The sequence below is a fragment of the Lolium rigidum genome, chromosome 1 (genome assembly GCF_022539505.1).
Source record: "Lolium rigidum isolate FL_2022 chromosome 1, APGP_CSIRO_Lrig_0.1, whole genome shotgun sequence".
NCBI classification, from domain to species: domain Eukaryota; kingdom Viridiplantae; phylum Streptophyta; class Magnoliopsida; order Poales; family Poaceae; genus Lolium; species Lolium rigidum.
In genome coordinates, this window is record NC_061508.1 from 55,644,945 (window position 1) to 55,717,033 (window position 72,089).

A 72,089-nucleotide genomic window follows, 5' to 3' on the forward strand; every position below is an offset into this window, starting at 1 on the left:
TTAGGCAGAAGATCTGTTCTGTCATCGATTATGTGTCTACTCTGATGCCTACATGTCTGATGATGTGGTCAAAACATCAGAATTTTCTCTTCGATCGCCTGCTTCACATGGAATTCAAGCAAGCACGCATGCTAGCACGGTCCTCGATTTGGCCTGAAATTTCAAGACCCCGCGCGCGGCGTGCTCATCCGAAGTCAGAACCCTAGCTAATTTCCAAGAAAGTACTCAAAACTTAGCCAAAAGTTTGTTACAGGGATCACATTTTCGCTGCGTCTTACGTGCACCAAGCTGCTCGATCACTCCATCCTAGCTTGCAGGAACAAAACTCCGGCTATTTTTTATTTGAAATGATCAGAGTTCAAGAGAGACACGATATGGGGATCAGTTAATATACTTCTACCTGGAAAATCATTAACAATGCTATTTCCTAACTGCATTTCCAAAAACCAATTGAATCATATCTAAACTCTTTTCTTTGTCTCATTTCGGGCAAATTGACTTTCATCTCTTATTCTGATCCAATTATGTTGTTGAGACAATTGAAATTTGTGTTTACTTGTTCTAGAATCCTTTATTTTTTATTTTTGAAATCTTTAGGTTTAGAATTTGGACGTTACTTCGGGAATTTCTATAGTGAGTCTTGCTCGAGTACAACCCCTCCCCCAAACTCAGTTTGGGCTTTTGGGTAATTAGTAAAATTAATTAATTCATTAACCGTGAGCCCTTCAAAGCCCAAATCCAAAGCCGATATACCCATACGTGGATATACCGTATACAGAGAGATAAGACACAATCTCCATCAAAGGCTCCATGATATGAACGATCTCATCAAAGGCTCCATGATATGAACGTTCTCAACTAGCCGAGTTGTCGTTGCCAATCATGTCCACCGCCGCCGCTGGCGATCACGTCCGCCGCCGAACAATGCGCTCCTTCTTCCCTAACGCGCCCTACTGGCCGGCTGGAACGTGGCCGGACTGTCCGTCCAAACGCCGCGTCGCGGACCTGGGTTCACGTCACCGCCACCAGAGAATCCTTGTCCGGGCTCGTGCTGGTTAGTGCCGCTCACCATCCTGGCATTAATAATGAAGGGGTATCGAGCCATCATTAATAATGAAGGGGTATTGCCGCTGAGCAGGACGCAGTCGCGAAGATCCGATCTGAGACGCTGGAACTTCCTAGCGAAGATTCCGCCTTAGATCTGGAAAAATCAAAACCCACCCAATCCGCCCCTGAGCAGGAAACAACGGTGGAAGACCAATGCAGATCCGCCTGGGTCTCCCAGGTGTTAGAGAAGCAAAGGTTTCACTTCGTACACTTCTTGGCCCATACCGCCGGAACCGCCCCTCATGCAGCCGGAGCTGGTCCCGAGCAGGTCGAGGTCCCGGAAAACAACGCTGCTCCGGATCAGCAGGAGGCTGTCGGAGAAAGCGAAACTCCGGTTGAAGAGTCAATCTTGGGAAATCTAAGCCCAATCTCCGGAGACACCCAGTCCATGGACACTGCAGAGTTTGATCGCAAGGTGACGGAACTCGGATATGGTGAACAGCCCGAAGTCGACTCCGTCCAGCCAAAGCAGGTACTTGCAACTGTAGCAGCGCTCGGAGAAGACGGATCAGAAGCGGCAGACACTCAATCCGACCCCCAGCCATCTCACCATGGATCTCCGATGTCGCGGGAACGGCCCCGTAGGGATCCTTCTTCGGAGGGCCTCCTGTCGCCTGAAGAGATAGTTGCACAAGCACGCATGGATTTGGTCGCAAAGTCGGACGTCCTCAACAAACCAATAACTCCTGGCGATGCCGCAGATCCGGAGGCTTTAGAGGCCACCAGAAAGGAGATGCTGGCCACAGCCAAAAGTTTGCCAATACCGCAGCTGCTATATTGGATGAGAGGGAAGAAGCTGCACTGATCATGGATCGCTTTGAAAGACAGGATCGCGAAGTCACCGCAACGCTCGAGCAAGTCAAGAGTATGAGAGCAGAGTGGGAGGTGAAAATGACCTACGCACAGGCGGAGGCCGATAGAATCGTCAGAGAAGCAATCCCTCCCCGCAGGATCAACTTCGCAACCCCTGCCGAACAGCAGCCGCTCGCTACCCCAAAGGACAATTTGGCAAAAGCTGCAGAAATTCTGAAGAAAAGTGACGAGGAGGTTGACATCAACTACTTGCGCACGCTCGTCGCTTCAGCCGGTTAAACAGCAGAGCAAGGCAGATACTTCGCGCAAGTTGGAATCTAATCCGGAGCATTGCGTCTCCACTGCGCAGAAGGACGCCCGCAACAATCGCCAGCGAGATGACGAGTCGCGAACCGGATCCTCGGAACGCAGAAGGAAAGCCAGGGAACACCCAAATCCGATCCCCGTATCATCAAAGACGCCTCCGTCAGATCCGAGAAAGGGAAAGGATGCAATGTACTCCGGACGAGACAAGTACCGCAACGCCTCTCCTCCGCCTAATGGTTACCCGCGTCCCCCTCGTCGTCGTAGTCCAGCCGGAAACACCAGGCCTCAAGGGCATGGTGGAATTATTATCCGCGACATCGTGATGCCTTCCGGAAACCGGAACAGGGAGCGCACGCCGGAGCCTCGCCGGAATCAGAACAATGATCGTGAGCCCGAGCCGAGGAGGAGCCGGAATGAGGAGCGCGACCCGGAACCCCGCCGGAGCCGGAACGACCAGGGCAGCCAGCGTCATGGCGAAGGCAGCCACAGGAGCCGGAGCCAGCATCGGGAGGGCCGGGGAGAATCTGCAGGCGGAAGCGTAAGGTCGGATCGGCCCCCTCGCAGGTCTCCTCACCACCACCTAGCGGTGGCGGCGGAGGTGGAGGCGGAGGCGGTGGCCGGAGATCTCGCTCTCGCTCACAGTCCCCCAACACGGCTCGCGCGACGCGCGGGAACGCCTCAACGAATACGTGAACCGACTACATCGGACCGAAGTGCTTTGGCAGGATGATTCGAGAGGAACCAAAGCCAAGGAGCTCCCTCAAGCTACCCGGAAACCTGAAGCATTATGATGGCACCGAAAGGCCGGATACCTGGATTGAGGATTACTATAATGCAGTAACCTTCGCCGGAGGAACCCCTAATATCGCCTGCCGCATGCTCCAGTTGTACCTTGTAGGACCAGCCCGGATTTGGCTCAGTGACCTCGAGAAAAACTCCATCTTTTGCTGGTTTGACCTGAAGACCGCTTTTGAGAAACACTTCAGAGGCACCTACAAAAGACCTGCCACAGCAAGCGACCTACAAGCTTGTATCCAGAAGAAGGGAGAAACCTCAAGAAACTTCCTCACAAGATGGTTGGCATGCAGGAACGAGTGCGAAAACGTCGACCACACCACCGCCATGTACGCCTTCATTGGTGGACTGCAGAGAGGAGGACTGCTGAGGCATAAGCTTACATGTTTGGCTAACGCCAACAAACTGACTTTGGATGAGATGATCTCCATTGCCAGTGATCACACTGCCGCCGATGACGACGCAGGCGGTGACATCGCAGCTACAGCAATCCCCCTGCACCAACAAAAGAAGAACCGTGATAACGGTAACAACAGCAGCCACAAACGCAAAAACCCTGATGACCAGAAGAGTGGCGGATCCGACATGGTCGCCATGGCGTTCCAACGCGGAGGCTCAGGAGGCGGAAGAGGACGCGGCCGTGGAGGCGGAGCCGGCAGGGGCCGTAGCATGGCACCGAAGTCACGGCCGGCGGATCCCGCGCCCCGCAAACCTACGAGGAGGACAGAGACATGCCCTGCCGGGCCCACTTGGATCCGGCTACGGGGAAGTCCACTCACACCAACCGCAACTGCAAGTGGGTCAACGACCTAAAGAACGACCCGGAGGCAGGATACAAGCGAGCCCGGAAACACCGCCCACGCGGCAAAGGAGGAAAGGGCAAGAACAAGGACAAGGAGGAGGACAGTTCCGAGGCGATGGACGAGGATGATAACTCGCCGGATCCCAAAGCCGGATCCGCAGGTAAATCCAACCCCTTCGAGAAAAAGAGCGTGGGGGCTTACCACACCTTCCTCGGAACCCCCACAGCTCCGTGCTACAAAATCAGCTACCCGGATCCCGAACGCCACGGCTTCCGGCCGTGCCGCAGATGTCAGGTGGTCGGAAGTTCCGTGCACATTTGACAGGGAAGATCATCCCGCCATTGTGCCAAAAGAATACTACGCCTTGGTTGTGAGTCCCCGCATAGACGGGTATGACTTCTCCAAGTGCCTCATGGATGGCGGAGCCAGCTTGAACATCATGTACCTGGAGACTCGGAGCGGATGAACCTCACCAAGGAACAGCTCAAACACAGCGACCACTGAGTTTCACGGCGTGGTTCCGGGTAAGAAGGCGAACTCCCTCGGCAGCATCACACTTCCCGTGGCCTTCGGCGATGTTCATAATTTCCGCGAAGAAAAGATCACGTTTGAAGTTGTGCCCTTCAAGAGCTCCTACCACGTCATCTTCGGCAGGCCCACCTACCACAAGTTCCACGCAAGAGCGTGCTATATCTACAACAAGCTCAAGATGCCGGGTCCTAATGGTATGATCACCATAACCGGAGACTACAAGAAGGCTCATGAGTGCGAGTTAGGCGAAGCCGCCTTCGCAGAGTCTGTCATATCCGGAGAAGAGCTGAAAGGCTACAGGGCCGCGGTGGATCCGACTGAGATGCAGACCACCAAGAAGCAGATCTCCGAACACAAAAACTCCTTCAGGGCCGCGATAGAGACCAAGAAAGTCAACTTCAAGGAAGGCGACGATTCCAAGCAGGTCTCGGCCGGAGCCAACATGGACCCCAAATAGGAAAGCGCGCTCGTCGAGTTCCTCCGCGCTAACATGGATATCTTCGCATGGCAACCTTCTGACATGTCCGGAGTACCTAGGGAACTCGCCGAGCACTACCTCAACATAAATCCGGGGGCAAGCTATGCGACGCTTTGGAGATAAGAAGCGCCGCGCCATAGGAATGGAACTAGCAAAGTTACTAGAAGCAGGTTTTGTAATAGAAGTTATCCACACCGATTGGGTCGCGAATCCCGTCCTTGTCCCCAAAAAGAACACTAAAATACTAAGAATGTGCATCGATAACTCTGGCTTGAACAAACATTGCCCGAAGGATCCGTTCCCCCTGCCGCGCATTGACCAAGTCATTGATTCGACGGCGGGGGCGGAACTTCTGTGTTTTCTTGATGCGTATTCCGGTACCATCGGATCCGGATGAAGGAATCCGACCAAAAGGCGACTTCATTCATAACCCCGTTTGGCACTTACTGCTATGTCACTATGCCTTTTGGTTTGAAAAACGCAGGTGCCACCTATCAACGTACGATGCAGCGATGCCTGAAGGACCAAATTGGCCGGAACGTGCACGCCTACGTCGACGACATCGCGGTCATGACCCGGAAAGGATCCGACTTGATCAGCGACCTCACAGAAACCTTCGAGAATCTCCGACGGTACAAGATGATGTTGAATCCGCTGAAGTGCGTCTTTGGCGTGCCAGCCGGAAAACTCCTTGGCTTCATAGTCTCTCACAGAGGCATTGAGGTTAACCCGGAAAAGATCAAGGCAATCCTGTGCATCAAAAGGCCAACTTGTCTCTAAGATGTGCAACGACTAACTGGTTGTGTCGCAGCAATCGGTAGGTTCGTTAGCCGTCTTGGCGAGAAGGCGCTACCTCTGTACAAGTTGCTGAAGAAAACAGACAAATTTGTCTGGGACGACGCAGCTGACGCAGCTCTTCGAGGGTTGAAGGAAATACTTACCTCCCCACCCATCCTGGCAGCCCCAGCAGAGTCAGAGCCAATGCTCCTTTATCTGGCAGCTACCAACAAAGTCATCAGCCTCGTCATCGTGGTGGAGCGAAAGGAAGAAGGTCATGAATATGACGTCAAAAGACCTGTCTACTACATAAGCGAGGTGCTGACGGAATCAAAGCAAAGATACCCTCACTTTCGTAAGCTAGCTTATGGAGTTTTCCTAGGCAGCCGGAAGCCGAGACACTACTTCCAAGAGCACCCAAGAATGAGCTAGGAGCAAAGCTCCGCTGTCAACAATTCTCAACAACGCTGACGCGACAGGACGAACAGCTAAATGGGGCATCGAATTATCCGCCTTCGACATCGCCTACAAGCCAAGGACTGCGGTAAAATCCCAAGTCCTGGCAGATTTCGTTGCAGATTGGACAGAAGCTCCGGATGCAAGTCTGGAGCCGGAACCAGAAACATGGGTCATGCACTTCGACGGATCCAAGCAGCATCAAGGCTCAGGAGCCGGAGTCACCCTGAAGTCCCCTACCGGAGAAGAACTGCAGCACGTTCTGCAGATCCACTTCGAAGCTACAAATAACATGGCGGAATACGAGGCTCTACTACACGGACTGCGCATCGCTAAGGAAATAGGGATCAAGCACATCATTTGTTGCGGAGATTCCGACCTGGTGGCACAGCAAGTAGCCGAAACCTGGAACGCCAGAAATTCCGTCATGGCGGCCTACAGAGACGAAGTTGACGAGATCGCCAAGAGCTTCCTCGGATACGAAGTCAAGTACGTCAGGAGAGATGATAACACAGCGGCAGATATGCTATCCAAGCTCGGATCCGGCAGAAAGCCAATTCCGCCTGGAATTTTCCTAGAGCATCTCCGGATACCCTCGGTGAAGGGCGCTAACCCGGAAAACCCAGAAGTGGCAAGTAGTCTCCGGCTAAAGAGGTATTGGCTACCATTCCGGCCTGGACACAGCCTTTCCTGGACTACCTCATCGATCAGAAGTTGCCGGAGGACGAGGTCCTCGCGCGCCAGATCATCAGACGAGCACGATCCTACACAATTGTTAATGGACAGCTCTACAAACGAAGCGCAACAGGGGTGTTTCTCAAATGCGTCTCCAATCAAGATGGCATTGAAATCCTCAGAGAGATCCACGCAGGGGACTGCGGGCATCATGCCGCTCCCAGGTCACTCGTTGCAAAAGCTTTTCGGCTAGGTTTTTATTGGCTCACAGCTAAAGAAGATGCTGACAAAATAGTCAAGACCTGCCGAGGTTGTCAGTACTACGCTACTCAACCAAACGCTCCAGCCCAAGAGCTGAAGACCATACCTATCACCTGGCCATTTGCGGTCCGGGGGCTCGATATGGTTGGTAAGTTAAAACGATCATCTCCCGGTGGTTGTGAATACCTCCGGTCGCCGTTGACAAGTTCAGCAAGTGGATCGAGGCCAAGCCGGTGAGAAAAGCCGACGGTGCTACGGCACTAAAATTTGTCATCAGCCTCGTTATGAGATTCGGCATCCCACACGACGATAATCACGTATAATGGCACAAACTTCGCTCGGGGAGAATTGAAGGATTATCGTGAGACAATGGGGATTCGATTGGACCTTGCATCTGTGGCTCACCCACAATCCAATGGTCAAGTCGAAAGAGCTAACGGTCTAATATTATCAGGAATTAAGCCACGCCTCGAAGAACCGCTGCGACGAGCAGCTGGAGCTTGGGCCGACGAACTAGACGCTGTCTTGTGGAGTTTGCGAACTACCCCTAACAGGTCAACAGGGTTTACCCCTTTCTTCCTGATATACGGATCCGAAGCCGTAATTCCCTCCGACATCATCCATGATTCACCGCGAGTTTCCGCCTATAACGAAGAAACAGCTGACGAGGCCAGACAGCTATCTGTGGACCTGATCGAGGAAGCTCGGAATCTAGCTGATCAGCGCTCCGCCATCTACCAGCAGAAGCTCCGACGTTATTACAGTCGTCGAGTTCGGAAACGCTCCTTCATGGCCGGAGACCCGGTCCTCCGCCTTCGACAGTGAAAGACAATAAGCTGCAATCTCCATGGGAAGGACCCTTTGTCGTTAGCAAAGTGCTTCATAACGGATCGTACTACCTTGTCGATTTCCGCGAGCCGAGGGATAGACCCGCTAACTGGCGCCGGAAACGCAAGCGTGAGGATCCGGATGACATCTACGATGAAACAGATCGCCCTTGGAATATAGCACAGCTACGTCCTTTCTACACTTAGCATATTTTTCCGAGTTACAAACTCTGTAATAGTTATACATGATCAATGAAATAAAGCTTATGGTTCACTCTTTGAGTCTTTTACCTCCTTTACTTGTTCATTTTAGATCGTGTATGTTTTTTCCGACTAAAACCGCAGAGCTGGATGTTTTCCGCCTAGGCGTGTATAAAAGTTGTGATTTCTAAAATCGTCCTTTAGGACGTAAGCTTAAGTTTTCTGATTAAGTTGTTATCTGCTGCGAACTCGTGGATTCCTAGTAGCGATTTCCGGCACCTATGCCTGGGGGCTTGTTTCCGCGGTTATGGACGGATTGCCATTGGGCTTCGCTGCGCTGGCGAGCATTTCCGGCTAAGGTTTTCCGGCTCGTGGAAGGTCAAGCGGGCAAGCCGGAAAATAACAGAGTCAGCACTTGCTTTCCGACATAAAACGAAACATGCACATAATATTAAACGGATAGCAGGATAAGTGTTTCCGCCCCATGCATAATCGTTTCGTTCCTAGCTACTTAAGAATTTAAAGTCTTATTACAAACCCTCGCCGGGGCCAAAATGATGCATTGTTTTTCCCGCAGGAATAAAAGTTCTCACTCCCCCTTAGCCGGAGAAGTCTTGCCCTCTCGGATCTTGTTCCTTGGCGCCTTCGGCCGGAGAAGACACATCTTCTTCACTTTCTTTTTCGAAGCAGCAGCCGCTGGTCTTGGGTTCCTCTTGGGGAGCCTCCTTGGAGCTGGTCCAGGTAAATTGGGTTCCGGATTCCGCAGGTCGCGCCTTGGCAGCAAGCTCCTTCTGAAGCTCCGCTTCTAAGGGCTCGTCCGCAGGAAGGACGACCTTGTCGTAGAATTCCTCGTGCCGGATCCTGCGCGCGATACGGGTGTCGTAGCCGCTCACTGCATCCAGCAGCGCGTTGACATCCGCATCCGGAGGAACGCCCGTGGTCACTTCATCAAGATCAAGATCCGGAGTATGTGCCAGGCACATGGTCAAGGCCATTGCAGCTGCGCCTCGGGCTGAGGATGCTTGCAGATCTGTCACCAGTTCCGGTAGGACATCCATCTTCCTGATAAGTTTCCGGACGTCGCAAGTACGGCTCCTCTTGATGGATAAGTTGTAACATATCTTGCGGGAGGCGGAGATGAGATCTTTGCAGTCATCGCCCGCAAGTTGAAGGAGGTCGTCACGTGGGTACAAATTCCGGCGCTCTTCCGAGTACCCAAGCGGCTCTGCACAAAACAGTCAGGGTATAAGCATACAGTATTGAGCATAAAGTAAAACATCGGAACAAATATCTGGGCAGGGTTCCAGCATTGGTACCCAAGATGTTCTCATTGAGCAAGTCCCAGTGCTGCTCCGCCGTCCTCATAAATTTCCGGAGTCCGTCGAGCTCTTTTTGCTGCCTCCTGATGGTCTCGCCGTCGGCATTCTTTTTAGTACCAGCTCGCCCTTTTCCCCGATATGCTCGGAGTTTTTCTCTGCCAGCTGCTTTCGGCTTGCTCCTCTTAAGTTCCGCCTCCTTTAGCTTCGTCTCCAATTCTTGGTACGAGGAGCGCAGGTTCTCAAGTTCGGTTGAGGCTGTAGCAAGGGAAGAGGATGCGCCTATAATAATATAAGTTAACAGTAAGTTCAAAGTCGGAAATTGGTTAATGACGAAGAAGGCGGAAACCAACCTTGGGCGTCCGCCAGTTGTTTAGCCAAATCTGCATTCTCATCCTTCAGGGTCCGGATATTTTCCGCCTGACTCAGAGTAACGCGGCGCTGCAAGGCAATGTTCTTGTGCAGCTCGTAGTGCAGCGCCTGCTGTTCCTGTAAAATTTGAACAGTGCAGGAGTAAAAATTCCGCCTGTAACAGTGGTTTCTTTTAAAGCATCATTGCCGGAACCTTTCCGCCATAATGCTTGGGGGCTACTGGTTCATTCTAAAAAACTTTCCCGGAAGTAATCTTTCTCTAAGCATCTAAGCGCTAACTATTTTTTCAGTTTCCGCTTACATGCTTGGGGGCTACTGGGGAGTACCTTTTGCTTGCGAGATGAGCTGGTCGCGAACCGGCCAACATTCTTCTTGAAGTCTTGGATTTCCGACGTCCTGGAATCAGGTTTCCCCCGGGCGTTGTTCAGCATGGCATTAAGCAGGTCTTGTTCAAGCTCCCACTTCTCCGCCTCAGTCAGCTTGTTGAAAAACTTAGTGGCATAAGCCTTTGGGGTGGAAGTGGTGTCAGCCGGATCTCCAAAGTTCTTCGGAAAAACGACCATGTCGCCAGCACCTTCTCCAGCTTTTTCGGAAGAAGTTACTTCAACCTCTCCTTGGACTTGTTTTTCCGCCTCTTCTTGGGAAGGGCCTTTGGCCTTAGGGTCATCTTCGGCCGCATGCCCGCTGCTAACCGGAATTATTTCCGGTGGAGTGTTTGCGGCAGGTGGGGGAGAAGGATCCGCCTGAGGGGGCGACGGCTGGGGACTTGGGTGGGAGACACTTGGTGGAACTGGAGTAGAGGGACCAACAGCCGGAGATTTCTTCATGTATTTTGTGATGGGCTCTTGGCTGGTGGTCCGCGTGGCAGCGGTTTTCGGATTCCTGCAAACAAGTGAAAGGGTTTAGACAAGAGATAATTTCGCTAAGTTAAAAATCGCATCATGCTCGGAAACTTACGGGGCACCGGGGATGATGGGGCGTGTGCCTTGGCCGGCCGTCGAGAGCATCCTTATACGTGCACGCTCCGCTTTCCTTGAGTCTAGCGGAGGTGGTTTTACCGTCTTCGGTTTCTTGGCGGAGGCCTCGCCGCTAGCTCCGGCCTCAGAGCCGGAAGCCTTGGCGCGGGGACGCTTTGTAGGTCGAGGGGCTGCCTTGCGAGGTGCCTGTTCCTCTTCCTCCTCATCGTCATCCGGAACCTCCTCCGCCGTGTCTTCGGTGACGGGGACGCGGAGAATGGTGCGAAAGTCCTCCTCCGCCAAAGTATTGAGCTGGAAGGAAGATGAATAAAAGTTAAGTTAAAACATCCAAAAGCTTGTGAAGTTTGAAGCAGCGAAAAGGACGAAGCTTACCGGAGGACATTGGTCGTTTGTGTAAATGTCTTTGGTCAGTTCCGGGACCTGTTGGCCCCTCGGAATCTTCACCAACGTCTTGATCCTTCTCTTCAGAGAGTCGGCCGGAAGATCGTGGCGTGTAACCCGGAGAGGATCATCCGCCCCGGTATAGGCGCACATCAGGCGCGCGTTGTAGCGCAGAGGCTGGATTCTCCGGGAAAACCAGCTAAGTGTGAGCTGGGTTCCGGTTAGTCCGTCGTGGACTAGCCAGGAGATTCTCCGCGCAGCCTTCTCCAGAATTGGGGTCTGGGCGAGCGAAGGGACGAAGCTCCAGCTTGCGAGTTCTTCCGGGGGTTCGTTGACGAACTGAGGCAGACCCTCATGGATTTTCGGAACTGAGGCATTCTTCTCATAGAACCATCCGGCGTTCCAGTACCGGACGGATTCGTGCGAGTCATGGGGAGGGTACATGCGACTAGGGCGGAGCATAAATGTCATGCTTCCGCAGTTCACCATTGCTTTCTCCTTGGTTTCTTTCTTCACCCGAAAAGAACCGCCACAACTTGACGTCCGGCCGGATCCCAAGATGTCCTTCGCGAGAGTCACGAAGTTGGACAAGAGAAGGTATGAATTCGGGCAAATGTTGTGGGGCTGGAGCCCGTAGGTGCTGAGGATGGAGAGAAAAATTCCGAACAAGGGAGTGAAAGTCCGCGTTCCACCCAAGCCTTAGTCATAACAACTTCTCCGGCTTCGGCTTGGGGACGACGGAATCACGTGTGAAACTCCAATGTGAGGAGATCATTCCTTCGTTCTGGAGCTCTCTAAGCTCCACGTCGGTGGTTTCGCAAGGCCACCATTGACCCCGTTCTCCTTCGCGGATCCGGGCCTTGGACGCCTTCTTGTTTTCCGCCTCCTGCACTTTTGCTGCCATCCGAGCTTGCCCTTCGAGTTCTTCTTGGAGCTCTTGGAGGGTAGGAATCCGGCTTGGAGCGGTCGCTGGAAGATGCGGAAAAAGGTTGAGCTAGTCTGATGTCGGAAATATATGGTGGCAGGAATGATATGGGATCCGGGCATATGGGTTCTATCTGATTGGGATCCGGGCTACTCGAAGAGCTACCAGTGCAAAGTGACGATTCGAGTGGCATGCTTCCGGCTGCACCCATATAAAGTGTTTGAGTACCCGGATCACTAAGCCTATCTTCTACACTAGGTTGTCTTCTACAAGGACGGCGTACTTACCGCTAATGGCGCGGTGGTTCGTCGGAGCTCCGGCGGAGATGAGGTCGCCGAACTTGAAGGAAATCGGCCCGCGTGACCACGAATCGGCGGCGGAGCGAGTTTCTCGTTCAAACGTGAGAATCTTGGTGCGAGGGGAGCCTTGGTTCGGCGGCGCACGAAGTTCACCGTGGCGAAGATCGCCGGAGTCGAGATCTGGCGGGCGGCGCAAGCGCGAGGAGGAAGACGATGTGGTGAGAGGGGGTGAAAGAATGAATTTTTACCGGGCCGCGGGGTATTTATAGGCCGCGCTCGGAGATTCGGGATCCGGATCCAACGGTGGAAACTGAACGGTCGCGCCGTTGGATGGATGACACGTGTTTAGGTCAAGTGCGGTAAAACGACGTGGAGGTAATTTAACCATGCGCTCCCGAAAATTCCGGCAGAAGATTTGCATCTGCGAAAATTTAGCGCGGGAAGTAAGGAAGTCGTGCGCGGGAAATACGGAACTTCCGTTGTTGAGTATGATCTGAAGATGTAGGATTTCCGACGCCGTTTGAGTCTTTTAAGATTCCGGGTAATTTCGTAAAGATAAGTTGTCTCTCGTTCGAGCGGGAAGTAACCCGGAAATGTTCTTTGGAACGTCGATGGATGAAGTCCCGCGGGATGGGAGCATTTTCCGGCTGTAAGTTGGAAAAAGAAGAAAATGCAAAGTTGGAGCTCTTCAAGTTTCTCCGCGTTACCAACGTTTGCCGGAGATTATAATGAACCAGCAAGGCGGAATCTGCAGGTGAAACTCGGAGAACTCTGGGGGCTACTGTTGTGGGTATACTTCATAGGTGTACCATCGACGATTGCCTAGATCCGGCAAGCCCGGGTGGCCCACGGACGGTGATGAGGCATGTGGCCCATCGGGCGGCCCGGCTTGCCGTTGATCATGAAGGAAGAAGTCCAGCCCAGGATCAGTAGGCCGGATCCGTACCGACATAGGAGTAACCCGGATCCATGGAGGCCCATGAGGAACCCGGATCCAGGACGACGTGTATGGAAGGCGGATCCGTGACGTGCACGGCAAGATATTGTACCGTAGTTAGGCTATCTGTAATCCGGCTAGGACTCTCCATGTAAACCCTAGATCCGTGCGCCTTTATAAGCCGGATCCCGGGAGCCCTAGAGGCACAACCACAACTCATTGTAACAACGCGAAAGCGCCCGGATAATTCCGGACAAGCAGCAGTAGGCCCCTGTCATCGTGCGGGTGTTCCGAAGCTGGGTAACTCGCGTACCACCGTCCCGTGTGCACTCCGCCCTATGGCCCCTACTTCTTCTCCCCCTCGTGAGGATCCCTCCTCCGAGGTACCGTCGATTAGGCAACGACAGGTATCGAGCCATCTTAATTTTTTTTTTTGAAACGGAGGCAAAAGCTTTGCCCCAATCTATTAATTAAGGAGAGTTTTACAAAAGTAACCAAAGTAACCAAGGTTATTACAAGGGATCACTCTCCCGGCATGATGTTGCCCAAATGCTTGGCACCCGCTCTAACCCACAAACGGGCCTCGGCTTTAATTTTCTCGATGGAAACATGAGAGGGTGTATGCTTGTTGCAGAAGACCCTTGCGTTGCGTTCATTCCAAACTTCCCAAGTAACAAGGAGCGCGAGCGAGGATATAGCCTTCCTACTAGGAGCGGTGCCCCCCGCCATCATGTTCCACCAATGGCTTATGGAGAGGTCGGCCCATTGCGTTGGATGGATGGATGGGATGCCAATCCACTCCTTGATGGCACCCCAAATCCTAATGGTAAAACGGCACTTAATGAAGAGGTGGTCAACGGTCTCGAGGGTTTGGTTGCAAAGGGGGCAACGGTCGCAATTTGGACAACCTCTAGCTTGTAAACGGTCCGCCGTCCACACCCTATTTTGCATGAGGAGCCAAGCAAAGAACTTGACCTTCGGGGGCGCCCAAGCCTTCCACACGATCTTGTTCATGTTGGAGGCAATGGAGCCAATGAATTGGATCTCATACGCGGACTTGGAGGAGTAAACGCCATTCGCCGTGAGGTTCCAAGTTATGTCGTCTTCCACCTCCTCCCTAAGTTGAAAGTTGTCAAGAAGGACCCAAAGCTCCACGAATTGCTTGAGTTGCTCGAGCCATCTTAGTCGTCTTAGTGTTTGAGCCCAAACTTAGTTTGGGGAAGGGTGTTGTACTCGAGCAAATGCCTTCTATAGTATACACACTTTTTTCTATACACTGTTGCAGCACCTAACGACCAAAGTGCCACCGACTTATGTCCTCATACCAAAAGCGCCACCACCATTCCTATTGCCCAACTGCTTGAAATTTTCAGAAGTCGACTGAAACTGAAAGTCACTACACCAAATTTGCAAAACCGAGAAATGGAATGAAATGTACAGGTTTACAAGCCATTATCGTAGCATGGCCGGCGCTAATTCCGAATCGCGGTGCCCATATTCCTCACTATTTTTCGAAAAATAGTGAGGAATATGGGCACCGCGATTCAGAATTAGGGCCGGCCATATTGTTGTTATACTATCTCGGCATGGTGCTGATGTACATTTCGTATTAAGAATTGCCATGCCGGGCATGTTGGCAACACGAGAGAAACAAACCTACGAGTCTACGACCACTTCATAGGAGGAGATCATGACTTGTAAAACTCTCAGACCGAAGCGCGTGATGCACCATGGATTTCAACATTCTGAGTGCTGCTCGGCTGATCATGTTGACTTGCAGACGAAGTAGGTCGATCGCATGGACAGCTGGTGTCAACCTGACTTGGGGGATCAGAATTCTACCCCAACGACCTGAAGTATTTTCTTCAGAGAAAAACACTAAACTGTAGCAATCAATCAAAGCAGAAACTTGGAATTAGTTGTCCTGGATGAGATGACACTGTGTCGCTGTTACAGATGACCAGACCGAATGCCAGATTCATGGAAAGGCCACCTCGGGCTGTCAATTCTTTGTCACCTCCATGCACGACAAGTAAGAAGTAACAGGGAAATGTTCAGTAGCAGTGGTATACTAGTGTTGCTCCCCTGTTGAATGCGTCTTCACTGCTGTAACTCAGCTGTTGAATCCATAGTCGCTGGCTTGACAAAGTTCCCCCAAAGATTGAGTAAATTCCAATTTTTACCCCGAAGTTTAATATTTTTGACACTAATTACCCCATTTAATAATGTTTCATCTATATTACCCCATTTAACGAAAATTTTGCCAGATTTTACCCTCCCTAAGATTTTGCAAATGTTCATCCCAATTGGCACCTCTCCTAAAGTTTGTTGCTGCACCTTAACAAAAAGTTGAATCCAACAATATGTCCATAAACTCCATATTGTGGCAAATGATCACGACATCAATTATGTGTGTGTGTGTGCGTGGGTGCGTGTGTGTGTGTGGTCACGTCATATTTTTATTCATAGCAAGAAACACAACACAAGAAGCAATCATGTTACATGTATGTGGCCAATCAGTTCTGGTCGTCTCTAGTGCGTTGCATGCTATCTACCAGATTTCAATTGAGCCATCAGCTTTGTACATTTGGTTTCCATTGGCCAAACGCACCGCTCAACTTAGTATGGGATCGCTGCCTCCTACTTTGAAATAGCCAGCGATCACCTCGACGAGTCACTGTCATCGATTGTTGCGTTGAAGCAATACATATGTGCATCTGATGGCCGTGAGTAGAAAAACGGGACAGACCAGCTATCTGATCAATTCCGGCATGGTGAAAACAGACAATTGTACGCCACTTGGCATTACCACCGATTTATAGAAAAGCAACGTAGCACACCACTTGTACGCTGGACCTGCCTAGCAGATTGCGCTCCAATTTTTAGAAGGGGTAAAAACTAGCAACAAATTCACTAAATGAGGTAATACAGATGAAATAATTTTAAATGGGGTAATACGTGTCACAAAAATCAAACAAGAGGGTAAAAACTGGAATTTACTCCCAAAGATTTCCATGTTCTTCTTTGTGTTCTTCTTTTTCACCAATTTCAGAGGATGATCAGAATTACCAACACTATTGTTTACTGGAGGCATGAAAACGACATCCCTTTATCGCCGACTAAACAAAAAATTTACCCAAGCAAGACTAGCGCTGGACTTGCTAGCTTTGTTTCCGCTGGGCACTTCGAAAAACATGGTTCCTGCTGACTTTACTGTGACTTCTGGTAATAGAGAAAACAATATGCACAGAAGTCAGCATACATGGCTGTCATCAACTGACGAAAAGTGAACCACCGGCAGCCTCTGCTTCTTGCTCATTCTATAGCTGAACCTCCCTTCCCGGGAAAATATCTAGTGATACCACATCTCACATGGTACCATGATACCACTTCACAAAATTCAATTTTGTAGATGTCAAAAGAATTTAAAACAAATTTGTGGGTGTTCATAAGATGTGTGTTTACATTCCTTAGAATTTTCAGAACCAAATTTGAAATACACAAATAAAAACGAAAAAGACAAATTGATATGTGAGTAGTGTCATTGTGTGCTTGTCTTTACGTGACACTATTCATGCTGGATTTCTCCTTTTTGTTTCTTTATAAAGGTATTTTGAATTTGGTTCTGCAACTTAGAGGCAATGTAAATACACATATTACAAACACCCATAAACTTATTTTGGATTTTTTGACACTTACAATTTAAATTTTAACGACTGGTATCATGGTATCAAATAAGGGGAGGTATCATTAGATATGTTCTCCTCCCTTCATGTCTGAATGCTAGCTAGCTGCTAGTACTATTTCTACTGGAGTTTAACTCTTTTTTACGCAACAGAAACGGGATCTACCGCAAGTACCTGTATTTCCTGCATCTGAACATAACATGGAAATATCAACTCACTCATCTACGGCCATATAATAAAAACTGTAGAGTTACCGGCAGAGGCATTCATACGATGCAGCGGAGAAATCATGAGTTTTTTTATAGATAACAACCAGTGTATTGTTTAAGTGAGATGTCCATGTGGTCTTTGTTTAAGGTACACATTTTTCAAAAGTGTGTTACTTGTACCATAAGCACCATCTTAGAAATTATAGCACATCACTGGGAAAAGTCATGCCTGGAGACTAATAAAAACATGGAGTACTGCTCTTGATAGCCTCCTTCAGTTTCATATATGTACAGCACTTGCTACTTCAAATTTCAACTGTCTGAACTCTTCAAAGCAGACATAGCATGAGTAGCAGCTTAAACGATAAATAATATTGTTCAGGAGTTGGAGGCAGCAGTTGCACGTCAGGTTGTGTAGGGTGATAACTGATAAGGAACTCATGTGGCAGTATGTTACACATGTTTAATCATGTTTACATGCATTTATCAACAAAATCAAAACTGGCAAGGTGGAAGCTGGTTCAGTTACCTCTTTACCATGATGCAGCAGCGTGTGCCAGTGCCACTATGTTACACAGGTTTAATAATTTTTACATGCATTTATCAACAAAGTCAGAACTGACGAGGTGGAAGAGGGTTCAGTTACCTCTTTACCATAAACAGCAGAATGTGGCAGTATGTCACACAGGTTTAATCATTTTTATTTACATGTATTTATCAACAAAATCCAAACTGCAAGGTGGAAGCAGGTTCAGTTACGTCTTTACCATGATGCGGCATGCTGTCCTGCACCTTCTAGGACTGCAATTAAATTGTTGTGGAGCTATCATACCACAACTGTACCCTTCATGACACTATAATCAGCAGAGATCTACTGCAGGTCCCAAGAACATACGGAATTGGCAAGCAAGGATGGTACAACCGTACAAGGACGAGGCATAGTAAAAATTGTAGCAACTTTTCCGTATGAACCAACCCAATATCAAAGCTAAGATGTTTTTGTCTATCATTTTGGGTTTTGCAGCGGGGTTTTTGTCTCACGGCCAGTAGTGTGTAGCAATTGTTACCCATATGCAGCAAATGCCAGAAGTAACCTCAGTACCTCACTGATACTATCACGAGAATATACTGTCAACAAGTTGAAAAGTTAGAGCTGGATCACATTACTAGCTAGAAAATCCTCGGAGACTAAGACTGGAGATTTCATCAGCGAATCCACAACACAAAACCAATAGGCTTTTTTTTTAAAGACGAGGATGTGGCATAAGGAGTTTTTAATCACTACATATGATGTTCTAAGAACCAGAAAGCCCCTCTTTGATAATCAGGGAGATTCAGTAGCCATCTCATTTATTCAGTAATGAGACTGATAAAATAAAATTAGCAGATTTGCATTGGTTCGATGTTCTGTCAGAACTAACTAGAGTACTGTCACGTACTATAAAATAAAGCTGATTAACTGTAGTATTCCAAGAGCAATTCTCCTTTAAGGAAAACCTAAATCAGTTCGGTAAAATGGTGAACATGGTATTCTGAAAATTTTCAAACATAATAGGAATTCAGATTCTTCATATAAAGTTCTAAACAAGTTTCAATAAATCTGCACATATATGATTTTACCATTGGGATTCAATTACGGTGCATACACATAATAAATTTTCTTACAGATAATCTTTTCAGAAATCATACTAATAGATAAAATCTGAAATGGTAATATAGCTAATGTAAAGAGAGTGTTCTTCTTTGCGGAATCTCACCATTTTACTTGCCGAAGTTTGCGTTCTTTCCCAGGTGCAACTATCAACCTTTTTTAAACGACACTATCAACTTCATCTGATCAAGAATAAAAGGCATCATCTGATGTAGATGGTTGCATGGCAAGCATTCTTGGTCTATTCGTGTACAATTTATTGAGAAGTTGAGCATTAAAGTGATTAGGCATTAATGTACCGACTTTCTGCATTTTTCAATAGTAACACTTATGACTTGAAGCACCAGGCAAAGGAACTGATGAGTGCCCGACCAACAGTGCCGGATGTTTTACCAGCTGACACATGTGATGAGGATATTGTGTAGAATTCAGTATGGCCTAAAACTAAATGTATTACTGGCAGATCGCGATTGAAGAGTGCAGATAATTCTAATCACAAGGGCGGCAATTATATTAGATCAGCTAGTCTTCAGAAGCTGGTTTTCTAACCGATTGATATCTTCTCACCACAAGTTACAGCTTAGTATTGCGATTCTTGGTTAATCTGAAGCAAACTCATGCCTGCATCCTCTGAGCATGACAGTTTTCATGCTGCCAACTAAGCATATTCTTATGAAATTGTCCTTTTGGGTGCCCTTTGCTGCATAAAATCCTTTAATCGTTCTGTTTCACCAATGACAGGCAGCCATTCCATGAGAACATCAATGGTCACGTAATCCGGAGTGCACCTCTCGTCCCTCATGCGGTCCATCAGCTCAAAAGCCTTTTCAGCCATGTTCTTATCACGAAGCCCCTTGAACATTGCATTGAAGGTTGTAACATTTGCAGGCACACGCTTTTCGCTCATTTCATCAAACAGTCCAATTGCTAAACTTACATCTCTGCTCTTGCAGAGAAAGTCAATCAAAGTATTGTAAATCACGGTGTTGGGCTGAATACCAGATTCATCCATAGACCGGAAAATCTTCAACGCCTCGTCAATTTTACCAGCTTTGCAATATCCATGTACAAGTGTACCAAAGGTGACCACAGAAGGCCCGCAACCATCATCCATCATCTTCCCTAGTAGTTCATCCACAGCCGAGAAATCTCCTGCTTTGCACAAACCAGACAATAATGTATTGTAGGTGTACACATCTGGCCGTAGACCAGCTTCCTTCATCTCCCCAAGCAACTCATGAGCCTCACGCAGCCTCTTCTTCCTACAAAATCCACCAATCAAAATATTGTATGCTTTTGCATCCAGCTGAAAGCCTGCTTTCTTCATCAACGATGCCATGGAGCTAGCATCCACCAAACGCCCTGCTTGTGTCAATCCTGATATCATGGTGAAATACATGATTGCATCAGGTTTGTGCCCTTCATCTGCCATCTGATGGAACAACTCCATGGCCATACCAACATTGTTGGCGTGGAGTAAAGCCCCAACCAGAGTGCTGTAGGTCACCCTATTGCCCTTGGCATCAGGCCAAACTGTTCTTTTCTCCCTGAAGAACTCCAGCGCACCCCCAATCTTCCCTACCCGGCACAAACCACCCACAATCGTGTTCAGAGTGACGATATTCGGTGCCACGCCCTCCCTCTCCATCCTCCCCACCAGCTCGCACGCCATGCCAACATTTCCTGCACGGCAAAACGCATCGGCCAAGCAGTTATAGGTAACGGTGTTGGGCGCGCACCGGTGCACGCTCCTCATCCGTTCCTCCACGAATTTCACAGCGTCCTGGACCCTCCCGCTCCTGCACAAGCCGTCCACGACAGTGTTCAGCATGACAACGTCCGGGCGCACGTCTGAGGCTGGCCCAGACATTCCGTCGAGCATCCTGAGGGCGTCCCCCACGCGGCCAGCTTTGCAGAGGGCGTTGACGAGTATGCCGTAGGTGACGACGTTGGGCCGGACGGCAGCATCCCGCATGGAGGAGAAGAGGTTGGTGATTCCCGGGAGGTCTCCGGCCCGGGCGAGCGCGGCGAAGAGGGTGTTGAACGCGGAGGTGTCCGGCGGCGGGGCGCCGGCGGCGAGGGAGTCGCGGAGGAAGCGAGCGGCATCGGCGGGAGGGCGCGCGAGGAGCTTGGACAGGAGGGCGGCGAGGACGGGCGCGGAGGTGGGTGGGAGGCGGTGGCGTGAAGGGAGGGAGAGGAGGAGCGCGAGGGAGGCGGCGGTGAGGGCGTGGGAGGGCGCGGCGAGAAGCGAGTAGAGCTCCCCGGCGAGGGAGGGCGTGTCGCGGAGGAGGGATAGGGCGGAGGCGGAAGCGGTGGGTGAGGAGAGGAGGTCGTCGAGGAGGGAGGCGGCGGACGGGGAGTGGGTGGGCGGGGATGCGGCGGCGGCGGAGGAGGAGAGGCGGCGGCGTGCTCGCGCCGTCGCGAGACGCCGGAGTGCAGACATTTTTTGAGGTGGAAGCGCCGGCGTTAAAGGGGAGGAGGTGACGCGGTGATGAACTGCCGGTGTGGCCGGCGCGGATTCTCTAACCTGCAACTAGCAAGTCAGAGGCTGCCTTGGGCACGCCCGATGCCGTCCGTTCAATATCGCCTGGCTGCTGCTTTCTTCTCCTCTCTCAATGCACACTAGCCAAGCAACGCACGTCATCCTGCCGATCATGCACCGGCGACGCACTACACAAGTAAGTTAGACTTCATTCTTTTTGCTTGTTTTCATCTAGACTTGTAGAAGTAATTTGGATGTCTTAAAGATTCAATGGCACAAGCACAGCCAAACAAATACTCCCTGCATTCTAAAATGTAAGGCGTCTAAAAGCTAGTTAAAACTTAAATTAAAATTTTACTAACTTTGATCAATAATTAGGAAAACAATATCTACATATAAAATATTAAGTAGACATATTAAGAAAATATACTTTGTGGTGAACCTATTGATATTGATTCAGTGTTGTAATTGTTCACTTTTTGTGCATATAAAGTTTTTCAAACTTAAAAACATTGACTTTGAGTAATACTTAGACGTCTTACTTTTTATAATCGAGAGAGTTAAGTCAGAAATGTAGAAATTTGGATAATGCTTGGTGGTGGAGAATTACATCAGATATTAATAACCGCGTGACCGCTCCCTTTTCCCACGGGCCCACAAAGGAGCACCGAGAGCCAATGCAGGCGGCTGTACTTCGCGATGATCCCGCTTTCGCCATGGACTCCAATCAATGGCACACCTAGCGCCGCTAGACCGAGGAGGATCGGAGGACGAAGGCAGGCTTCCTCGGCGACCGAGACTTCCCGTTTGAACGGCCACCATCAAATTGTCATCGAACACTACAACCATCGGCTCCTCCTACGTCTCCACTAGACAATGACTCGCTAGCCAACCACAACGCTCGAAGTTTGACTACCCGCCGATGATGACCGATGAGAAGATCAAGAAGCTCGGCCTCCTTGTGTCGCAGGTGGACCGACCAGTGCAGCCGCCGCTGCCCCGATACGCCACCGACATCATGCCGCCATGCCTCACAGAGGACGATGCCCTACAACGGGCGCTGCAGAACTGGGCCCCGCACCCGTCGCGGGATCCACCCTCCGCCGTTTAACCCGTGGGCTCCTCCACCTCCACCACCGGCGGCACTATCGTATGTTCTGTCAGTTGCCAATTGGTTGTGGCACATATCGGAATTCGTCATGCTCGACGACGAAGACGATGAGTAGGATAGGTTATCACGTGGTACATGCGCCTTTCAGTATTTATATATTTTTATTTTCCTTTATTCACTATGTAAATTATGTTTATGAATTATGTTTATGTTGAAAGAATGCAAAACCAAAACAAAAAAATGCGGCGTGCCGTCGATTTCGTCCATTTTGACCGATGCAAAGGAACACACACGACCACTTTGGGTGTCCGATATGCATCGACCCGTTAGAGATGCCCTAAAAATACTCTTCATGAGATATTTTCTTTGTTTTTTTGCACAAGACACAAAAAAAGTCGACTGTCCGCAAAACTTAACGTGTGCACATAGAATGTCAATATGTGACTAGAATTTTTTTAACATTTTAAACTATTTTCTTTACGATGGCAGGAGAAAGCAGCAGCCAGGTGATATTGAACGGACGGCATCGGGTGTGCCCAAGGCAGCCTCTGACTTGCTAGTTGCTGATGACGGGAAAATGGCGGCGACAAAAATAGCTAATGCGCGTCCACGTCATAGAGACAGATAGTATATAAATTTAAAGTTGCGCGAGTATAAATGACAACAAATCAAGAATTGCGAGTACTTTATTTCCAGAACTCTTACATATGCATAAAAGAACTGTTAATTACATCTCCGAAGAGAAAACCCCTGATTAAGAATTCCAACATATCTATTACATCGGATTACATCATATGACTATTACAAAAAATGTGAAATAAACTAAGAAGTCCTCCTCGCGGTAGTCGATGAAATCTGCTCGCCGAGCTTGAAGTTTGTCTTCCTAGATACTTGGCATCTTTTTTAATATATGTTTTCCTAGCATGCTTCATTTATTTTACTACTTAAATATACGTAGCATATAATGAGGTTTTGATATAGCTAGGCATAGTATTTGCTTTGATCCTACATTTGCTGGATAGGATATAGGATATATGTGCATGCATCATCATTTATTCTTGCACTAGTATTATCAGTACAAGAGCGCATGCAAATTTAGCTATGGAACATGCATAGAACTTTTCTACATGCATGAAGCGACAGCTGCATATACTTGGTCTTTTATATTTCTTTAGTACTAGTGGATGTAGTACTAATTTGACTTTGAAGATTTTGAATTATTTGCACACCACCGGGGCATGTATATTTCATTTTTCTCACTTGTATTACTACTACATCGTGTAACACTAATGTAGTGTCCGCGAGCAGCATAACCAAGGGAAAGTTTATGACATGATTTAGTAATCTAGCCTATAATGCAATATGAGGCAGATTCTTGTTATAGTTTATTTTACTTGTATTACTACTAACACCGCATAGCAATTAATGCCTGCGAGAAGTGTAACCAAGATGAACTTTTGATTTCTTTTATCCAAGCTTGATCGCATCAGTCATTTGAGGACTGATCCAAGATATTATTTTTTATGGAGTTCTTGCACTAATGTAATTTCTCTAGATTTGTTTCCACGTATAGGGACCAAACTCAGGAACGAGGCTTATATACACGTTCACCCTGGTTTGTATCGCTAAGGGGACCAAATCAAGAGAGGAACATCAGAGAGAAGCTATATGCAAACATACTCCTTGGTCTGTACCGTAATGGCCGAACCAAGTGTGCCAATTTTAGAGAAGATGAACCAGCTCCTGAGTTTGTACCACAACGGCCAAACAGAGGACATGGGATTTAGCAGATATAAGAGAGCTCCTTAGTTTGTACCAATGGCCAAACCAAAGGCTAAGAAAGAGGATGAAGATGGAGGCCATTTGGTTTGTACGCATGGCCAAACCAAAGGCTAAAGCAAAGCCATGGATCCCACCTTTTCCTGAACGTCGAAGTGCTCCTTCTTGTTCTCTTCTTCTCTTTTTTTTCTGTGTTGACTATTTGCTGTGGTGTATGAACTTACCGGCAGCGAAGCGACGATGGAATCGGTTTTTGGAGGCTTTTTGACGGAGGGGTGGTCTGCCCTATTTATAGAGGCTGGAGCCTTCTTGCGCCTCGCGCGCGCCGCCAGGAGTGCGATCGTGGAGAACGTGGAGGACGATCGTGGGAGCGTGGTCGGTTACAACTCGGACACTACAAATCTTGTACGTGAACTTGGTCGCTTGCAGATATTTTAGATTTTTGGTGCGTTCACTATGGAACCGTATACACATGGGCCATGGGCTGAATAATTACGTTATTATGTGTTAATCTTGCAGCGGTGCCGCTTAATCCATGCATGCATGGGCTTTTTGTTTGGCCAAGGTGAAACCAGTATACTTGTAGTACGTTTCAGTTTACGCCTGCCTAGAAATTGTATTTGCGATGGATTCCAAATAGACCCTTTTGTTCTTTGAACATTTTGATAGTTGAACATAGAGAGGACGAATTTAATTATACCTCCGTCAAAGGAAAAGTATGCGTGTATATATAATATTCACATTAACAAATTAATGTAAGAAGCAAGTATTTTAACTCGCGTTTTGCCATGTATTAATATTTACCTATGACTACATATTTTGGTCCCGCTCATGCCGATCGTTGTAATTGATTATTTAAAATGACTTTATTGTTTAGATTTATATTCTTTTTATAATAACGGAATTTTGCCGTTTGAAGTGATATTAATATTTTCGTTAATTTTCCACATTCAAATTTAGTTTAGTCAAAATCGATGTCAACAGTTGCAGGTTAGAGAATCCGCGCCGCGGTGTGGCGTGGAGAAGCGAAACGAGGTTTAACCAAGCCGACTCATTTTCTTCAAATCAATCGATTTTTTGAATTTATTTATTTTTTAATAGAACCATAGCTTTTTCATTAAGAGAAACATGGAACAGTACAAAGCAACTCAACAGAAATGAAATTACACAGAAATTCTTGAGATGCCTTCGTCTTCAACGTCCAGATCGTGACAACAGCGTGCCGCTGTTGCCGCTCCTAGAGATGAAGAATAAGGAATAACCGTGTCAACGGGGAGTCGCTAAACGGCCAAGAACACCACATCCGTTGTGGAGACGAAGAAGAAGGAAATAACCGCCGATGAAGCTCCATGTTACTACGGAGATCCCCTAACCAAAATAAGTCCTCGAGAACCACACCACTCCCACAAGCTTTTTGACGTCGTTGTCGAGATGAGGCTAAAACCCGGGAGACTTTAGTGATGAGCTAGCTGGTTCTCCCCGAAATGTGTTGAGGCGCTGCAGTTGACTGTACATCTAGGGATAAAGCACTGTTTCGAAGACACCGCCACCACCAACTTAGCGCTGCTTCACCAAATTAAAATCCTAAAACAAGGGGAACAGAGCCCTCCCGCCAACGGGAGACGAAGAAACCCTAACCGCCCCTGATCATCTATCAGGAGCGAAGAGGTACGGTAAGGAACAACTTATCTCATTCGGCTCTTCCTTGAAGGCGCCATGAATCCGGCTCTTCATTGAATTTGTATCATTTTGATTCAACTTCTTCCATTTTTTGCAACCTGAAACATAAGTTAGGTTTACACACACTACCATAGTGTAGACGGAAGGTTCTAGATTGACTTTCTCTTCTAACTCAATATAACATATGCAATCTTCGTGCATGGTTAGAAATAAATTAATACTTTCTTGATTCATAATAAATGGCGGGCGTCCAACACTTATTATTAGGAATCATAAGGACAAGGACTATTAGAGTTTTTTGTAGAATTTAAGATTGACAAAGTATATCGATATTGTCTTTCTATCAATACAAATGTACCCTCGCGTGAATAAAAATCCACAAGTGACAATCCCTGATGGATAGGGGATAGAACCGGAGGTGGCATTTTGGCACACGCGTGCATATGCACCCATTATAGAAAATAATAAAAAACAATTTTAGAAATGTCAAAAAAATCTGACATAAAATTTTTCTTATACATTGTGATATCCTATGTTCGTTCACAAGTTTTCGTGGAAAAATAACATTTTGTGTGGTGTGTACAAAAAAGACAAAAAAATGTCCTGTACGTAGTCGTGTTACAGCATTAAAATTTGTCTTTTTTACAGGAGCCACAGAAAAATGTTTTTTCTTTTGAAAACTTGTGTACCAACATAAAATGTCTAGATGTACATGTAAAAATTTAGTTTAGAATTTTTTAATACTTTAAAATATGGATTCACATAATGGGAGCATATGCTCCTATGAGCCAAAGTGCATTTCCCGATAGAACCACTCTTCTTATTCATCCAACCAATGACTGATTCTCCTCCTACTTGTTTTCTCCCAGCACTTCAACCTTTGTTTGATAGCTTATGCATTATTTGCCCCCACATCATCACTAATGTTAGGCTTAATAGTGGAGCACTAATTTAGACTAGATAATCCATATGGAAGAAGAATCTTAGGAGCAACCTCAACTCTGCACGAGGTTTCTTGCCCCGGTTCCACATTTTGCATTGCTTTTGTGTCGCTCACGATTACAAATATTTAGGCAAGGTCTCTTTCCTTAGATCTACCTAACCTTTCATCCAACAATTAACCGGTGCGTGGGGTTGATCATGTTATCAAAAGAAAAGAAAAAAGGCGTAGTAAATTTATAGACCTTAAAGAAACCCAGAACAATGGATGGTTCAAATAGAGAAGGACAAGTACATAATAGAAAATGCGGATATGAAAATTTACAGGGACTAGACTGTTGGGATCTTTGAACAAGGAAAGGGCCTCGTTGATGCCGATCGAGTGATGATTGAGAGGGCATTCGCTGCCCTAAAGAACAGATTAAAGATCGTTTACCAGAGGATATTCCATACTTTCTCCACCCAAGTTAAGCTTGTTCTTGCTTATTGTATCATGCACAACTAGACCTTATGGTGGGGTGTTGATGAGTTCTTTCTGGAGGAGGAGGATGTGACACCGAACGAGGTTGAATCTGATCATGGTGTCAGTGCAATAGATAATGAGATCTAGAGGAACAAGAGGTGTGAGTGGGCAGATACTATGTAGGATGACAGGCGCAACACCGAGATCTGAAGAGGAGCTGACAAACCCAATAAGTGAAGTGAAGAATAAGAGGATTGTCATGCCATTGTGTTCTATGAACTACCCTGTATTTGTGTGTATAATTGGTACTTGTGTGATAATATCCTATTTTATATTAGCTATGTAACATCTTGACGAACTACTATTTGATAGTAGCATGGCTAAACGACGTTAGTTTAGTACTGCTTGTTTGTTCGGTAGGCTGTCAGTAATGTGTGCTAATGTCATCACTTGCGAGAAATTTAACCACAACATGAGAGACATTATGCAACCAAACAAGCATAATTTCCATCCCTCAACCTAAAATCCATCTTTGTTAGCAACCAAACAATGTTGCAAAAAAGGGAGAAATAAATTGTTAGGAACTAAACAAGATGCACACTCCAGGCTTGGCCCAGAAAAGATATTTCCAGATGTAAAAAAAGATGCGGGCAACCAATCACAACCTAGATTGAATTTCTTTTCTACCTCAATATAACATATGTAATCTCCGTGCATGGTTCGACAAAAAAAATACTTCCTCCGATCCGTAAAAGTGTCGGGCTTAACTTCAAAGTTTGACTAAATGAAACTAAAGCCCCAACATTTCTTGTGAAATAGAGGGAGTATTAGAGTTGTTGGTAGAGTCTCAAGATTGACAACGTATATCCCTATTGTCTCACTATGAACACACATGTACCTTTCTGTTAAGAAAAAATAACTTAAGTGTCACATGCTACAATCCCTATGGATAAAACCACTCTCCTGATCATCCTACTTTTCCTCTCCTAGTATTTTCCACCTTCGTCTGATATCCTATGAACCATTTGCATCTGCATCATCACAAATGTTGGGCTTAACATTGGATCACCGCTTTAGACCAAATAACCCATATGGTTTGTAACAGCCACAACTCAGTACGAGGTTTACTACCCGGCGTAATGATTTGCATTGCTTTCGTTGTGTCGCCGACGGTTACGACTATTTAGACAAGGTATGTCTCCTTAGCTCTGCCGAGTCGTAACAAGTCTTCACCCTACAATTCACTAGTGCGCGGGTTTGTCGGTGATCAAAAGCAGGTGTAGTATCTTTATCTTTACTATTAAATGCTAAAACGACCGTGCTACGTCGCTGATTCAAGTCCAATCAATCGATCGATTCCAGCGTCCGTGTTGCAGCGCCTGAGGTCCATATACGCAACAGAAAAAAAAACAATCGGTCAATTCCAGCGGCCTGGTCCATATGCGCAACTCTGTCGGGTAGTCCACCTAGCGCTACCCCCATCCTCAAGTGGCCGCGACTTTTTTTTTTCGATAAAGGGAATATATTAATATCAAAAAGATATCAATTACACCCAGCCTCTGCAACAACGCACCACCCTAATGGCACTACGGATGCACACAGCCAAAAAAAGGAAAAGAAAACTAAGAAACAAAAGTCCCGCTACAGTATCTCGGGCCTAACAACAAGCAATACATCCACCGCCAAAACAACACCTGAAATACGGACTCTCCAAAAACGACGCCTCCAAGAAGGGAACAGGTGCTCTAACACCGTCGTCGCCCGATCAACGATCTTAGATTTTCACCCCGAAGATAGTCCCCGCTCTCAAAACAATGCCTCCAACAAGGTCATTGCCAGGCACAACCAGTTAAGATCAGACCTTGGGTTTTCACCCCGAAAGGTAGGACTCGAACTTCACCCGTGTTGTCGCCCCCACTTTCATACCGCTGCTCGTGAAGCCCGGAACACCAAGCAAGTCCCTCAACAGCGCGGAGACTTGAACCTCCCTTAGCTAATCCTCCCTCCGGCCTTCATGAACTTCTCTTCTTCCGACTTTCATCATGGATCCATAGTCACTTGATGTCAACACGGAAAAAGAGCTTCGCGCCGCTCCCTCCGTAACCAATCGGTCGGAATAAAAGCATGGGTGCGCACGACCGAATACCACCGATCCAGCGAACTCCGGGCAAAAAGCACCGTTACATTCGCCGGTGGAGCCTTCCGGAACTCAACACTCCGGCTAGATCACGAGTCCGAGGCCTCCGGTAGGTCTTCCTCTTCACGCAAGAGAGACCCTAGGACCACCGCCTTTATTCAGGTCGGACCCCCACGTCGGCGACCATCCCGGGCTGGCCACTCCAGCCCTCCACCGGCGACTCCGTCGCCGGCTTCCATGCATCTCCATCTCGCCGCTGGAACGCGGTGATAGATCGATAGATCCACCACCACCAACCGCAGGCCGACCCTCTCCTGCGAAGAAGAGGGCCACCTCCACCGTCGTACCCAAGGCTGCTGCCCCGGGCGACCTCGTGTCGCGGGTGAAGCCCGAGATCGCCTCCACTCACCGGCGAGAGGAGGGGGGAAAATGGCGCAGGCCATGGGCCTGGCCGCCGCCCACCACCAGCCCCTGCCGGAGTGCTGCGGAGAGCCGACGGGAGGAGGGCGTAGGCAGGCCGCCGCCGCCCATCCCAACCGCGCCGGCCGATCCACCAGGGGAGAGCCGACGGGAGAAGGGGGCGCGGCGTAGGCCGCCGCCGCCCATCCCATCCGCGCGTCCGCCATGCTCGAGGGAGGGAGATCCGGCCGCCGTCCACCAAGCGTCGACGAGGAAGGGCCCCCGCCGCCGCCACGCCCCGTGGGTCTTTGCCCCGGCGGCGCTACCGGCGGCGGCGGCGGCGGCTAGGGCTGGGAGGCTGGGGGTACGGGAGGCTGGGGGCTGATTAATTTAATTCTCTGGCCGCGACTAGCAGCAAGCGAGACGGCCAGGTACTATGATCGCATCCGGGAGCTCCAACACGGTGATGCGGCGGCCAACCTGAACAGCATATTTACTTCTATTGCAACTTCCGTTGTGCTGTCTCTCTCCGGTCTCTAATGCTTTGTGGCAAAAACGAACTGAGCTTGCAAGGGAGACTAATTGCAGTCTGGTTCCGTTGTTCGACTGTGTTGTTTAATCACACATGAGCTGAAAACTATTAGGAGTACGAAGTTCACTAGCTAGCTGAAGACTTACATTGTTACCTTCTTGTTTGAAGCTATCCTCACCTCTTTTGGCATGACAAATTGACTAATCCAGCCGGCTGAAGTTTATGTTTTATTTTTATTGAGTGCTAACTTCAACTATACTTATATGGTTTTTGTATTACGCGCGATTAATTAGAAATAGGGATGGTGAATTGGGAGCCTACTTGAATATAAGAAATTCTTCTTACATTGGAACTCCGATGGTTCCAGAGGAAGCAGTTGCCCAAAAAAGGCATGATACTAGCATACTCCCGACCCAGCGTCGTCTCTTAGGGGCGGCTCGAGGGAACCCTAGCCCGCAGCGCTGCCACCCCCCTCCGCCCACGCCCACCGCTCTGCCGCCACCGGAGGAAACCGCCGGGCGAAGCCCTCGCGGCGGACGGCGGCGGTGGGGCTTTCGTCTCGCGCGCGCAGCGTCCCTGGTGGCGCAGGATCTCGGTGGGGAAAGCTCGGCCCCGGCCAAGCTCCACGGGCGGCGCTTCTTTGACGCCCTCGGCCTCTGCAGCGCCCTGCTGGCGGTCTTCTCCAGCGAGTGGCCGGCGCGGCGGCGCCTGCAATCTTGCTCGGCGCTCGGGGTGGGGTGGCAGCCCCCCTTCTGCTTCTACGCCGTGTGTTGTGTGGTCCGTCGTGTTGATGTGGCTTGGCGCACCGGACCTGGTCGACGCCATGGTCTGGTCCGCCGGCTTCTGTTGGTGGTGAGGTTGGTGGCTCCTGCGCGTTGGTAGCGCCGCCGCCGCGTTCAGAGGTGTTTGGATGTAATATCCCAGGTATTGGGGTTACAAAAATAGAGTAAACAGATGTGTGCATTGCATTCATGCATAGAAAATCTGGGGAATTTTCGCGCTTTAAAGTAAAACAGTCACAGTAACTGAAGTTTCACTTGACCTTGGTGGAATTGAAGTAGCTCATCAAGTCAAGCGCTACAAACCTCAATGTGACTTTGTTAAAACCTTGTTTTGGGTAGAGATGATTTGATCTAAGGGGTTAGATCAAATGGAACTAATAATCAACACAACAACACTTTACTCAATGATCAATTGCTTGATCTTATAACATATCATAATATGGTAATCCTTACCATAACATATGAACATACATCTATTTGGAAATCAAGTAACAATAAATGGAGAAACCATTCTTCACTTATCTTTTCCATGTCTTAAACAAATCCTTGATCCTACCATGAACCTCATGGTATTCATTCTACTCTAGTCTTGGAAACATAACAAGGAGATCAATTCTAGAGATACATTTCTCTATTCCAAATTATTATACATCAAACCCAGAGAGGTGAGGGTTTTATATTATTTATTAGAGAAGCAATAACAAACCTTGAGCTAAACCTTGGATATACATCCAAGTATTCAAATCATTATCCTCAAGAGAAACCCTAGGATATCATTCCAGACCATCCCTAGAGAGAGAACCCAATTATGTTAAACCTAGATATTGATGATCACATCATTCTCTATGGAGCCTAAACTAGGTTAGTGTTGAAGTCCTTCCCAAATGAGAGAGAGACCAATCATACTAATTCTAGCTTTACCTATTTAAGAATCAATGTTAAACTTTGAACTAAAGTATTAGGTAAACAATTTCACCTTGAAGTGGTGAGATCACCAGATACCAAGTGGAATAAGACTATATCCATGACTTAGTGAAATAAGGAGTGGAATAAACCAACTAAGATAGACAATTGAATCTTTGGCTCGATCAGTAACCTGAATATATATTAGGAGTACACCATAAACCCTAGAATAACTATTCTTAAATGAGAAAGCTCAAACCATGGTGTTATACTCAAGATAATTGAGACAACCATAACCATGTCCACCCAAGAAACTATAAGGGAGATATTATGTTTAGTTGATCAAGACAACACTTGATCTTAGAAGTGAGAACCCTAATTCTTGAGAGATAACTTAGGAAGCCAAACCTTGATCATTGTAAATTGAGTGATGATCATAAACCCTAAGAACTTGAGGTAGAGATATCAACAACAAGTGGATCATGCCTAATCCATGACCATGCTTTGGAGAAATAGGAGAATAATCCAAATGCTAACACTTATATGATTAGTAGATAATAATCCCACATGAAATCATAGGGAGGTAACTAGTAATCAAACCTAGGCCTATATCCCAACCTTAATTTCTGAATCAATTGGTGATAATAAGTAGAATCTTACCACATCTATTTTCTCATTCATTCATCAATTAATGAACCTAAGAAAACCTTAGAGTAAAACTCCATATTCAATATGGTGAGTAACCATCCCTCCATATGACCAAAGTTAACTATAAAAAGAATTATAACCAATGTAGTTAATTTAATGATAAATTAAGGATAATAATTGTAGTTAATTGGTAGAAGATAACACCAATTCTCAAATCCTTAGTATTAGAGAAACACATAAGGTATTAAGCAAGTAACCCTTATCATAGATAGTGGAGATTAAACTCTAGCCAATGCAATATGGTGTCACCTCATCTCCACAACCTATAATTAATTCTCAACCTTAGTTTATGTATCCCTATGGTGATCATAATATAAAGCTAGGCCCTAATTGAAATTCAAACCAATAGCCATTAGGTAAACATCATTAGCATCCTAGTATGGCATATTAATTAAATCTTATGCTTCACTTCTTGAACATAAGAAACAAACCTTGCACTACATTTTATAATTGAAATCATATGTGTGGTAATAAACCACTCAACTTTAAAATCAAGATCAAACCATAATTAGAGTTGTATTACTCAAAGTATTTCAAGGTGATTTTAACATACAACAATAGTGCTATCTGGAAATAGGGTTATAATCCAAACTACAAGATCTTAATAATAAAGGTTCACATAAAATCATGTGCATGGGACTAAATTCTCAATTAATAGATCCAACCCTAATGATAACTTTTAAAATCCTTGGAGTAGAAACATTCAACTCTAATAATTCCAAACAGATTGCTTCATAAGAAAAACATGAAATTAAAAGAGAATATAAACTCATGCCTAAATGGATAATTAATTCAAGTATCAACAATGATTATTAAATCAATGTTTTAGTACCATAATAAATTTGCTCATTTATAATATAACTCTTTTAAGTGCCTGGAGTGCATCTTACTTGAATTAAAATTATAAAGTTCACCAAAATATTTGAATTCAAAACAGTACTTAAATTAACAATATAGAAAAGAGAAATACAAAATAGAAAATAATTAAAACATGAATTATAAACAGAATTCAAAACCAGGAATAAAACAGAAAATGAATAAAAGAAAAGGAGAGAAAGAGGCTTACCAGCTTACCTGGCCACGCAGAAGCCCAGCAACAGCCCGTGAAGCAGCCCAGCACCCCAGCCCACTACTTGGCCTGGCCCAACTTACCCCTTCACGATATTTTCACGCGAGGAGGGGCCATCGTCTTCGTTCATCCCGGCAAGCAGCTCGGTGGCAGCTCCTCCGCCACCGGCCGCGCTAAGATGCACGCCGCCGCTTCCTGGAGTCTATAAGTACCCCTCTCGCCGCCGTCCACAACCCTAGTCTTCAATTCCCCATCTCTCAGCAACAATTCGGAAAATCGGAAACCCTAACTGAGCCGGCCGTTCGTCGTTGCCGTCGATTGGGGCATCCCCGTGCCTCGCCGTGACCACCGTCGTCATCAGCACCCTCGACTTGCTCCACCAGCCTGAGGAATCGACCCCGACCGGACCGTAGCGCCGCCGTCGAGCTCGTCTTCTCCGACGACGGGAGTAGACGATTCCGGCGACACAGGCCCCGGCAAGTCTCGCCGTCTCGCGCATCATGCTCCTGGTGAGCTCCTCGATCTCATGGTGTGATCGCTTAGCCCGATTGCATGCCGTAGCGCCACCACGTCGCTAGCCCGTGACCACCGTAGCCGCACCTCGCCGCCGGGCACGCTCCGGTGACCAAATCGGAGCGGCGCCGCCACCATCAGCTTCGCCTCGTTGTCCTCGTTCTAACACGCCCACTCACAGCCCCGCGGGAACCCTACAGCGCCGGCGACCATCGTCACTGCCCGCCGGCCACCGTGAGCCATGCCACATCGGCGCCACGGTGGCGGCTGACGTGGACACTGGCCCACTAGTCAGTGGCTTGGGGTAGTCTAAACCGGGTAACTTTAGTAATTTTGTTTAAATTCAATTATAGAAAATGCCTGAAACTTTGAAATAATGTAGAAAATTCATAAAAGCTCAGAAAAATACAAATAAGATATCAAAATTCTTATAAAAGAAAAATCTATCCAATACAAATATAAAATGAAATTTATATTTTTAAATAGAAATTCATTATTTAATACTTATTAAATAAGCCTTTTCTTTAATTCTAAATTGAATTAAAATTCAATAAATAGTAAAACCTTTTAAAATAAATAAAAACCGAGTAAGAAAAATAAAGAAAACATTAAAGCTATTTTTCTTTATTTGTTATTTTGTAAATCTTTATTAGTGGAAATTTAAACCCTAATTAATAATTATCTTAATTATTAATTGTTTAAAAATAGTAAAATGCCATATCTAACATTATTTTAATTTCAAAGGTTATTAATAACTTCAATTTACTTAATGAAGTTAACTCCGAGAATTATAGGATAGTTAGGAAATCCTAGATCCATTAGAAACCAAGTGATAACCCATAATTTCATGGGGGATCCTAAAACCCTAATACTATTTAGAACCTAGCTCCATTATTTTATGTGTGAAACCTAAATGGTTTCCAAACCCAAAACCCAAATAGCATGTGATCATGTCACTTCATTAGTTATCATATATCCATATCTAACAACTAAATACTAGTTCAAATCCACATAAAATATGGGAACCCTATCACTACTAAATAGCATCCCATGTGTTCATCAAACCTAAATGATCAATTAGGGTCAACCAAGTGTAAACCCTAGATTCTATTACCAAAGCCATCATTATTAATTATCCCTATTTAGCACCACACCATTGTGATGAACCCTAATAGTAACTACACCTACTACTTTGTATTACATTCCCTACTCCACTAAACCCTACTAGTGTTGGATACCAATTATCAACCATCCTATTTAGAAGCCAATTATTCCTTACTTAACGGAACCAACGAGTAAATCCTAGACAACCTCAACCTTAATTGTAATACTTCTTATTAATTAAGAAGTATGTTCTTCAAAAGTTATTCTTTTGAAGAAGATAAGAAATCATCATCAACCCCGCTTAAAAGGACCTATAAACCCTAGCCAGCTATCACTAGCAAGATAAACCCACCTTGACAACCACCATGTATAATAAATTGCTTAGGATGCCTAGGCTTATCTTAACCCTACAAGCCTCGGGTGTTGATGAATCCAACTTTGTTGGGATCCATCTAATACCTATTCCAGCAACTACATGCAGCCATAGTCAACCATAGAAAACCACCCACTTAATTATCATACTTGTTCTTTATTAAAGAACATGTTCTTCAAAAGTTATTCTTTTAAAGTATATGATAATTAATCATTAACCATGCCATATAGTACTAAACTGACCCATTGTTCTTTACTTGTTAATATTATGCCAATTATCATTCTTTGTGTGCTCAATTGATTATTATGCTCTATTAACTACCTGTTGATAATACCAAGTAATCACACCTGAATAAGAACCTTGTATGTGAATCACTCTAAAAGTGCAACACACCCTGAACCAATCATTACAACTCACTGATTCCAAATCATCGGGGTTAGGTCACGCTTAGAGCGATTGCATCTCATTCTTATGCATTATTGCATCCTTGCCAATCTCTTAAACATCGTCCTTACCGAACGATGATGTTATTTCAGAGTTTGGAGTTATTGCGTATCGAAGACCTTGCCTGCATAATCTTGCAGTCAAGAAAGGCAAGTTCATCGCTTGCTCATGTCATTTGAGTATCTTTATCAAATTACTTGCAAAGTACTATGATTATCACTATTGCATAAAAACCAAAAACACTACTTTCATAACTATGAATATGACTATGTGGTGGGCAATGGAACCATGGATTGTGTTGATATGGTGGAGGTTCCATTGCAAGGGTTTATATCCATCTAGGATTAAACAACAAATGTCGCCAGTGATTCTTGTGCCGTAATACTGTGTTAACCATAAGATCCGGAGTGGGACGGAGTAGTCAAAAGTGTTTCCACCTCTCGTTCATCAACGGATGCGCTTTACCGTAGACACTTGTATCCGTCGGCGGCAAGCGGTAGGCTGGGGAAGCCTTAAGTCCCCACGGCACGATCCGTAGACACTTGTCGTTCGAAGAACAAGCGGTAGGCTGGGGAAGCCTTAAGTCCCCACGGTATTGCGGTCTATGATGGGTTGCAGCCACCGGCGTAGGAGTGTATGGTAGAGCCCAAGCCTCGTTGTCGTGGTCGGGGTCCACCTTGAAATCTACAGGAATAATGGGACCGACGTGGACCCATGGTCGGCGCATGCAACAACGGGTGGGTGTTCGAGGTAGCGGAGGAACATGATTGGCTAGATCTTATACCGGGCCTCACACCATAGGAAGTGTGGACGAGAACATGACTCGGTTGGCACCAAGGTTAAGATCTCTTATGGGTAAAGCAACACACCTCTGTAGAGTGTAATGAACCGTGACCTGTCACTCTGCTCCGGGATATGGAAGCTGCGAACGCGGCCGGAAAGGAGCTCCATGAAGTTCTAGTAAACCGGTGAAGGGCTGACGGACATAGTTCTTCCGAATAAAAGCAACCTCTTGAAGAAATGGTTATGAAAACCTGCATTGGTATTAGACTTTCTGGTCTAATGCTGTAGTTAGTGCATTAAAAACCTCTTTCCTATAATGAACTTGTTGAGTACGCTCGTACTCATCCCACTCTTAAATCCCCTGCTTAGATATGGAGGCATCGAAGGAGGAGCTACAGTGCAACTCGAAGACCGAGGAGTCAACAACTACTTCAAGAGACAGGACCCTGTCAGATGAGTCAGATACCACATCCAACAAGGAGGAAACCTAGTTTAGCCATAGAAGGGAACTAGCTTCCTAAAACTAGCTCCTATTTAGCTAGAGTCTATTCTTAGCCTCCGTAGTTAGTGAAATACTCTTCCAATAGAGTTCGTGATAGGATTAGACTACGAGTCGTTCTTCCGGAGTTTATTTGTAGTTTTACCTCATTGTAAAGTAGGAGGTCTGTGATGATCTTATGTAACGGACTCGATGTTGTAATTCTATAGACATACCTTGGACCCGCATATGTTTCTGTTGTACCACTCTGAGCGATATAATACTAGTGGAACGGTGTTTCATTGGTGTTATATCAGACTTGCATACTACACCATGCAGTGGTATGCCGGGTCACCACATTGGATCAGTGGGGTTGCAGGTCGGTGGCATTGCGGGTCTTCCCTGCCTCAGTCCGATTGCGTGGGGTTGAGGGGTCTGGGCATCTCCCAGTGAAAGCTTGATGATGTGTCGTCCGCGGACGTCGCTTTCCTCTTTGGAGGGTCATCGTGGAGCTACCCTTTCCCCTCAACCTCAGGCCATCTCTCCAGGTGAAATCCTTGACCCTGTGGTGCAGGGTTGGACGACGGCGTCGTTCCGCGTCGCTTCCCCTCATGAGGGTGTGATACGTCTCCGACATATCGATAATTTCTTATGTTCCATGCCACATTATTGATGATATCTACATGTTTTATGCATACTTCATGTCATTATTATGCGTTTTCCGGAACTAACCTATTGACGAGATGCCGAAGGGTCAGTCTCTGTTTTCTCGCTGTTTTTGGTTCCAGAAATCCTAGTAAGGAAATATTCTCGGAATCGGACGAAATCAAGGCCCGAGCATCCTATTTTTCCACGAAGCTTCCAGAACACCCGAGAGTCGCCAGAGGGGGGCCACTGGGCCCCCAGATGACAGGGCGGCGCGGCCTGGGGGGGGCGCCCCCCTATTGTGTCGTCGCCTCGTTGACCTTCTGACGCCGCCTCTTCGCCTATATAAAGGTCCCTGACCTAAAACTTCGATACGGAAAAGCCACGGTACGAGAAACCTTCCAGAGCCGCTGCCATCGCGAAGCCAAGATCTGGGGGACAGGAGTCTCTGTTCCGGCACGCCGCCGGGACGGGGAAGTGCCCCCGGAAGGCTTCTCCGTCGACACCACCGCCATCTCCATCAACGCTGTTGTCTCCCATGAGGAGGGAGTAGTTCTCCATCGAGGCTCGGGGCTGTACCGGTAGCTATGTGGTTCATCTCTCTCCTATGTGCTTCAATACAATAATCTCATGAGCTGCCTTACATGATTGAGATTCATATGATTATGCTTGTAATCTAGATGTCATTATGCTAGTCAAGTGGGTTTTACTTATGTGATCTCCGGAGACTCCTTGTCCCACGTGTGTAAAGGTGACAGTGTGTGCACCGTGTGGGTCTCTTAGGCTATATTTCACAGAATACTTATTCACCGTTATGAATGGCGTAGTGAAGTGCTTATTTATATCTCTTTATGATTGCAATGTGTTTTGTATCACAATTTATCTGTGTGCTACTCTAGTGATGTTATTAAAGTAGTTTATTCCTCCCGCACGGTGTAATGGTGACAAGTGTGTGCATCGTGTAGTACTTGGCGTAGGCTATGATTGTGATCTCTTGTAGATTATGAAGTTAACTATTGCTATGATGGTATTGATGTGATCTATGCCTCCTTTCGTAGTGTGAAGGTGACAGGTGTGCATGCTATGTTAGTACTTGGTTTGGTTATGTTGATCCGTTATGCACTCTAAGGTTATTTAAATATGAACATTGAATATTGTGGAGTTTGTTAACTCCGGCATTGAGGGTTCGTGTAATCCTACACAGTTAGTGGTGTTCATCATCCAACAAGAGGGTGTAGAGTCTAGCATCTATCTATTTATTCTGTTATGTGATCAATGTTGAGAGTGTCCACTAGTGAAAGTATGATCCCTAGGCCTTGTTCCTAAATACTGCTACCGCTGCTTGTTTACTGTTTTACTTCATCTTTACTTCCTGCAATATTAATACCATCAACTGCACGCCAGCAAGCACTTTTCTGGCGCCGTTACTACTGCTCATATTCATTCATACCACTTGTATTTCACTATCTCTTCGTCGAACTAGTGCACCTATTAGGTGTGTTGGGGACACAAGAGACTTCTTGCTTTGTGGTTGCGGGGTTGCATGAGAGGGATATCTTTGACCTCTTCCTCCCCGAGTTCGATAAACCTTGGGTGATCCACTTAAGGGAAACTTGCTGCTGTTCTACAAACCTCTGCTCTTGGAGGCCCAACACTGTCTACAAGAATAGAAGCACCCGTAGACATCAACTATTTTCTGGCGCCGTTGCCGGGGAACTGAAGAAAAGCTACACCACAAAGATTTCTAACTCCCACGTCAACTACGCACCAGCACTTTTCTGGCGCCGTTGCCGGGGAGGAAAGGTAAAAGGTTCTCATACTTCGGTCCCAGGTAAAGTACTTTTCTGTTGCCGTTGTGTGTGTGCTCGAAGCTATTTCCTTTAGATCCTGCAATTGCATCTTTTTGTTTCTTTTTTACACTAGTTTGGCATAATGGACAACAATGAGCTTCTTATTCTATTTCCTGATTTAAGACATGGATGGTTTGATGCGAAAATTAAAAAACCTATGGAACATATTAGTATGAACGCTTTGAACACCATTGTTGCCAATGATATGGAAAATTCTAAGCTTGGGGAAGCTGGCTTTGATGAGCATGATCTTTTTAGTCCCCCAAGCATTGAGGAGAAAATTTACTTTGATGATACTTTGCCTCCTATTTATGATGATTATAATGATGATAGTCTTTTAGTGACGCCTACTATGGAGAGTAAATTTAATTATGATTATACTATGCCTCCTATATTTGATGATGAGAATAATAATGATAGCTACTTTGTTGAATTTGCTCCCACTACAACTAATAAAATTGATTATGCTTATGTGGAGAGTAATAATTTTATGCATGAGACTCATGATAAGAATGCTTTATGTGATAGTTATATTGTTGAGTTTGTTCATGTTGCTACTGAAAGTTATTATGAGAGAGGAAAATATGGTTGTAGAAATTTTCATGTTACTAAAACACCTCTCTTTTTGCTGAAAATCTTGAAGCTGCACTTGTTTTATCTTTCTATGCTTGTTGCATTATGCTTCATGAATTTGTTTATTTACAAGATTCCTATGCATAGGAAGCATGTTAGGCTTAAATTTGTTTTGAATTTGCTTCTTGATGCTCTCTTTTGCTTCAAATACTATTTCTTGGGAGTGCATCATTAAAATTGTTGAGCCCATCTTAATGGCTATAAAGAAAGAACTTCTTGGGAGATAACCCATGTGTTTATTTTACTACAGTAATTTTGTTTTTTATTTTGAGTCTTGGAAGTTGTTACTACTGTAGCAACCTCTCCTTATCTTAGTTTTATTGCATTGTTGTGCCAAGTAAAGTCTTTGATAGTAAGGTTCATACTAGATTTGGATTACTGTTGCAGAAACAGATTTCTTGCTGTCACGAATCTGGGCCTAATTCTCTGTAGGAAACTCAGAAAATTGTGCCAATTTACGTGAGTGATCCTCAGATATGTACGCAACTTTCATTCAATTTGAGAATTTTCATCTGAGCAAGTATGGTGCCTCAATAAAATTCGTCTTTACGGACTGTTCTGCTTTGACAGATTCTGCCTTTTATTTCGCATTGCCTCTTTTGCTGTGTTGGATGGATTTCTTTGTTCCATTACCTTCCAGTAGCTTTGGGCAATGTCCGGAAGTGTTAAGAATGATTGTGTCACCTCTGAACATGTGAATTTTTATTATGCACTAACCCTCTAATGAGTTTGTTTCGAGTTTGGTGTGGAGGAAGTTTTCAAGGGTCAAGAGAGGAGGATGATATACTATGATCAAGAAGAGTGAAGAGTTTAAGCTTGGGGATGCCCCCGTGGTTCATCCCTGCATATTTCAAGAAGACTCAAGCATTTAAGCTTGGGGATGGGCATCCCCTTCTTCATCGACAAATTATCAGGTTCCTTCTCTTGAAACTATATTTTTATTCGGTCACATCTTATGTACTTTACTTGGAGAGTCTTTGTGCTTTTATTCTTGTTTTTGTTTTGTTATTTTCATTCTCTGAATAAATTCATGCTTGCGTGGGAGAGAGACACGCTCCGCTGGTTCGTATGAACACATGTGTTCTTAGCTTTTAATGTTCATGGCGAAGGTTGAAACTGCTTCGTTCATTTTTATATGGTTGGAAACGGAAAATGCTACATGTAGTAATTGGTAAAATGTCTTGAATAATTTGATACTTGGCAATTGTTGTGCTCATGTTTAAGCTCTTGCATCATATACTTTGCACCTATTAATGAAGAAACACCTAGAGCTTGCTAAATGTGGTTTGCATATTTGGTCTCTCTAAAGTCTAGATAATTTCTAGTATTGAGTTTTGAACAACTAGGAAGACGGTGTAGAGTCTTATAATGTTTACAATATGTCTTTTATGTGAGTTTTGCTGCACCAGTTCATCCTTGTGTTTGTTTCAAATAACCTTGCTAGCCTAAACCTTGTATCGAGAGGGAATACTTCTCATGCATCCAAAATCCTTGAGCCAACCACTATGCCATTTGTGTCCACCATACCTACCTACTACATGGTATTTCTCCGCCATTCCAAAGTAAATTGCTTGAGTGCTACCTTTAAATAATTCAAAATTTATCACCTCTGATTCGTGTCAATGTTTTATAGCTCATGAGGAAGTATGTGGTGTTTATCTTTCATTCTTGTTGGGCAACTTTCACCAATGGACTAGTGGCTTCATCCGCTTATCCAATAATTTTGCAAAAAGAGCCGGCAATGGGATTCCCAGTCCCAAATTAATTAACCTAAATAGACACTCCTCCATGGTATGTGATTGTTGGACGGCACCCGAAGGATTCGGTTAGCCATGGCTTGAGAAAGCAAAGGTGGGGAGGAGTGTCATCATAATAAAACTAAAATAAAAAGGCACTCCTTCATGGTATGAGATTGTTGGCGAGGCACCCGAGGATTCGGTTAGCCATGGTTTGTGAAAGAAAGGTTGGAAGGAGTGCCACCCAAAAATAAAAATAATTCATGGGAGCCGCTCTTTGAAGGTTTGTCTGGCAAGGGGGTTAGAGTGCCCACTACCATTCGTTGACAACAACAAACACCTCTCAAAATTTTACTTTTATGCTCTCTTTATGTTTTCAAAACCAAAGCTCTAGCACAAATATAGCAATCAATGCTTTCCTCTGCGAAGGGCCCTTGTTTTACTTTTATGTTGAGTCAGTTCACCTATCTCTCTCCACCTCAAGAAGCAAACACTTGTGTGAACTGCGCATTGATTCTTACATACTTGCATATTGCATTTGTTATATTACTCTATGTTGACAATTATCCATGAGATATACATGTTACAAGTTGAAAGCAACCGCTGAAACTTAATCTTCCTTTATGTTGCTTCAATACCTTTTACTTTGAATTATTGCTTTACGAGTTAACTCTTATGCAAGACTTATTGATGCTTGTCTTTAAGTACTATTCATGAAAAGTCTTTGCTTTATGATTCATTTGTTTACTCATATCATTACCATTATTTTGATCGCTGCATTCATTACATATGCTTACAATAGTATGATCAAGGTTATGATGGCATGTCACTCCAGAAATTATCTTTGTTATCGTTTACCTGCTCGGGACGAGCAGGAACTAAGCTTGGGGATGCTGATACGTCTCCGACGTATCGATAATTTCTTATGTTCCATGCCACATTATTGATGATATCTATATGTTTTATGCATACTTCATATCATTATTATGCGTTTTCCGGAACTAACCTATTGACGAGATGCCGAAGGGCCAGTTCCTGTTTTCTGCTGTTTTTGTTTCCAGAAATCCTAGTAAGGAAATATTCTCGGAATCGGACGAAATCAAGGCCCAGCATCCTATTTTTCCACGAAGCTTCCAGAACACCCGAGAGTCGCCAGAGTGGGGCCACTGGGCCCCCAGATGACAGGGCGGTGCGGCCTGGGGGGGGGGGCGCCCCCCTATTGTGTCGTCGCCTCGTTGACCTTCTGACGCCGCCTCTTCGCCTATGTAAAGGTCCCTGACCTAAAACTTCGATACGGAAAAGCCACGATACGAGAAACCTTCCAGAGCCGCTGCCATCGCGAAGCCAAGATCTGGGGGACAGGAGTCTCTGTTCCGGCACGCCGCCGGGACGGGGAAGTGCCCCCGGAAGGCTTCTCCATCGACACCACCGCCATCTCCATCAACGCTGTTGTCTCCCATGAGGAGGGAGTAGTTCTCCATCGAGGCTCGGGGCTGTACCGGTAGCTATGTGGTTCATCTCTCTCCTATGTACTTCAATACAATAATCTCATGAGCTGCCTTACATGATTGAGATTCATATGATGATGCTTGTAATCTAGATGTCATTATGCTAGTCAAGTGGGTTTTACTTATTTGATCTCCGGAGACTCCTTGTCCCACGTGTGTAAAGGTGACAGTGTGTGCACCGTGTGGGTCTCTTAGGCTATATTTCACAGAATACTTATTCACTGTTATGAATGGCGTAGTGAAGTGCTTATTTATATCTCTTTATGATTGCAATGTGTTTTGTATCACAATTTATCTGTGTGCTACTCTAGTGATGTTATTAAAGTAGTTTATTCCTCCTGCACGGTGTAATGGTGACAGTGTGTGCATCGTGTAGTACTTGGCGTAGGCTATGATTGTGATCTCTTGTAGATTATGAAGTTAACTATTGCTATGATGGTATTGATGTGATCTATGCCTCCTTTCGTAGTGTGAAGGTGACAGTGTGCATGCTATGTTAGTACTTCGTTTGGTTATGTTGATCCGTTATGCACTCTAAGGTTATTTAAATATGAACATTGAATATTGTGGAGCTTGTTAACTCCGGCATTGAGGGTTCGTGTAATCCTACACGAGTTAGTGGTGTTCATCATCCAACAAGAGGGTGTAGAGTCTAGCATCTATCTATTTATTCTGTTATGTGATCAATGTTGAGAGTGTCCACTAGTGAAAGTATGATCCCTAGGCCTTGTTCCTAAATATCGCTACCGCTGCTTGTTTACTTGTTTTACTTCATCTTTACTTCCTGCAATATTAATACCATCAAGCGCACGCCAGCAAGCACTTTTCTCGGCGCCGTTACTACTGCTCATATTCATTCATACCACTTGTATTTCACTATCTCTTCGCCGAACTAGTGCACCTATTAGGTGTGTTGGGGACACAAGAGACTTCTTGCTTTGTGGTTGCGGGGTTGCATGAGAGGGATATCTTTGACCTCTTCCTCCCTGAGTTCGATAAACCTTGGGTGATCCACTTAAGGGAAACTTGCTGTTGTTCTACAAACCTCTGCTCTTGGAGGCCCAACACTGTCTACAAGAATAGAAGCACCCGTAGACATCAGGGTGTCATTTTTGGAGTTCGTGATTCTCTTCGTGCTTCCCCGAGGCGGGACTTGCACAACATCGCGGTTCATAGTTGGCCGGCGATGCTTGTGTTCCGTGTGGTGGCTTCTGTGGCAATGATGGTATTGAAGAGTGATGGTTTGGTCGCGGCAATACCTTGTTAATCGACTGTCCCGGCGTGTCCGAATTTCCTTCATATTGGTCTTCCGTTGCTGCGGAGTCGAAGCTGCCATGTTCTTCATGGTCTTCTATTGGGCGGCATACGATGACCTGCAAGGGGCGGTCCAGGTGAAGTTCTCCTTCTGCACGGGTCTTGCGCATCCCCTCTCCGGAGCCCATCATCCGAATCGGAGCTGCTTTCCCCTTCATGAGGAGCCACCTGATTGGCGTAGGCCGGCTTGAGCCTCGCGGTGCCGCTTTGGCAAGGTCTTCTTTGTTGGTTGTTTCTTTGGGAAAGTCGGAGTCGCTGCGGGTGTGGAGTGATGACGATGACGTCGGTGAGCAACCTCGACGACGATCTTCGCCTCGGTGGTGTTTGTGCAGCTTCGGTGGGTTGCCAGGGTTGTTGTGCGTGCTCATGCGACGGTCGTGTTCCATAACGGTCGGCATGGGTGTTTGTACCGGTTTTTGGCTGGTTTTCCATTAATAAACCGGCCACCTATTCTTCTCTGTTAATGAATATGGTAAGTCTTGCCTCGTTTCAAAATAAAAAAGATATTGATAATGGTACAAGTTGCCTGAAAAATTGGGTTTGGTATTCGATACAACTATCGAAAACAGTGTGGTAAAAAGATTAAGATACAATGAATAATATTGAATACTTGATTTGTTCCCCATTCAGTTTGTACATTTCGTGTGACATAACTTTTTATCCTGTTGCAAGGCACGGGTATTTTTGCTAGTATTTATAGACCTTAAAGAAACATAGAGCAATGGCTCGGTTTCGTCGAATAAAAAATGATACCTGCATAATAGCAAATGCGGATATAAAAGTTTACACAGGCTTAGACTGTTGGGTTATTTGAACAAGCCGAAAGCCTCGTCGAGCGGTCATGTATTTGGCGGTACAATCAGGCCCAAGGCTCAGTACCTACCACTTCCTCCCAATTTCCAGATCGAAATGGTGGAGTGTATCCTACCGGCCGTCTTCTTCCCCGCGCGTCGCCGCCGGCCGATACTACTCGACCCAAAATCCCTCCACCGGTACCCCCGCCGCACCTCAAGACTCCTCTTCCCGACCAACACATAAAGCCGTCCCTCTGTCAAAGAAACGGCGCACACGCTCGTTCAGGATCTCGCGCGGTCGGTGAATGTAACGGCGAGGGGGAGATAACCCGTAGTCGATTGCCGAAGAGAAGCAACGGCGAGGAGGCCGTACCAACGGAGAATCAGCTCAAACTTCCAGGCAGTTGGCTGAATCAATTCTGCTACAGCGCACGGACGGTAACTGAGATGTCGTTGTTTCATTCAGTATTAGTTCTTGCACGCTCCATGCCTCTCTCTCATGGCTTTGTACTCTCCTCTCTTCAGGATCTATATACAACGGAGCTTTCACTTCTTTTGTGCAGATCATTCAGGCTGCCTTTTTGAGGTACATCTTATTTACAACACCTATACAACATTACTTTCACTTCTTTCACAACTTTATTTACATTCCATTTCAAATTTACATCTTATTTACATTCAACTGTAATTTGTATACCATCCAGAGTGGGTGTTCTTGTACACCTATATCTACGTTGGCACAACACCCAGCATATTTCTGAAATTTGATTATTTGCCACATTGACCAGCACATGTCAAATAATCAAATTGCAAAATAAAGTGTGGTAAATTGTTAAATCCCCCGTTGTGGAAAATAGGCTATACGTATGCAGCAGAAAGGAAATGCAAAATTTGCTGCAAAAACATGGTCCGTCTTACTTCACCTTCTACGCGTTCTCACTCTGTGTCCTCGTCTCTGACCAGATAGAGCTTCTGCCCATCATTGATCATATCGATGTCCTGGACCGTTGCGCCATCCTCGGATAGCAAGCGAATGCATGAACCAGATAAACCCAGCTTCTCCTGGGCAGACCTTATAAATCCTTCAATCGTGTGAGGAATCCACATGACCACCCCTTCTTTTCGCTTGGCATCAGCATCCCACGGATGGTAAGGGAACACGGGGCAACGTCGCGGATGCATTTTGTCTGCCAACATAAGATATTTTTTTTGTCAGAAATGGAGAATGTGCTGGTAATGTTGTGGAGGTATGAGCTTCTGAACTTACTTCTCACTTCTTCGCCGCGTGTAGGGAACTTGGAGAGCTCAGCGGCTTTCGCTTGTTCCAGCAACCTCATAAGCGGCTTACTCCCGGACTCACGTGCTTCGTCCAATGGCGTAGTACCGCGTCTGCATTCATGCAATTGTCAAGTTCAAACATGCATTCAAAGTTATTTACTTACTCCTTCAGTAAAAAAGAGTTGCGCTCTTAATGGTTTCAAGCTTGATGGCATAGACAAATAACGAATTATTTTTTGGAGCTACCTGTCTGTTGCGAACACGCTGGCGCCTGCTTCTACCAGCAACTTCGCCATCATATACAAACCCTCTGCAGCTGCTATGTGGAGAGGATTTCGCTGGTCGTAGTCTTTTGAGTTTGGATCAGCACCGTAAGCCAGAGCACCTTGAACGAATTCAGAGTCTCCCTTTGACACCGCCATGCAGAGACGGCTGCCGTCGTTCTCAAGGTTCAGCTTGGCTCCTTTCGTAAACAGCAACGTGGCCACTCTACCATGCCCATGCTTCACTGCCTCCAGCAAGGGTGTGCTCCCAAATTTATCTGGTGTTGAACAAAAAAAGAAGTGCATAAAATTGCGGTCACATAATTGCACAAGTATATATATGCTAGAAGCTGGAATTTGCCACAGGGATGACATTTAACTGAGTGAGTACCAGTAAGATTGATATCAGCCCCTTCATGGATAAGAAACTGCACAATATCTTCATACCCTTTGGAAGCTGCAAGATGCTGTGAAGATGATGATGGGTTCATGAGGCATGCAATATTTGTCATGAAGGATGATACATTTGAATTACATAATAACCAGAGCACCAAGTTTTTAGTAGATTGTACCAAAGGAGATCGCCCATCATAATCAGTTTTCTTTGGATCTGCTCCAGCTCGGATTAAGCCTGTCAGCTGATGAAGGTCACCGTAAAAAGAGGCCGTATTTACTCTTAAGGTCAGCTCTGCCTCTTGCTTCCCTATATGGAATATGATGTCTGATTCTATATGTTTGACACGCTGGCCGTATTCATTGTTCTGCAGTCAGAGATACCGCATTAAGAAAGAAATGCACCATCCATGAATACTGCAATTAAATAAAAATAATTACTTCCATGTTGATTGTTTCTACTGTTTTACCTCAGTAAGATTGCTCAAAAGTTTTCTCCCATCAGCGAAATAAATCTCTAATATGTGTGTGAACGACTCTTTATCTAGCCGTAACAGCCTGCATAGTTCACAAACACGAACGGTGTAGGGCTGTGGAATGTTGCAAAGAATTGCAACTTCTCCAAATGAACTCTCTTGCTCCAACATTATAATAGTCTCTTGACCATCTTCGCCAATGCCAACACCTTCCTGCACAGAACAAGAATATATGGTTACTAAGATGCCTACATAACTACTTATGGAGGTCAGGTTGCTAAGAAAGGTGTGTATCGAACCCATTAACTTTGGATACTATTAATGTGCCGAAAAAAACACTCAAAAACAATTCAGATGTGGTGCGCCTGAATTATGATACAATAGTACACACAAGGATCAGTCAAAATCGACAGTACATTATAAATACAAGGAACCACGGTGGTGCTGAATATATGTGAACATGTAACTGCTGGTATCCTTTTTTGTGCTTTATTTCTTCCCTATACTTGGCCATGAAATTTTCTTGGTAATCATGTCTGTGGATTTTCTATACTCCTTAGCTATAAGCCACACTACTATCCATCACAAGCTGGGCTATGAGATTCGGATACTTTATGTTCGTATAGTACACAAGATTGGACTCCCCGTATACCTTGTACCCATTTATACCTATGCATCTTTGGAATTGAAAATGAGTTGACAATTAAGATATTTCAACCCAATGCCCATGGACCAAGTCCTAGACATGGTGGCACTGTAGATTTTGCTTTACTTAATGTGTGAAATAAGGGCATGTTAGAGTGAAGTTGATGAATACAAAAAGAATACTGAACATATTTCGAATCATAAAAGTGGTGCTACAAATACACAACAGAAATTTGCAGAAAAGTTGGTACCATGTAAATAGCAAGAAGGTTATTTTTTTTAAAAAAGTTTAATGGGCATATGTTTACCTATGCTTAGAAAAGCCATACTCTTAGTAAGAAATGTGGACCGAACCACCACAAGGAATTTAACAGTAAGTGAAAGCCAGTCAACTGGATACTGAAATATTCGAAGAATTTAGCAAAAAACTGAGATAGAAGAATCAAGCAATTATCCCTAGGATTGAACTCACCAGTGCACCCTGACAGACGAAGTATAATTGATCAACTGCGCTTCCTTGCTCCAAAATAACTTCTTCTGGTAAGTAGAACTCTTCTTGCAGCCTGATCACCTGCAGAGACCAAACATGCATTAGATAATTATTATGAAATTTAATAAATTATATGATAGATCAAAACGCATAATTTGTCCAAGGGAAAAAAGTACACACAATCTGGTGGATGAATTCTGCTGAGCATCCTTTGAACAATGGAGTTCTTTCAATATAGGGCATGTACAGTGTTTGAGAAATCTGCAAATGCGTTACAATATCTCATCTGTTAGAGACTCACAACAGACAAGAACATGGCTGATATGCTATGTAAACGACGGTTGAGTTTTGAATCACAAGCTGGCAATTTAGAGAAGACATATTTCAGAAAAATGGCAAGGTACCAAAAATATAACTCAATCACCTTTGCACGAATAGAAATTGGGATATCCTGAAGTACAGAGGCTTCGGTGCAGCTGCTTTCATACTGCAACCTCAAATGTCCCTTGATCTGTTCTCTGACGTCCTTTCCAAGTTTATTTCTGTTCATATACCTGATAACTTCTTTCATTCTGTCTCTGAATCGCTCGGTTGCCGAGCCTTTCACAATCATTGCAGTCATGTTACCAACGAGGTAAGCGCCAAGAACCATATCAAATGAAACATAAATCATGAGAAATATCATTTCCCTAACATTTACAGCATGAATGTCACCATAACCTGCAGAAGAAAAAAAATCATTTTAAAACACAGGCTAAGTTTTTAAAGTCTTTATTTGAAGGAAAATTATATGCTGAAACGTGAGACCAAAAGTTACCAACAGTTGCCATGGTGACGATGGCAAAGTACAATGATGTAATATAACGCTTGGTAATATCAATCTCCCTGAAGTTAGAATAGGTATAGTCTCCTAACTGCAAACTCCCAATCCATGTATGTCCTTCCATTGATTCAGGAAGTGTCGTTGCCAGGTAATAGAAGATACAAGCCGCTGTGTGTGTACAATAGAGCTCCACAACTATGAGTTTCACTATCCTTGTGAACAGGTAATTCACACGGATATCCTTTTCCAAATCCGTGAAGAATTCTGTGACTTTCAGAGCTCGTGATAAGCGAATCCACAGTAGGTATCTTAGTTCTTCTTTACGTCCGGAAGCCTGGTTTAGAGTTAATTGTATGAAAAAAAGAAAAAAAAGCTAAACACAACCACATCATAAATTGCACAGGGAAAACAATATGATAACAAAAAGAATGACCTTATAGATAGCATCCCATGGGAAGCAACCAAGGAGATCGAAAATGAACCTTGATTTGCAATATCTGGATGTACAGAGCACATGAATCATGGTTATACTCACATTTGAATTGGCGAAATATTATATTCGAACATATTGCATAGAGTACAAACTGATGGACTTGATTGGAGGATAACATGCAAATAAATAGGTTCTCTTTGAAATTAAGAACGCCCACTTGTTTCACCAGGGAACATATGTTCTTGGGTGCCGATTTTAATATCCCAGGAATCCAGCACGAGTTCCAATTATTATTCATTTGTACTGTCAATGTATGACATAAGTGAATAGTTACCGGAGGGCAATAGATGTTGGATTGTATACGATACGGTATGTGTCGGTGTCACGGTAGGCCACAACAAACTTCAGGACAATATCAATAAGGAAGGCAATCTGGCCAACTATGTCCAAGAAGAACAACTTCCTAGGCAGCCCCCTGAAGAATCCAAATTCAAATGGTGTAAGGAAGGTACTGTACACTGCCCAAACCACTATGAACCTGGTCCATAACCTATATAACCTGCAGGGACATCATCCAACAACAAAAAACAACAAATAAGTAAATTGGCACACACTACATATTTTCAAATATTTGAGCAGCAAACCAGTGATATTTTCCAAGGTTCCAAGCTCGCAAAACAATCAACTTGAATTTGTTAAATTATAGCCTTGTGATTTGTTGCCTACAAAGGTTCAATTTGGTTGTCAAATTAGCAACAGGCACGAGCGTGCACACACACACAGCTTTTCTTAACTAGGTGGAAAAGTAGTTGCTGGCCAAATAAGCCCCATGATTATGCGTTACTGTGCACAACAGAGCTAATCAACTGTCCCAGGTAGTACTTCTAAAAAAAACTGTCCCAGGTAGTATATTATGCACAGGAGCCTGGATGGTGTGATGTGGCCACAAGTGCTAGACCGGTTTCATCTTTTGCACAGATCCAATGGTATTAATAATAAGTTAACTGAGATGGAAACACATGGAATGAATAAATTTAGATGATCACTGAGACACCTAATCCCCAACGAGACCTGTCACAATCAGCAAGGGTTAAAAACTAAGAACCAACGTCACACTGAATGTTTCAGATTTTGATCTACTTAAAAGTCACACTTCGTGTTGGCCTGCGGATCAACTTAAATATTCCTCAACCAAACTATTATAACTACACTCAGGATTAGTGGCACTCTCTTGATAGTACACAAGCGCTCCTGCCAGCCTGGTTTATTACTTTAGGCCATCCAAATCACCAATCTAGATCGTAGGTGCCCAATTCAAATTTGGAGCGCAGAGCAATATAGAAACCCTCTGAACTGCAGTAGCCCTACACCTGGTTGGCGTTGTGGAGGGCAGCTTATTGACTTAATTGCCATTGGGGCTAAGCAGCGGTCTCTGACCATTGGAATGTTGTGCTGCTTGGTAATAGCTACACAAGCATTATTACCTCATGTTGCTATTGTTTGTTCTTTATGGAGCATATCAAAAAGATCCGAGGTTGAATGGCTATATTACAATATATACTAAGGATTGCTAAGGAAAACATATATGGAAATTGTAGAAGAAAGTGCTGTGTGAGTTTGGTGCAGTAGTACTCTTTGTTTCTCAAGAAACAAAAACGATGAAATGGTCCAACATAGTAATTGATATGCCTAGGAAGGAAACAAGATGCAAAATAATTTAGTCCCCTTTTCATTCTGTTCAGGTTCGTAAGCAGTATAATAATGGTTCGCCCACATACAACCAGGGTGAGCTGAGCCGATCAAGGTTCTAGCTCGAACAACCAGCTAGCAGGCAGGGTTGCCTGTGGGTGTGGCAGTGTGATACGTACTTGTTGTCGGGGTGAATGATGCGGCCGTGGAGGAACCCCTCCTCGCGGCCGTCGGTGCCGAGACGGCTGTGGCGGCGGAGCGGTGGGAGGCGGCCGACAAGCTCGAGGCGGCTGTTCCGGGACGAGCGCGACCGGTCGGGCACGTCGTCCACCTCGTACTCCTTCTCATCCTGGTCCTTCTCCCCGCCCTTCCTTTTCGACCCTAGCCACCTTCCCATCGCCATGAGCTAAGCTGCCAGGCACGCGTAGTAGCAGCTGAAAATGGTGGTGGCGTTCCAGTTGATGGAGCTTGGATTTCGAAGTTGCGCTGGCCGGGCGCGCGATCGAGGCGAGATAGGGGAGAGAGCTAGCTAGACGAGGCCACGCGTGTGCTTTATAGGGGTGGAGCGTGGCACAAGCTGCTCGACACGGGCTTCCTCTCGTCGCCACGCGTGGAGGCGTCGACGTCAGCCGACCAGTCGCTAGTACTAGGACAGAAGGGAACTACAGACTGGACTACAGCAGCGCTGTCCCGACACGCACGTCCCGTGGGATTTGTTGAGAACACATCTCCGATTGATCAGCTCGATCGAGCCACTTCAGCACCGGCCAGTTTTACTATAATCAAATCAGAATGATCGATCGTTTCGTTGTTATTGATTTTCCTTAGTTTTGATGATTAGGGTTTGGGCAGAGCTCAATCCCAAGTTATTCGATTTGCATCGCGTTTCAGTTGCGATTGAGGGTTTTGTGTTGAAAGTAGGGTTGCAACCATAATTTTTTAGTGGCATTTTTTTGTTTGTTTGGAAAACTCAAAAGCTTGCGTTTCTAGAGATCCACCTCGAAGAGACTGATTCGCTCCCCGGTGTCGCCTCCTTCTGGCGACTGGGGGGACGAAACCCTAGGCTGCCGCCGGTTCCTCCCCGCCTCGATCTCCCCTCCTCGTCGCCCCCGGAGGCGCCACCGGTCGAAGGCCGCGACGCCGGGAAAGGGGGTGGCGGGGATTTGGGCTCCCGACCCCTCGTGCGGCGATAGGGGGAGGAACTCCGTGCGGGATCTGTTGTTGCTGGTGTGGGCGCGATGTCGGCGCCCCTGCTGCGTCCTACTCCTGCCGGAGTAGCCGTGGGGGCTTGGGTACCGAAGGCGGTGGCCTCTGCGAGGTGAGGGCGACACGGTCCCTAGCGGCAGCGGGGGCGGGGGGGGGGGGCTTGTTGATGCTGAGGACCGTCTCCTTGGTCACGTGGGTGCCGTGGAGACGGTGGAGGGTGCTCGCGTCATGGTGGTTGCCCCGCCGACCCCGTGGCAGATCTGAAGACGGTGACCGGCTTCCGCGTGGTACCGACCCCAAGGCCATGGAATCTGGCGTTCTCGTCGTTGTTGGTGGTTGGGGTGGCAGGGCAGGGGCTTTGGCCGGGAGAAATCCTTGGCTAGCGGTGGCTGTCACAGCGTCGGTGATGTCTTGGACGCCGTCTCCCTTCTTGGAGGAGATGCTGAGGTATATCCCCCCTCCCCCCTTCCTTTGAGCCCGGGTGAAAACCTAAATATTCGGATTGGGCGGCGACGGCGCTCTAGCGTCGTGTTTCTTCTTGGAGACGCCGCCTTGGGCTGGCGGAAGGTGTCCGTGCCGCGTGTGTGTCCTGGTCTGCAGTTGCGGCTCTTGTCGTGTCTTCTTTGGCGATCTCCGTCCTGAAGCTGAAGTCTTTTGGGTGGCCAGTGCGTTGGTCGGCGGCGAGGCTTGTGGTTTTTCGCGTGCGGTGGTCGTGTCTGCTCTGGTCCTTGGTATGATGCCCCTGATGCTCATGCGTTCTCTAGGGAGAGCTGCTCCGCCTGCCGATGGTCTGGCGCCCTTCGATCCAGGGCGAGAAGGTTGGGACCTTCTTTGGAGGTTGAGGCGGATGGCATTCTGGATGCGATGCGCCAGGACTTGACGGGGGCAGGATTCCCGGCAGCGAGCTTCACCGCGTTGCTTCTCCCCCGCTCTGGTTCTTCCTTGAGATGATGCCCTTGTTGACAAGTTGTTTTCTTTGTAATATTTCGTTTGCTTGTTCATCGATGTTTGTAAGATGATTTTCAGCACCCTGTAACTCTTGCCGGAAATTTAAGGCAGGACTACAGCCTACTCTTTAAAAAAATGTATTGATAGAGAGAATCTGATATAGAGAAGCAACACCCGAATACAAAACTATTTTGTAGTATTTGGATACTTAGAATTTTTGTTGGTACAAAGGTAGCTCGATTCACAGATTACAATCTTCTGGTTTTTTATGGCTATGCCGCACATTGACAATATTTATTTATTCTATCCTACTCGGAACATTCGTCAAATGACACTTTGAAACGGCAACATCGTGGGTAGATTTTTCAAAGAACAAGCAATTTTACATTGACAGAACTACACAACGGACATAGGATTTTTTTTCTTGAAATGGGGGAGCCAAAAACCTCTGCATCATAGCGATACTTACAGCTTTTATTTAAATTTTATTCAACAGTGTCAATAGTTAGGAAGAACCTTAATGCTTTTATTAGCAGGTAAAGATAAAAATTTGTTTGTACTCTTTGGGGGGAAAATATCCATCCACTCACACCTTTTTATGCTATTGAGCACACATTGATCCAGGTTCTCATCTTCTATTATCTATTATCTATCTATTATGTTATATACTTCAAGCAATATATAGATCTAAAGTTGAGAAGAAAATCAAGGATGCTATTTTCCAAATGGAGTTAAATAAATCTCCAGGATCTGATAATTTTCCAGCTGAGTTCTATCAAACCTTTTGGAAAGTTATCAAGGGTGATTTAATGTTAGTGTTCTTTGGTGTTATTACCCTGTTGCCTAAGAAGGAGAATGTGGTTCAAATCCAGCAATATAGACCAATCTGTCTTCTTAATGTTAGCTTTAAAATATTCACGAAAGTCGCTACTATTAGAGCTAATACTGTTGAAGAAACAATTATTACTCCTACGCAGTCGGTATTCATGTGAGGACGACATATTTTTGAAGGAGTAGTTGTCTTACATGAAACCATTCATGAACTTCATTGGAAGAAAATGGATGAGGTGATATTTAAAACTGACTTTGAGAAGTATGATAAGGTAAAATGGTCTTTTCTTCAACAAGTTATGCGCATGAAAGGTTTTGATCCCAAATGGTGTCAACTCATCGAACAATTTGTTAGGGAAGGAAGTGTAGGGATCAAAGTTGATGATGATATTGGTCACTATTTTCAAACCAGGAAGGGTCTTCGACAGGGTGACCTGCTGTCACCTATGTTGTTTAACATTATGGCAGATATATTGGCCATCCTAATAGCAAGAGCGAAAGAGGATGGACAAATAGGAAGTCTTATCCCTCATTTAGTTGATGGTGGAATTTTGATTCTGCAATATGCCGATGACACGATACTTTTCATGGAACATGACTTTGAAAAGGCTATAAATATGAAACTAATATTGCGTTTCTTTGAAGAATTGTCAGGATAAAAAATTAATTTTCACAAGAGCGAGATTTTCTGTTTTGATAAAGCCAAAGAGGAAGAGGAGTAGTATAAATAACTATTTGGTTGTGAATCTGGTTCTTTACCCTTCAGATATTTGGGTATCCCAATCCATTATAGAAAGTTAAAAAACTTTGAATGAAATCCAGTGGAAAGTAGGTTTGAGAGAAAACTTGGGTGTTGGGCTAGAAAATTGCTATCATATGGGGATCACCTTGTTTTGATTAACTCTGTTTTTACTAGTTTACCGATGTTTATGCTATCGTTCTTTGATTTACCTAAAGGGGTAAGGAAGAGATTAGATTTTTTCCGACCACGCTTCTTTTAGCAATGTGAGGAAAATAAAAAGAAATATAGGTTAACTAAGTGGAACCTGATTTGCAGACCTAAGGACCAAGGTTGTCTTGGAATTGAAGTCCTGGAGATTAAAAATTCTTGCCTACTTAGTAAATAGCTATTTAAACTTCTTTCTGAAGAAGGTTTATAGCAACAACTATTAAAAAAATAAGTACCTTTCACAGAAAACCTTGGCTGAAGACCTTTCAGGAAGGGAGTAATGAAAGTTAAAGGAGATTTTTTTTATAGAGGAAAATTAGAGGTAGGCTCCGGAGAAGGAGTGCGATTTTGGGAAGATAGATGGTTAGGTGATCAGACACTTGATTCTCAGTATCCCCAACTATACAACATAGTCCATCGTAAACATGATACAGTGACAAATGTTATGAGTTCAACTCCGTTAAATATTGGTTTTCGGAGAAGGCTGATTGGTGATAAATGGGATCAATGGGTACACCTATGCCAACGATTAATGGAGATAAATTTAAATGATGATCAAGATAAGTTTATTTGGGGCCTAACATCTTCAGGGAAATTCATTGTTTAATCTATGTATGGTGATATGTTAAATGGAAATATAAGATATCTTCGTAAATATCTTTGGCAAATAAAAATCTCACTGAAAATTAAAATATTTATGTGGTTCCTTAGTAAGAAAGTCCTCTTGACACGTGATAATCTAGCAAAGAGGAATTTGAATGGAAATATGAAATGCTCTTTCTGTGACGCTGAGGAATCGGTAGAACATTTGTTTATTTCATGTCGTTTTGCTAGGCTTATTTGGCGGGTTGTTTTTGCTGCATGTAATATTCCGCCTCCATCTAATGTCACAAATATGTTTGGGAATTGGCTTAATGGAACTGACAAAACTGATAAAGCTAGGATTCACATTGGCGTTTCGGCTTTATGTTGGTCAATTTGGAATTGCAGAAATGATATTGTTTTTAACAAAACAGGACTCTACTAATTGTTTACATGTTATTCACACTATGGTTCACTGGATCCAGCTTTGGCGTTTCTTGCTCCGGGAGGATCAGCGGGAGTGCATGGTTTCTGGATGCAACCACCTTCGAATGGTTGCCCAGGATATTTTCTACCAGGCTACTTGGCGACCTATTAAGAAATTACATGATGCCTAGTTTGCTTAGCAGTTTTCTCTTTTTTTGGTGGTTGATTTTTGTATCAACCCTCGTTGATCCTTGAATTGTAAACTTTGAATATTCAGTTTCTTAAGGTTGTGTGCATCAACCGATGCAGAGGCCGGAGCACACCCCATTTCGAAAAGAAAAAGAATATAGATCTAAAGCAAAAGCATCTAGTTATTTTGTATGGATCCCGCGTATAATAGAAATGAAGGGAATATGTATGTTACCTTCTCAAGGGGCATAAACCTAGATAAATGAGCCCCTCTTATCATCTGGCTACTTGGGTGCTCGACGAACAAATAAATTATCGGATGTAGGCTTCCTAAGTCATGGGTCCCCATGGTGTTATTTCTTGACAATGGCGCGGACCCTGAGGGCCTCATCTAAGAAGATCATCCAATTCCGTGGCATTGACATGAACATCGAGAAGTTCTATGGCTACTATGGCTTCAGTGACAAGGGTTTTAGGACCCCACAACCAGCTTCATCGACAAGCACCCTCGGGGAATGGACAAGATGCACACCAAACCTGACTTTGGCATGAAAGCAAGCCCGCCCAAATCTATGGGCTACCCCGCAAATGGATGGCCAATGGGCTACCTTGTCTCAAAACCCTACACCATCTAGCGGTTTGCCAACTGGCGCATCTCGTTGAATCTAGGCGGGCGTATGGACCAGGAGGTATATCGAGGGTATACTAGTCCCCTACATACACCATCTTTGGATCCTACCTTTTTTTTTATCTTGCAGACAAGTAATACTGCATGAAAAACACTAACAACACATCGCTTGGTGGCTGGAGCCCATAGATTGGCAGTAGGAAGTAGGAACAACCGAGTAGAAATGCTTCAAGGAGAAAAATATACACTACGGGAAAACAAGACGTTGCCGTGCGACAGATCGCACGGCAAAGGGGCCTATATGCCCGGCAAAGTCTTTGCCGTGCGTGGACGCACGGCAACGATGCTCGGCAAAGATACCGACATCAACGAGGTCATTGCCGTGCGCTTCGGGTAGTCTGCACGACAACGTCTTTGCCGTGCGTCCTGAGCTTTGTCGTGAGCCCATGCGTTTTCCGTGCGGCAAAACGTTACCGTGCGTCGACTACGCTGCCGTGCGACAAATCGCTGCCGTGCGTCTACTTCGCTGCCGTGCGCCTAGTCTCTGCCGTGCCAACTTCTCTGCCGTGCGTCTACTTCGCTGCCGTGCGCCTAGTCTCTGCCGTGCCAACTTCTTTGTCGTGCGCCCTCGCCCTTCCCTGCACGTCAAAGCCTCCTCCAGCCACACCCAGGGGCTCCCAGGAGCACAGGTGAGCGACACGTGGCCCCTTTGCCGTGCGTGTGCACACGGCAAAGTGACCAAAAGTCCTTTGCCGTGTGCACACACACGGCAAAGGGGCCTGATTTTTTCATTTTTTTTGCTGTTTTTCATTTATCCCTGCAGTTCAAATATTGCATTTCACAAATATAGCATATATATCAACATATGATCACCAAACACATCAACAACACCACATATACGTCGAGCACACATAGTTCATGCATACAATCCGTTACATAGAGTCCATCCATATAGCAATGTCCATTATTACAATCCATAACAAGTGTGAACAATCCATTACAACTCCGACAAGTGCACAAGACCATGCCATCAACCTTGTCCTCCTCCATTGCTTGCGCCCGCCTCATCATCATTGCCTTGTGACACATAATCTACAAGGTTGATGGAATTAGCATTTGTCATTTGCATATTGATCACTTGAACAAGTACAAGTAGCGGGTTGGGCACAAGTGTAGGAGGACTCACCGCGGTTCATGCTCCGGATGATGTTCGTGTTGTTCACGGTGAAAGGTGTCACCGGCTGACTGGACGGTGGCGGCATCCACGGCAAGGAGAAAGGAGGAGTAGAAAGACTCCCCGGTGGAGAAGACAGAGCCGTCTGGCTCATCAGCCAGCTCATCTGTGCCTGATGCTGCTGCATCATCTGATTCTGCTGTTGGATCTGCTGCATCATCTATGTCTGCTGCTGCTGATACTCCAAAATCTGCCGCTCCATGTTCCGTGCGTGCTCCTGGGCGGTAATCGTCCTTGTTTGGCGGGGGCGGCCTATTGCGTGAAGGCACCGTCATCACAACATCCCATCCATGTAGACATTTTGTCGGGTTTTTGCACGCGTACGGGAGATAGAATACTTGAAAGGCCTGGGTAGCCAAGATGTACACATCCTCTCCCTTATAAACAGAGTTCCTTTCAACTTCGACCAACCCAATTTCAGGATCCCGTCTCACCCGACGTGGGTCAAACCAATGGCATTTGAAGACGACGGGATTTAGCCCTTTGTGAAACCCGTAATTCAGCTCGTATATACCCTCGACTCTTCCATAGTAATGGAGCCCATCATCACCTTGACATACCACCCCGTTATTTATTGTCTTCGCGTTGGGCTGGCTTGTTGTGTATTTATGGGTCTGGAAGCGATACCCGTTCACGTCATAGGAGTTGAACGCTTCGAGGGAATGGTCAAAGCCCCTAGCAATTTTTCTTAGCTCCGACTTCATCTCTTTGTTAGGTCTTTCCTACAAGTTTAGCACGAGAAGTTTAGAACAAGAAATGACCGATAAATATCGGAAGTGCTAGCTAATTTGGATAGAATAGTACCAAATTACAGAACCAGCTACTGAAACCGAAACCGCCGCCCTTATCGAAAATTTGCTTGGATTCTTCCGGGGTAGGCTCCCTGTGGGTATTCTTCCAATGTATAGCCTTGAATTGCCTATACCGATGAAAAGAGGAAGAGTTAGCCACGAACATACGAGTGGATCAAGGCCGTGAATGTTTGCGAATAACTAAATGGTTCGCACTTACTCGATGTACGGCTTCACTTCGACCACGGTGTTTAAGACATACGAGTGGATCAAGGTCCGCTCCTGTAGGTCCGTTCTGTACGGCTTCGAGCCACTTGACTTGCCACCAAGCCCCACGAAGATACTAAGCTTGGGTACTTCTTCATTGTTGGCGGCATTGTAACGGAGGACCGGGTTGTGCTTTGTGGGAATGTTGGGATCATAGTGCTTAGTGGTGAAGTTTGCCACCTCCACGTTCAGGACTGCCTCGGCTATGGATGCTTCGATCTTGCATTTATTGCCAGTCATTTGACAAAGCTTTTGTGTTTCTCTCTCGGGACCAAACTGCCAACGGCCCCAATTCGCCCCCCTTTAAGCATTCCTCCGCGAGGTGCAGGATCATATGTTGCATCGGATTAAAGAACCCTGGAGGAAAGATCTTCTCTAGATCGCAAAGCAACACGGGTGCCTCTTTATCCAGCTTCTCAATCACTTTAGTGTCTAACTCCCTAGCACAAATCTGGCGGAAGAAAAAACTCAACCTCGCTAGCACTCGCCAAGTCTTCTCAGGGACATAGCCTCGAATCATCACCGGCATTATCCGCTCAAGCCATATGTGGTAGTCATGACTCTTCCAGTCCTTGTACTCGCAACGTTTCAATGTTCAGACCCCTCATCCAGTTGGCTGCGAACCCATCAGGGAAAAACAAGGAGTCCTTCATCCATTGGAAGACCTCCCTTTTTTGGGCCTTTGTGAGGCAGAACGGAGCGTGTGGCTTAGTCCAAGTTTTTTTTGGCACCATGAGGTGGCTGCATGTTCAACTCCGGCCTATCGCACCACATTTCTTGATCAATTCGAGCCTTTATGTTATCCTTCGTCTTCTCAGTGTCCACAATCGTGCTCCAAATGGCTTCACTCGTATTCTTCTCGGTGTGCATTACATCAATGTTATGCGGGAGCTCGAGAAACTCAAAGTAAGGGAGCTTCAATAAGCACGGCTTGTGAGTCCACTGGTGTGTCTCCCCATATCCCAAAAAACCATTCCCATCAGGGCTAGGCTGAAGAGCATCTAACTCGGCCTTGATTTCCGTTCCGGTCTTCGGAATTGGCTTCGGGCCACGGACAACACGACCTTTCTTGAAACTCTTTACATCACTCCTGTATGCATGCCTCCGCTCAAGGAACTGTCGAGCTTCATCAAAGCATGAATACTTGCCTCCCTTGTTTAGCCAGAAGAAAGTCACAACCTGTCTGCACTGTGGGCAAGGCCACTTCCCATCTGTACACCACCCGCAGAACAAAGCACGTGCTGGCAGGTCATGCAGGGACGTGTGGTACCACACATACATATCGAAGTACTCCTTATTTGATGCGTCATATGTTCGGATCCCGCGACCTTCCCAGCCACGAACCAAGTCATCCACCGGCGGTTCCGGGTACACATTCATGTTCTTACCCGGGTATTTGGGCCCTGGGATTATCATCGACACAAACATGTTCTCCGATCTCATGCGGACGCCGGGGGGAGGTTCATGGGAATAACAAACACCGGCCAACAACCGTATACTGCAGCCGACATACCATATGGATTGAACCCATCGGTTGATATCGCAACTGCTACGCTCCTCGGGTCACCTGCTTTCAGTGGAAATTTCTTGACAAAGTTCTTCCATGCAGTACCATCCGACGAATGTATCATCTTGTCGGTGTATCTGTTTCCTTTCAAGGCCCACCTCATCTGCTGGGCAGTATCCTCGGTCATGAAGAGCCGCTGGATCCTCGGTAGAACTGGAAGATAGTGGAGGATATTCTTTGCAATCGTGGTCTGCCTCTTCTGACCATCACCATTGCGGTCTACCTCAAAGTACCTAGAGGAATTGCATTTGATGCAATAATTTGTGTCAACGTGCTCCTCTCTGAATAGCATGCATCCCTTTGGACAAGCGTGTATCTGCTGAGATGACATCTTAAGGTCACTGAGCAATTTGGTCGAATAGTAGAAGTTTTTCGGCAAGAGGTTCCCTTTCGGAAGAAGGCTGCCTACGATGACCAGAAGTTCATCGAACCCATCTCTGCACAAGTTCCTATGGCACTTCAAGGCCATAAGGCGAGCGATGGCATCTAGTTGGGTAACCTCTGTAATTTCATGTAGGGGTTTCTGCGAAGCAAACAGAGCCTCATAATACTCCTTTGTGTTTTCCTCCGGGTCCTCACTTGTCTCCGCATCCTGAGGTGTCTCCACCTCTACATGAGGGATTTCAGGCACATTACCATTAGCCAAGTTTTCTAAGCATCTATCAAAACCAGTGTCATATTCCCCCCTAGGTTGAATCTGCCGCACCTCCTTCCTAGCACGTTTCTTTGCCTTTTCTCCATGGTAAGTCCAAATCTTGTAGGATGGTGTGAACCCAACTTGATCAGGTGCATACTCATAGTTTCCTTGTCCTGTGCCTTTTGGTTAGCGCACTTACTACAAGGGCACCAAACTCTTCTAGGTCTGCTAGGGATGGCAAATGCCCTATCCACAAACTGCTCGGTCTTTTCTCCCCATTCATCAGTATAGTTCCACTGACTGATTCTGCCATCGTACATCCAGCCACGATTATCCATCCTCTAATCAGCAACAAAACAGACGAACATAGCATTTATATATCAAATAGGAAATAAATGCATCATATCTTTATTTATTTTTACGCGTGCATCAACCTGAAACTCTACTAGGTGGGCTCCTAGCAGCCTCCGGATCCGTAGATTGAGTACGTTCTCCCAGCTCTACCCCGATCCGAGACAGAATTTCGGCAGCACCTCTCCGCTGCTCTCCCGATACACGTCTCGGCAAAAAGCCGAGAGGGGTGTGCATCCGGAGAACAACGGGGAGGCGCTACCGAAATCCTGTCTCGGATCGGGGTAGAGCAGGGAGAACGTACCCAATTACGCATCTGCCGGCTGTCCCGATAAATGCCGTAAGAGTTACGGTTCATAATATGCGAGACCAGTAATGCATATTTATCCGCGTAACCCTTACGGTCGGGAAGAGACGCCTAGATATCGCGACAGACTTGGTGATCTAGACACAAAAAAAACCTAGGTACAAGAGAGGCGAACGGATTCTCACCCTCGAAGCTTGGTCGACTGCCGGTGAAGAAGACCAACGACCCTCCGGCAAAATCCCCTCTGGTAAAATGGTCCCCTTGATCAATGCTCCTCAAGCACCCCGACAACGCCGGCCCCTGTGTCCACCTCAAAACATCGTCTGCATAGCGAGAAAAGTAATTAGCGATAAAGACCATTTGTTTGCTCTAAATCCCACTATTGTAAATACAATATTTCTAATAAATTGTGCCCTCCACTTTCTAAAATAATTTCTATACTAAAATACCCTATTTTTCATGCATATTTATTGTAACTACTAATTAGCATGCATAATATTTTTTAACTACCCTAAATACAATAAGTAATATGAAAATTTCAAAAAAAAAGAAGAGGCACATACCTTGACCCTCCTCAGGTGGTGGCCGGCGCGGGAGGCTGCAGGCTGCAGATCGAGGCGAGTCAGGTGGTGGCGGCTCGGGTGGTGGCGAGCAGGAGGGCGACCGTGGGGAGCAGCAGCGGCGGCCTGCCGGCGAGCAGCAATGGAGGGTGAGGGGGACCATGGGGAGCAGCAGCGGCGGCGGCGGGGAAGGGGGCGGGGGAGTAGCAGTAGCGGCGGCGGCGGGGGAGGGGGCGGGGGAGTAGCAGCAGCGGCAGCGACGGAGATCGAGGCGGCGGCGTGCGGCCTGCGTGCGTGTGGCGGCGGCGCGGGGGGTGAGCGAGGAGAGAGTCGACCAGCTGGCCGGTGCGTTTTTGTGGCTCAGGGCGCGTCCCGACCAAGTCTTATCCGCAGCCTTTGCCGTGCGCAGCCCTTTGCCGTGCGGCAAAGGAGCTTTGCCGTGCGGCAGGCTTCTCATATATGTGGGAGATGAACATGGAGAGATTTTCCGAAGCGCGTATTAATTGCTCCGAAACCATCATATATGTGGGAGATGAACATGGAGAGAGTAATTTTGTATTGCACATTGTCTTAAGTAACACTAATAAATAGTCATGAAAAAGTAAAACTAATAAAAAAATAAATATAAGTATTAGATGAAATGAAATAGAAAGAAAAACAAATAAAATGAATTATGGCGCACGGCAAAGAAGGTGTCGCACGGCAAAGGAGTCTTTGCCGTGCACTTTGCTTGGCCTCACGGCAAAGGGAGCGCAGTCCTTTGCCGAGCACCTTTTCTTTGCCGTGCGGCGTTTATTGGCTTTGCCGTCCTGGCTTCTTTGCCGTGCCCTTTAGAGGGACTTTGCCGTGCGACGGGACGTTGCCGTGCGGCACTGATGAGTTTGCCGTGCTCCCCTGAAACTTTGCCGTGCTCATTGTCTTTGCCGTGAGTTCCTCTTGCGGCGCACGGCAAAGATGTCTTTGCCGTGCGGCGCCTCACGGCAATGTTTGGCCGCACGGCAACGGCCGTTTTTCCCGTAGTGATATCATGTGGAAAGTTCTAGTTGTGTGTTGTGCCAGAACAATGTAAATGAGTGTTTCATGCACCTATTCTTCAGATGTGATTTCAGTCAAACTTTTGGTGGAGACTCAATCTTGAATGGAATACTGAATATGGGGCTGCTTAACATGGTTTTGGATAGCAGGAGAAGGTATAGTTTGAAATGCTTTAAGGAGATCTTCATTACACCGGTTGCTGGGCCATATGGAATCATGGAAACGGACATATTTTTTATGGGCAGGATACGGTACTCTTGAGTTTTTCAGATTCTATAAAAGAGGATTTCAGTCTAATTAGGCATAGAGCCAAACCTAGTTTGAATTGAAAGAGGGTATGCAGCGGTGGCCAAATACCTTGCAAATGTTCTTGCTACAACGTTGTTCCCATAAAGGTGTAGTAATTTAGAGAGGAAACAAAGTACCAGTTGTTCGCCACATACACACGGGTTGTCTAGGGGAAGAACTCAAATACAACGAGTGTCGTTGCGTGGAGCACTTGGAAGAAAGGGAGCTAATCATGGTGGCGTTGGTTTGCAGAGTTTCTTTTTGAGCGCTGCTACCCCTGCATGGAGCGGAACATAGACGAGCACAGGGAGGACTAGGAATAGAACATTCCTGGACGACTTCAAGTTCCTAGTACTTCCTGTGGCGTAGGCCAGCAGTAGGGCGAGCACGTCCGTCAGAATGACCATGTTGACTGGCCAGAGCTGCTTCCAGCTGACATCGGTGTTAGAGACCTCGCTCAGCGTTAGCGGAAGCAGCGTGACCATGACGATGATGGAAGCCATGAACGCCGCGGAGTTGCTGTAGAAGAAGACGTTGTAGCGGAGTTTGCTAATGTCGTGGAGGATCGGGTTGCCAGCGGAGAAGTGCTTGCCTCTGGCATCCTTGTCCTCCTGCCAAATGCCGCCCGGTGGTTTCAGGCCAGACTGGTACGTGACGCTCGCAATCAGTACCGCGAGCACCATCAAGTATTCAAGCACCTCATTTTGTTCCTCAACACTTCCTCCTTCGCCACGAAACGACCGTTGCCCCCCGTGATCTTGGCGCCTACGGCTCCTCCGTATGTACCAGAAGATGACGAGCTGCAAGAGCAAGGAAATGGCCACGGCGGCGACCAGAGTCAAGACATAGATAGAGGTCTTGAGATGGCGGTAGTTTCCGCTGACGGAAGTGTAGGCACCCATGAGCGCGAGCATGCCCACCGCCATGCACACGTGGAGCGCGTAGCACCGTATGGCCGGCCTGTAGAGCTTGCGGTTCACGAGGAGGAGGATGAGAACAACGGACGCCATGAAGCTCACGGCGTTGCAGTAGAAGAAGGCCTTATAACGGCGCGGGTGGCTGCTGAGGAGGACGGGGTACCCGGCGCGGTGGCGGTGGCCAAGATGTCGATTATCTGCTGGCCAGAAGCCGCCTGGCGGTGTCAGCCCGGCCTGGTACATAAGCGCGGCCACCAAGATGGCGATTATCAGCATCACCTGACGCTTCCTCTCCAGCTGATCCTTGCTTCGTCCTTGAGCAGCAGAAACAGGAAGATCAACCTTCTCCTCCTCTCCTCCTAAGGCGATATGGATAACCGTGCATGAGAGGACAAGGCCACCCATGGCGGCGACACAGGCTGAGGTGAATACCTCCCTGGTGCTCCCCGCAATATATGCGATTACGAGGCCGATGAGGTCCAGCACCATGGCTGCCAGCAGGGCGCGCCGCTTGACCAGGTACCTACACTGGACCATTATGACCACCACCAGAGATGTCACGAAAGCTGCCGAGTTGCTGTAGAAGAAGACCATGTAACGAGTAGGATGCGTCGTCCGGAGCACAGGGTAGCCGATCTTATGCCCAGCCCGGCTGTCTTGCCAGAGGCCGCCCGGCGGATCTAGTCCAGCTTGGTAGGTGATGCTCACCGCAAGACTAGCAAGCACCATAACGAAATAGCGAATTCTTTTCAGGTCTTTGTCCTGGTCTTTGTCTTGGTCTTGGTTTTTGGCTTCGCCTGCGATGGTACCTGCGCATATATGTAGTCAATCCATTAATCGACATATGTTATTTGTGCGAAAACTGGATCAATCATGCATGTACTAGCTACTATTCTCCATCAATCAATCAATCAATCAACATGCTGAGCATACCTGCGGGACTTGAGCTTTTCAACCATCCGGAGAGCGCTTGAATCATACACCCACTAATTCGTTTCCAGCAATCGAAATAAGAAAGAGCCAGCTGCAGGAAAACGCAGGCAGGAACTGCAACGGCCAAGGAGAGGACCTTGACAGTACTATGAGCCTCCCTGCAGCTCCCAACAGCATAGGCCTCCATAAGGCACAGGAGCGCCACGGAGATGAGCACGTACATCACCGCGTTGAACCGTCTTGACATCTTCCAGATCAGCTTCTTTTCGAGGAGATGCAGGATGATGAGCAAGGAGGCGACGAACGCCGTGGTGTTCCACAGGAAGAATGCCCGGTACCTCCAGAGACCACGGTCCTGCATGATCGGGTCGCCCGCCATGTGCTGCCGCTGGAGGTGGACACGAGTGGTGGTGCTGCTGCTCCAGAACCCGCCCGGCGGGTTTAGCCCAGCGACGTAGGTGATGGTGATTGCGAAGGTCGCGAGAAGCATGTGCACCTCGTTCTTGTCCTTGTCCACATCCCCTATTGGTGTTGGGAGCATAGTGACGCCCGCTTCAGCTTGCGAGCTCGACGATGTGCCCCTTTCCGGCTTCTGTCCTAGCAAACCGAGAAAGCACAAGAACCCATACGTGATGTACGCCAGGACGGGGAAGGCTAACACCAAGGCGCAAATGGTGGTGAAGGCGTCGAGGCAGCTTCCTGCAGCGTAGGAACCCATGAGTGCAATCAGTTCGAGAAACATGACCGGGCAGAGAACCCCTCTCCAGAATGTGCTCTCCTTGTGTAGCGTGAAGAGGATGAGGCAAGCCACCAGCGACGAGGTGAGCGCCGTGGCGTTGCAGTAGGTGAAGGAGATGTATCGGCGGTAGTGCATGTCCCGGAGGATCGGGTCGCCGGCGAGGTGCCCGGCCTTGTCCTGCGCCTCCCAGACTCCGCCCGGCAGGTTCAGCCCGGACACGTACGTCACCATGGCCACCATAGTGGTAAGCGTAAGCAGGTGCTCCTTCAGCTCGTACAGTTCTGAGTTCGGGTTTGCTTTAGGTGGGTTGGAGCTGGGGGCCGCCATTTGGTTGACGGTCAAGGTTTGGGGATGCATGGAGATCTAGGAGCTCTGCATTATGGTTGCTTAGCATGCATACATATATATACTACTCCAGCCGATGCTACCTTTGGAATCAATTCCTTTTAGTTTGTTTTTCTGACGACCAGTGAGAAGACTTGGTTATGTATTTTTCCTCAAAGAAACCATCAGATGGTGCATGGGCGACCTCGTGTTGAACTTTTCCACAAACCAAGTTGCAGTATTTCTCTTCTTAAGAAAGAAAGCTGCACAATTTCACACGCTGGTGATAACTTTCGTTCACTAAAAAGTCCAGTGCCCTACTTATAAGATGGTTACTCATCTCGCATTATTGGTGTACTATGATATTTAGTAACGTGCAAGTTGGCTATTTTCACGTGCTTGAATGAAAGGTCTTTTACGATGCAATTTACAAGTCATATTGGCTAGTAGTACCGAGTTATATCAACCGATTCTAATGGCATCCTACGTAATTACTCCCTTTTTTCAGTTTTAGTTTTGCAAGAGCAGCTTTGTTTTTGCTTCGATGGTAATCTCTCCAGAAATAGAGCGGCGCCACTCTATGCATGTGGCCTGGCCTATCCCTCGCCTCCAATCCCACAATGCCATGGCTGTAAGCTCTCTTTGTACGCCCCAGCATTTCTCCCGATCCTCGGGTCGCATTGGTTCTTCCATGGGGAACAGAGCGAGGACTTTATGCTCTACATGTGGGATAGCTTGAGCTTTGTCGCCTTAATTTGGTGAGATTATTTTATTTCCAAAGGTTAATGAAGTAAAAAAAAATCAGTAATAAAGACCGATATACCTTCTTAATGTTTACTTTAAGAATTTTACGAAAGCGCTACTATTATGCTTAATTTAGTGGCTGACCATGTGGTTCGTCCAACTCAAACTGTGTTCATGCAACAAAGATATATCCTAGATGAAGTGGTAACCTTGCATGAGACAGTCCATGAGTTACATCGAAAATAGATAAATAGCGTAATCTTAAAGATCGACTTTGAAAAGCCTGTGATAAAGTGGTATTTCCTTCACCAAACGCTCATGGTGAAAGGTTTTTTTAGCAAGTGGCGCGCTCTAATCCATAACTTCGTTCTCGGAGTAAGTGTAGGTATAAAACACGTTGGTAGTTACTTCTAAAGGAAAAAAATGTTTACGGTAAGGCGATACATTATCACCCATGCTATTTAATATAGCGGCTGATATGTTAGCTATAATTATTGAGCATGCAAAAACTGATGGACAAATTGAAGAGGTAGTCCCTCACCTTGTTGATGGCGGTCTATCTATTATTCAGTACACTGATGATACGATTATCTTTATGGAACATGACCTAGAGAAAGCGAGAAACCTGAAACCGATAGACTTAGCATTCGAGCATTTATCTGGTCAACATAGAAGTGAGTTGTTTTGCTTCTGTCAAGCCCAAGGCGAGGCTCATATCTATGCAGAACTTTTTGAATGTGTCCGGCGCGAGTTTCTAATTATCTTATTAACTATTCCGATTCATTTTTGAAGGCTTATAAAGGCTAAATGGACGCACATCGAGAAAAGACTGCAAAAGAGGTTTTGTAGTTGGAAAGAAAAACTACTATGAACATCTCGGTGGAGAGAAGATTGGTGCTCATTAGTTCAGTATTTATGAATATGGTGCTGTATATGAATTTCTTCTTGCGTCAACTGGGTTATTTTTGATAAATATTCCTTTGGCAAGGAGATAGTAAGAAGAAGAAATACCAGTTTACTAAATGGAGTGTTTTTTTTGCTTCCTAAAAGATCAAAGAGGGCTAGGTGTTCATGATCTCGCGGTTAAGAACAAAGCTCTTCTGGGTAAATGTCTATACAAATTATTTACCGAAGATGGGTGTGGCAACCACTACTAAGGAGAAAGTATGTATGCTCAGTTTTCTATCTCAAATTTATTTGAAACCTGGAGATTCACATTTCTGGGCTGGTATTATGGCAACGAAGAAGTACTTCATACCATATGGTTCTTTCTCTATCAAGGATGTATCAAAGATACGGTTTTGGGAGGATAAATAGTTATAAAATACCACTCTTCAAGATCAATATTTAACTTTGTACAATACTGTGCGTCACATGGGTGATGCTATTGCTAAGTTAATTGAATCTTCCCCACCGAATATGACGTTTAAAAGGAATCTTGTTCGGTTTTGGCCTGCATATTGGAATGCATCGCTTCAACGTCTGGTTTTTGTCCATTTGACGCAAGGGACTGATGAGTTTCACTGGAACATAAATGGGAATGGAAAATTATCAATGTTTTCCATCTACAGAGCGATGATATTGCCTATTGAGTTTGTCATTAATAATAAGTTGCTTTGTAAAATGAAGATAACAAAGACAAAGGTTTTCTTGGGGTACCTTTGTAAGGGGTGTTATTCTCACTAAAGACAACCTTGCAAAACGCAATTAGCAAAGAAGTGAAAGATTTGTATTTTTCATCACGATGAGGTAATAAAACACATATTCTTCGAATACTAGTATGGTAGATCTATGTGGTCAATTATCCAAATATGTTCCACCACCTTATATATATCACGTAGGGTTACAAATATTTATGGTGAATGGCTAAATGATGTGGACCATAGGTTCAAAATACTTATTAGGGTGAGAGTGCTCGCCGTCATTTGGTCACTTTGGCTACATTGAAATGATAATGTTTTAATGACAAAAATTGTTCCCTCAATTAGTTTATCTACCGGTGCACCAAATTTGATTTGTTCGTGGTCGTTTCTTCAACGTATGGAGCACTGCCATCTATTTATGAATGTGTCTACATAGTTGAAGGACATGACGTGGGGCCTTATTATCTAACATGGGTGGCAGCATAATCTAAGGATTGAGCCTCCACCTACTTAGGCTTCGATACAGTTTCACGTTAATTTCATGTATTGAGCCGACGTGTGCGGCTATGTGTAAGGGTTAAACTCTTAAGTAATAAACTGTTAGAAAAGATGAGTCTTATTCGGAAGTCCACTCTCTGACCTTCTCTTACAACCATTTTGTCCATGAAGCCAGCTAGCAGCCGCCTCCCAGAAACCCTCCCGCACCCCTCCCAGAAACCCTAGCAGCCGCCTCCCGTCGCCGCCGCCGGGCAAAGGCCGCGTGGCGGGTCTCCGTCTTGACGCGGCGAGGACGACGGCCGGGGGATCCCTTCATGGCTGCGGCGGTAGACCTCCTGCCCACGTGTGATGGCTGGGCGGCGGCGGTCAGAGGAAGGAGGGGCGGCGGTGCCAGTGATCTGCGCCGCGGCCTCCCCTGCCTCCCGTCGGTAGCACACCGGTGGTGGCTGGTGGGGGGGGGGGGGGGTTGCGCCATCCCCTCCCTTTCTCGCTGGTGCGGGGTGGTGACCTTGGGATTCTCCCGCGGCACGAGGACGCCTGGGGCAGCAGCCTCGGGTTCGACGAAGGAGGCGGCCTTCTTCTTCGTCGGAGGTGGTCGGCCAGGCTGGTAGTCCTGTGTGGGGGATCATGGGATCTCACACAGGTTTCCGGCAATGGTGATCTAGTCCGGGGTGTCATGGCGGCCGGTGAAAACTGAGCCTCGACCTCGGTCTTGGCGGATGATGGCGGCGTCGGTCGACGTCATTACCTTGTCGAAGGCGTCATCTTTGCCCGTCTTGGCACTACACTCGGCGAGTTGGGGATGCACGGCTGCCGGTAAAAATCGTGCCCGACCTCGGTTGGCGGACGATGGCGACGTGTCGCGTCGCTCCCTTCCTGAAGGCATCGTCGTCGCAGTCTACGGTCTCTCACTCATGCTGCTCCGGGGGAAACCCTAGGTCCGGGTCTCCCGGATCGGACGATGGCGGCGTGCCCTGCGTCGTTCTACCTCTTGGAGCATCATTTTTAGAGCAGCTGCTGGATGTTGGCGGATTTCGGTGGAGTGGTGTTCATCTACCACATT

The 72,089-nt window shown here is 46.2% G+C and overlaps 2 protein-coding genes across 4 annotated transcripts; both read right to left on the reverse strand.

Annotated features, from left to right (window-relative positions):
• Positions 1-46,807: 46,807 nt before the first annotated feature.
• LOC124673343 (potassium channel KOR1-like) lies at positions 46,808-52,904 on the reverse strand. 3 transcript variants are annotated; one of them, XM_047209448.1, is made up of 13 exons: positions 52,612-52,904; positions 51,078-51,302; positions 50,744-50,807; positions 50,305-50,644; positions 49,912-50,207; positions 49,668-49,748; positions 49,470-49,568; positions 48,347-48,565; positions 48,056-48,244; positions 47,875-47,950; positions 47,467-47,761; positions 47,210-47,331; positions 46,811-47,129 (listed from the first exon to the last, which is right to left on the reverse strand). In XM_047209448.1, the coding sequence occupies exons 1-13, from the start codon at positions 52,833-52,835 to the stop codon at positions 46,879-46,881; spliced, it is 2,481 nt and encodes an 826-aa protein (XP_047065404.1). In that variant the 5' UTR covers positions 52,836-52,904; the 3' UTR covers positions 46,811-46,878. The 3 variants fall into 3 exon arrangements, with proteins under 3 accessions (XP_047065399.1, XP_047065404.1, XP_047065411.1); XM_047209443.1 differs by having other exon boundaries at positions 46,808-47,129; positions 47,875-48,244; XM_047209455.1 differs by lacking the exons at positions 46,811-47,129; positions 47,210-47,331 and having other exon boundaries at positions 47,625-47,761; positions 47,875-47,940.
• A 12,554-nt stretch (positions 52,905-65,458) lies between these two features.
• Positions 65,459-68,144, reverse strand: LOC124708137. Its single transcript, XM_047239829.1, has 2 exons — positions 67,079-68,144; positions 65,459-66,954 (listed from the first exon to the last, which is right to left on the reverse strand). The coding sequence occupies exons 1-2, from the start codon at positions 68,142-68,144 to the stop codon at positions 65,459-65,461; spliced, it is 2,562 nt and encodes an 853-aa protein (XP_047095785.1).
• Positions 68,145-72,089: the final 3,945 nt, after the last annotated feature.

Excerpts from the sequence above, each read along its gene's own strand:
- LOC124673343 (XM_047209443.1), bottom strand. The coding sequence starts at position 52,835 with ATGGCGATGGGAAGGTGGCTAGGGTCGAAAAGGAAGGGCGGGGAGAAG. Across the intron at positions 50,808-51,077 it reads CCAACATCTATTGCCCTCCG|ATATTGCAAATCAAGGTTCA; the intron begins GTAACTATTCAC and ends CTGTACATCCAG. Across the intron at positions 50,645-50,743 it reads CATGGGATGCTATCTATAAG|GCTTCCGGACGTAAAGAAGA; the intron begins GTCATTCTTTTT and ends ACTCTAAACCAG.
- LOC124708137 (XM_047239829.1), bottom strand. The coding sequence starts at position 68,144 with ATGGCGGCCCCCAGCTCCAACCCACCTAAAGCAAACCCGAACTCAGAA. Across the intron at positions 66,955-67,078 it reads GAAAAGCTCAAGTCCCGCAG|GTACCATCGCAGGCGAAGCC; the intron begins GTATGCTCAGCA and ends ATATATGCGCAG.